The sequence below is a fragment of the Cupressus sempervirens genome, chromosome 8 (genome assembly GCF_028749045.1).
Source record: "Cupressus sempervirens isolate cs-2001-9-10 chromosome 8, ASM2874904v1, whole genome shotgun sequence".
Taxonomy (NCBI): domain Eukaryota; kingdom Viridiplantae; phylum Streptophyta; class Pinopsida; order Cupressales; family Cupressaceae; genus Cupressus; species Cupressus sempervirens.
In genome coordinates, this window is record NC_143125.1 from 572628849 (window position 1) to 572700937 (window position 72089).

Below are 72089 nucleotides of genomic sequence, written 5' to 3' on the forward strand. Positions count from 1 at the left end.
AGTCTCTCCTTTTTCATAGGTTGGGAAAGGCTCTTTGAACACCTTGTGATCCAAGTTCTTGTTATGTCCATCTACCACAAGTTCACCAACATCAATCATGTCTTGGACTTTATGGTGCAAGTTTATGTAGTTGCTAGTTTTGTGTCCCTTATTTTGGTGATACTCACAGAATGAGGTTTCGTTCCACCATGGTGGACATGGTTGGGGATCATAAGGATGAGGGTTGTCTAGTGGTGAAATAAGCTTGTGTTGTAACAATGTTTTGTAAAACACATCCAAAGGTTCACCCAAGGGTGTATACTCTCACTTAGGGCATGTGGCCCCTGAGTTTCTCAGTTTGTTCCCAGATGTCTTGTTGTCAGGAGGAGGTTTCTCAACATTTTTGGTTGCATTGAGACCATCTATGAGATTAAATGCTACCTTAGTAGTTTTGGGAGTGACATTTTCAACAACTCCATCATGTACAATTTTTTGATTCTTGTTGGCATATTTGGTTTTATCCTTGTTGGAGGTGGAACTTTGTTTTGTGTCCTTTTGAAGAGTGAGTTCATCTTTCTTGACCATTAATTCCTTGATATAGATAGCCTATGTGATCATGTCTTCAAATTTATGTGGACCTTCTAGTTGGACTCTATACCTAAAATTAGGTAAAACATTATTAGTGAAAATATCAATCTTTTCCATTTCTAGAATCTTGCGTGAATATTTAGTGTATAGTTGTCTCCACCATTGGAGGAATGTGAGAAAAGGTTCTCCTACTTTCTACTTAAGGTTGCATAGATCTCGAATGTTGATAGGGTGTTGAATGTTATGAGAATACTGCTGGACAAATAAGTTGGCAATTTCATCAAACATCTTGATACCAGGAGGTAAGTGTGAGAACCACTCCAAAGCCTGACCACCTAGGCTTCTGGGGAATAAACACATGAGGTATGTCTAGTCATGTATAAACTCCATAGACAAGGCATCAAATTTTTGCAAGTGATCTTTGGGATCAATGGTGCCAAACGACTTATCATACTTAGCTAGCTCTACACCTCGTGGGAAAGGAGGCATGTTTATGCTCTTGTCAAATGGAAATGGACAAAAAGCATCTAATGTGTATGTTTTTATGGGTTTCTCTTTCTCATGCATCATTTGAGCCAGTTGGTCTTGCATAATTTTTAGTTGTTTCTTGAGTTTGGATGTCTCTATTTCCTCTTTAGGTGTGATAATGGTTTCCACATTGAAATGAGAGGGTAGCTTAGCTCCCTCTTGGGAAAGTTTGAGAAAGTACTTTTCTTTCTCTTTGTTGAGTATAATTCTTAGCTAGCTCCGTCTAAAAAATGGCACACAAGGCCTTTGTACCTGCCCAGGGCACTATATCATAGGATACCCTCAATCCATGGAATGGTATGCGTAGAATCCTGTATATATCCTTGGGAGTCATAGTCATCTCTCCCTGAGGTAGGTGGAAGGTGGGATAATTCATTTCTTTGCACAATATTGTACATATTCATGCAAAAAAATAAGTCCTCGTGCAAAGAAATACTATTCTGCATGGGAAATCAAAACCCTGTGCGAAGAGAGACTCTCTCACGTGAAGAAAAAAGTTTTTACATAAAGAGAGACAATTGTATGTTAAAGGCAACAACCATTTAGGCAGAATTCCAATGTTCTTTGAGCAAGAAGTGGGTATCTCCCACGCAAGAACACATGCCGATTCGCATGAAGATACGCTGGGTTGGTGAATCTTTGTGCAAAAAGAGATCGCCTTCACGCCACAAAAGACAGTCTCACATGAAGACCGATTGGGACTTCTTAAAAATGTTCTAAAAATGCAATTAATGACCTCAAAATGCATGAAAATGAAAAATACAAAGGACAGTTATCAATCACTCACCGACGGTCCATAGTTTCCTAGCCGACTGTGTCGTTGGGAGCAATTGAAACGGTGATATCTCACATTCACTACCATCTTCCTCTCAGAGCTCTTATTCACAAAGGACAAAAGGTTCAAATGAATTGAAAATGACCCCTTGGGCCCTTATATAGGGTTTGACCAAATTTTTCAAAGTGCTCCAATTTGCACGAAAATCACCCCTTGGCTAATTTGACTATTCTAAATCCATTTTCAGGTTCGAATTCAAAATTTCACACACCTAAGCAGCTCAAAAATGTGTTTTAAATTTTTTGGGACCGATGCAATCGAATGCTTATGTAGTCAAAATTTTTTTGATACTTTGTGATTCTTGGAATTTTTTAACTCAAAATTCTTGAAACCTTCAAATTTATTTTGGAAAAAGTCAACTCAAGTTAACTATGGTTAAATCTAGTCAACTTTTGGTCAAAATTGGTCTTCTGGATCTCCAAATCACTTCAAATCAAATCTAAATTTTCTTTTGATCATTTTGATCTCTTCTACATTCTGCTAAATCTTGGATTTCTTCTGTATCTCTTAACATATTGCTTTATGTCATATTTTGGTGTGTCATTTTTTGATTTCGCTCCCGAGGGGGTAGGATGATTATGTCATTGAATCCTTATTGCTCGAGGCATTTCGTTCCATCTTATGTCCTCATCATTTGGGACATCTCATCACTAGGGGCATCTTGTTTCCCTCTTTCTAGCATCTTTTTCATCTATTTCATCTTGTCATTGGTTGATTACAGGTATCGAAAAAATCTAAACCTCAACTCCTAAGGATCAAGCCTCATTCTGGGGATGATTCTATGACTCATAATCCGATCTTGATCCCTTATCAATCTTAGGTATCTAGATGTTCTATGTAGATCCTTAAAGATTAAGCTCTATTCTGGAGATAATCTTTTAAATGCTATCAATCTCAGGTATCTAGATGTTCTATCTGGATCCTTAAAGATTAAGTTCTATTCTAGAGATAATCTTTTAAATGCTATCAATCTTAGGTATCTAGATGTTCTATCTGGATCCTTAAGATTAAGCTTTGTTCTAGAGATAATCTTTTAAATGCTATCAATATTAGGTATCTAGATGTTCTATCTAGATCCTTAAGGATTAAGCTCCATTCTAGAGATAATCTTTTAAACGCTATCAATATCAGGTATCTAGATATTCTATTTGGATCCTTAAAGTTTAGGCTCTATTCTAGAGACAATCTTTTCAATGCTATCAATCTCAGGTATCTAGACGTTTTGTTCGGATACTTAAAGGTTAAACTTCATTCTGATGGAAACCTTTAAAATGCTTATCAATTTGGGTATCTAGGTGTTATGCTTGGATTCCTTGGGATTAATCTTCATTTTGGAGATGGTCCTTAAAAGCTTATCAATAGGTCTCCGTATCATCAACTTCGGAACCAATCTCATCTTTGCATCATGCTTTTTGATTTTCTTTGAATTGAACATGCTATGCACATTCAGGTAATACCCCAAAATTGGCTCATTGCCATGATCACCAATTTTAGTCTATCAATCCTAAGTCCTATGTCACTAGGAAATTCTTATTCTGCTTCTTGCTACTTGACTTAATTGTCAAATGCAGAAGACCCTAATCTGCATTAATCATGCTATTTATTTAATTCCTAAAGTATCAACTCGTATTAGTCACATTAAATCTATTGATTAAGATTTAATTTAATTTAAAGTATGTATACTTTAAGTAAATTAAATTATCTCCTAAGACTAATGTACTAAGGGATTAAATTTATTTAATTTAATAATTATGCTTATTTTAGTTAATTGAATGTAATTATTCAATTAAATAACAAGGGTATTTACAAGATCATATCTCATTTTATTGAATTAAATATCTTTCCTAAATTCTACTCCTCAGTTCAAAATGGAAGTTCTTAGTTAAACTACTTCTTGAATTAGAAGTGACTCAAATCACTCACTCTCACACTAAAGTAAATTTGAGTTAACTATTTTTAGCACTCAGGATCTAAGGCAGTTAACTGCATCTGAATTGGGAACCTTCCATTTTGACTAAATCTTTGCTTAAATCCTAACCATCAATCCAAGTTGATTTCACCTATTGATGGATTCCAAGAATTCTCTTTAAGGGGCTCATAATTCCTCATTATAGAGGTTGGATTTTTATGCTATTAAATTGCTATCAGATTGCATACCCACTTTCATAGCTTTATATGTGCTTTTGTTTAAACATCTTAGTATTCATTTAGATTAAACAATGCATTACATATAGCTTAATTTATTTTATTATTTAGATAAATGATTGCATAACATTTAGAATAATTGCACTCATATAGGTTTAATCATATTTAAACCCTTCATTCTAGCATGGTTTGATTGCCTGTACTTCAAATCTGAGAGCATAAGCAGGTAAAAGCCACCTAGATAGAAGGCAACATGTCGGCTTGCTGGACCTCCCTAATGAACAATCCCATGTTCATTCTAGGATGAATCCACATACAAGGACCATGTTGAAGTGTAGATGAAACAACTAAGGCTACATTTTCACGTATACAATAATATACATATGTATATGTCTTCTAGAATCATAAAAAAATTGTTAAGTTAGATCAAAAATGGTTTACATAGAAGTTTGTGCCATTACAAACAACTATGTCCAAAACTACTCATTTGATGATTGAAGTCTCTGATGCTCAACATCCACTATATCTTCAATGTTGCAACTCAGTTCCTGAATGACTCGCCATACTTTGTTTACTCAACTCATGAGTGACTCGGTACTATCTGCTTGACACATACTAGTGCTCGACAATGACCAAGTATATTACTCTGTATGTATTTTTTGTCAACTTATTCTCGACATGTTTTGATCACTTGGCTCACACTATTTTCTAAGCTTGCTTTGATCACTTGACTTGCACTATAATAGTGATAGATAATGACTAAGTGAATTTTTCACTTCCTTGTAAAAACTAATATGAGATTAACAATATTTGGCAGAAAGTGTTACATAAGGAAAGATGGAAGGCACGAGAAGTTTCACACTAAAAGTGAAGAAGGAATATTTCTTGGACAATCAACCAAAAGAAAAGCATACAAGTTTCTAAATGTGAAGACAAAAAAAGTTATTGAAAGTGAAAATGTGAAGATAGATGGATTATTTGAATGAAATGAGGAAAATAGTAGAAGGAAATAGAGGGATAAAATTGTTGGAAATAATCAAGACTAGCTAGGTTACTGAGAGGGGAGGGGTGAATCAGTAACCTCAAAACTTTTAAAAAATTCAACACTTAACAACGTAATATATTCACCATTAATTGATCTAATCTACTACATGCATGAGAAACTAAAGGATAAACATTCATGACACATGAACACAATATTTGGTGACTTAGAAACCTTCCAATAAAAAAGTAAAATTGGGGTGGGGATGATACCCACAAAACTTGAATACTGTACTATAAAGTTGGCTTGTTAAGGCTTATAATGATCACTTCTGACGATCTGCCCTATTAGGAGTAATTAGGACTACTAGATCCACCTTGTTAGAAGTTTTATAAACATACAATGAAGTATGCACTCTGTTAAGAGATTTAAAGAAAAGACTGTTAAGTCTACCCTGTTAAAGGATTTGAATCTGATTCACCTATTAGGATGAATTAGTAGATCTACCTTACAACTTAATTTCTAATTAGATATTTGAAATTCTGATCACCTCTTTGTGATAGATAAAACTTTACTATCCCTAATTTGACATTTCTGAATATCTTTCTCTGTTGCTGATTCACATTCACATTCACTCTTCTCAAAACATTACATCTACATCTTACTTGGGTATGATACAATACATTACATATATACCATCCCAATTCTCATAATTACAAGGTTGGATAAAACACAAATTGACACAAATATTACTGAGTTAGCCCAAATGTAGAACAAACTCGAGTTTTAAAATTAACTTGGTGACATTTTTTTATGTGAAAATGCGGCCTATGCTAACACACACACTTCAACACGGTCCTTATTTGCAAATTCATCGCGAAATGAACATTGAATTTTTCATCCGAAATTTGCCCTGCAAAGCGACCTGTTGCCTTCTATCTAAAGGGATTTTGCCTATTAATATCCTCAGAATCGAGGTGCAGGCAACCAGACCCTCTAAGAATGAAAGATTTGACAATGGAATTAAGTTAAGAATGAGTATATAGATTAATCTAAAAAAAATGAAAGATGCAATGTAATCTAAAAACAAATGAAGCAAACTAGATTAAGCATATGCATGATTAAACTAAAATGAGATCAAAGTAAGAATGAGAATGTATGCAAAAAATGTAAGTAAACATGAGCATGAATTTCAATAGCAATTCGATAGCAAATCAATTCATCCTCCTAAAATGAAGAGATGAGGGTCTCTTAAAAAGAATCTGCTGGAATCCATCAACGGTTGAGATCGATTCAGATCAACGGTCAGGATTGAAGATGAGTTTCAGTCATAAAGGGAGATTCCCAAATTAAAGGGAGTTAACAGACTTAATTTGAGTAAAATAAGGAGTTAACTATTTTAATTTGAGTAGAAAAATGAGTTAACTCAGTTAACTCATTTTTGATCAATAGTGAATTGGAAATTCCCCTTTTTTGAACTGAAGAGAGATTTTGTTGAGATATTTAATTTAATAAAATGAAATATGCTCTCATAATTACTTTTTCTATTTAATTAAATAATCAATAATTAATTAGAGACACTTTTGTTTAATTAAATAACTTCATTCAATTAATTGGGAATGGCTTCCCATTTAATTAAATAACTTTGTTTAATTATTTATAAGTAAGTACTCCATTTAATTAAATAATTTATTTTAATTAATTAGAAATACCTTTCCCATTTAATTAAATAATTACATTTAATTAATTAAGATAGGTGTATTTATTAAATTAAATAAATTTAATTCCATAGCACATTAGCCTTAGGATATAATTTAATTTGATTAAAGTATAAATACTTTAATAATTAAATTAAATATTAATCAATAGGTTTAATGTGACTAATATGAGTAAATACTATAGGAATTAAATAATAAGCATGATGAATGTAGATTTAGGTTTTCTGCATCTGACAGTTAAGTCAAGTAGTGAATAGCAAAATGAGAATTGCCTATTAGAATAGGACTTTGAAATTATCAGGAATAGACCAGAATTGGTATAATGGCAATGAGCCAATTTTGGGGTATTACATTTTGCCCCTTTTTGAATGAATGTGCGAGTAGCACATTGTATTCAAAGATAATCAGAAAGCATGATGCAAACATGAGATTGGTTCCGAAGGTGATGATACGGAGACCAATTGATAAGCTTTCTAAGGACTATCTCTAGAACAGAGCTTAATCCTAAGGAATCCAAGCAGAGCACTTAGATATCTAAGATTGATAGCATTTAAAAGACTACCTCCAGAATGAAGTGTAATCTTTAAGGATCCAGACAGAACGTCTAGATACCTAAAATTGATAAGCATTTAAAAAGTTTCTTCAGAATGAAGTTTAACCTTTAAGGATCCAGATAGAATACCTGGATACCCAAGAGTGATAGAGCATTTAGAAGACTATCTCCAGAATAGAGCTTAATCTTCAAGGATCCAGATAGAACACCTAGATACCTAGAATTGAAAGCATTTATAAGATTATCTCCAGCACGAAGCTTAACCTTCAAGGATCCAGATAAAACACCTAGATACCCAAAATTGATAAAAGAAAGATAACAAGGTTCAATCATGAGTCATAGAATCATCCTCAAAACGAGGCTTGATCCTTAGGAGGAGGGGTTTGGACTGTCCCAATACCTGTCTATCGAACTATGAGAAGAGTTGTTATAAGGTTGATCAATTGATGAAAAGATAAGATAGATGGCAGAGATGCCAGATAGAAGGGAACAAGATGCCCCAAGTAATTAGATGCCCCAAGTGATAGATGGCAAAGATGCCAAATAAAAGGGAACAAGATGCCCCGAGCATTAAGTATTCAATGATGTAATCATTTAGCCCCCTCGAGAGTGAAATTAAAAGATGACACACCAGAAATATGATTGAAGCAGTATATCATGTCAACAGAATCTAGAAGAGATCAGAACGATCTAAAGATTGGGTTGATTTGAAATGATTGTGAAGTCGCAATGAGTTTGACCAAAAGTTGACCAGAGTCATCCACAGTTGACTTAAGTTGACTATTTTCAAAATGAATTTTGAAAATATGGAGAATGTAAAGTTGAAAGGATTCCAAGAATCATAAAGTATCAGAAAGATTTGGGTTGCACAAGCGTTCGATCACGTCGGTCTCCAAAATTTTAAAACACATTTTTAAGGCTCTTAAGTGTGCCAGATTTTGAATTTGATCTCGAAAATGGATCCAGAATGGTCGAATTAGCCAGGGGTGCAATTTTTGCACAAATTCGAGCACTTTGAAAAATTTGGTCAACACCTATATAAGGGCTTGAAGGGTCATTTTCAATTCATTTGTGCTTTTGTCTTGTAGTGATTTTGAGTTCTGATAGAGACATGGCAGTGAACTTGAGATATCATCATTTTGAGCACTCTAGACGACATAGCTGGCCAGTAGAGTACGAACCACCGGTGAGTCATCAATTTCCTATCTTCGTACTTTTTTTGTCATGCATTTCGAGGTCATTTATGCACGTTTTTAGCATGTTTTAGGATGTTCAATTATTTCTTCACGTGACACTGATCTTTTCTCACACGAAGATATTCTTTCTTCGTGCATGGTCGAAATATCTTCGCGCGGGGCGATTTTGGTTTCGCATGAAGGTGGAGATTCTTCGCGCAAGGCAATTCGTGTTTCGCACGAGAACCTCTTTTCTCGTGCAAGAAGATCTATCTTCGCGCGAGAAGATCTTTTTTTGCGTGAAGGATAGCTTCTTCGCACAAAGAAAGAACTATTTCCTGTTAAACTGTATGTCTTCACGTGAGATTTCATGAATCTCGCACGAAATTCTTTGCCAGTTTTTCTGATTTTCGCATTTAGAAATTGCATTTTATTTCATTTTGATGCTTTGATTCATCTTGATACTGATCATTTGTTTGTCATTTTTTTTTTTGTTGTGCATGTAGGAGGTCTTCAGAGACGTATCATTTAGATCTCATTATCTGCCCTATGGAGAGTTATTGCGGAGTTTGGATGACGCAGATCGGGCACACATTGCCTGATTGGGTTTGTCTTCACTATGCCAGATTCCAGTCGTGATGGTGAATCACAGTTTACTGACTGCATTGGTAGAGCATTTGCATTCGAAGGTGAACACATTTCATTGCTGATGGGTGAGATGATGATTACCCTGGAGGATATTTGGAGGATACTAAGGATCCCATTTCACGGTGCTCGAGTCATCTATGATACAGTGCCTCGATTAGGGACAAAGGCACTTTCCATTGTATTCGGGAGAGAGCTACTGAGAGGCAGAGCCATCAGCTGAGATGAGCTTATGCATACTTATGGACCCACACACAGGTTGGCATCCATGCTGGGTATTTTCTTGAGCTACTTCCTATGTCCTGACAGGGGACAACATGGATTGGAGTGTGGATGGGGTGTCATGCTCCGTAGGATGGTTGAGGCACCCAAGATCTTTGGGTGGGGTCAGTGCATGTTGGCCCATCTTTTTCATGAGATGCATGAGGTCATCTTCTAGGAGAAGAAGACCATGGCAACAGGTGTTTACGTGCTATAGATCTAGGCCTGGGAGCATCTCCCTGTATGTAGGCCAATTTTTGAGGATTCTTGGGAGCCCATGGAGCCCTACATCTTTAGATATCGAGGGAATATTACCCAAGCCCACCTGGGTAAGACTGAGCATTGGTGGACTCATCTTGATGACCTGGTGTCTGTTATATGGCAACCCTGGAGAGAGACAGAGGACTAGGATGATGCCCCAAGATACTTACCTTGGATGTTTAGTTCTCGACTGCTGGCAGGCAGGATGACATCCGTCATAGAGAGATTCATGATCTCACGAGTGTGGCGGCAATACGGCTGACCACAGGACATTTCAGCTGAGCACTATGCCTATGCCAGGGTGCAGAAGGATATAGAGTGGGGATGGCCTCCACAAATGGATCCAAGACGATCCATGATAGATATCTGCAGTTTGGCTGCTGTTGAGTGGGACTACTTGCCAGAGGTAGTAGATACCAGGATGACGCCTGCATATTAGGAATTTTTGATGAGCCATCCATTCCCATGCTTCACAGATCCACTAGGGATGGCAAGGAAGGTATAGGGAAAGAGACAGGTGCCCCAGCAGCAGCAGGCACAGCCACAAATGCCACCACAGGTCTAGCACCTGGTACAGAAGATACCTATTCCTCCACATCAAATGAGATCAGACCCAGGTGCTGGGGGTAGTGGGGCAGGACATAGTCGGTGGAGGATGCAGAGGACAGAGGAGCAGGCCCCTTAGCAAGAGGTCCCGTAGCAACAGGTGCCTCCACAGCCATAGGTACCTCTACCAGAGATGATTGATGAGGATATGTCGGATTAGCCGGTGAGTGGGGTACAGGATGTAGTACGACAGTATTGAGAGCGGGTTCATGTAGGCTCCCAACAGTTGGGAGAGTTGCAGATTGCATTGGCAGTCAGGGATGCGTAGCTGGTATAGTGACAGCAAGAGATAGATCATCAGAGAGAGTGTGCGGAGGCTGCAGAGAATAGGCTGGAGCTGGCACATGATGAGATCTGCTTCCAGTCTACTCGAGCTGCATATTATTATGCTACATACACCAGCGTCGTACCTAATGAGACATTGTAGGTGCAACGATTCTCTCAGTATGCGCGAGAGTCTGGAGGTGCACGACCTCCTGTCAGGCCAAATATGCCACCACCACCTCCGCCACCTACTACCCTTGCTCCTCCTGGAGGTGAGAGTTTGGGACAGAGTTAGATGCTCTATGCCTAATTTTTGATTTTGATCTCTGGCTATGTATTGATTGGTGTGCCAGCACCACATGTATCATTTTTGATCAATTGCGCTTGAGTAGTGCCCATTTTTGTACTGATCGATTCTTTGATATATATATATATATATATATATATATATATATACAAGATTTTGAGCCAATTATTCTTGTGTACATGTCATTGTCTATTTTGTTTTGCTCTGATGTACATGAGATGTATGTTTAGATAGAATGCATATGTATGAATTGACATCTGACGTAGTGTTGTGTGTTTTTTTTTTACAGTCACAAGTATTCCATTGAGGAGCAAGAATCATCGAACCAAACGCTTGTGCAGCCGTGGAAGAATTTGATGCGTGTGGAGTATGAACAGGATTAGCATCGAATCATGTGCTAATGCAAATGAAGTATGCAAAACTATGTTAAATGCAACCCTAGGTCTGGTTACCAAGCCTCGATGATTTATCATCATTGGATATAAAATAAAGCTCGTATGTTATACAATTTCCATTGACATTGCAATCATGAAAATATGAATACAAAATACGTTATTGGGATGTTGGGATTAAATGTAAGCATTCGAGGCACAAGAAGCTAGAATGACCAAAACATTTGTCCCTTTTAATGTAGCAAGTTAACATAAGCATCAAAGCATGAATGCTAGGATGACCTGAATGTTGCTTGCATGATAGGCACACCAAACACATGGGAGATTCCTCTTATGCTAAGTATTTAGTATTCATTCTATCTACAATGACCCTTGCATTCGTAACCTAAGATAGAAGTGTGCTAGATATACTCGCAGTGAACCGTACATTCACTTAATAGGACAAGTATCAATATTTACTATAGCATGAAGAGTTCACTCAAACAAACAAGGAGAAGAACCAATGTCATTGATGTATCTGTGTAAAAGGAGTCAAGGTACACACGACCATCCAATATGAGATGGAGGCTCTTATAGTGGACACCCCTCTTATAGGAATAGATCAACTTATTAGAACTAAACCACAAACAGAAAGCAAAGAAAAAGATCATGCCCCCAGTCATTACTTCTCTAGTCGAAGATGACATCGAGTTACTCAAGGAGATATGATAAAGCAAAAAAAAGTAAACAAAGAAAATGCTCAGCATATCCAAACAAATATATCATTGAGTTTAATGTTTTCGGGATTGATGTCAAGTGTCAATGTCCAGAATATGTAAGAAAGAAATCTCTTCAGTAGGGTGACAATAGTAGGTAGATGCAGTCACAATGAATGGTGACTGAGGTCAAAGAGGAATCTTCACGATGAAGAACCTAAGAAGGACTAAGTGACAGTAGACAGACACAGCCAGGACGACTGGTGACTGACGCAAAAGAGATCTTCCATAAAGGAATCTTGAGACATGACTCGAGCAACGGTAGGCAGACACAGCTGAAACAACTGGTGACTGTTGTAAAAGAGATTCTATGAGGAGAATCTTGAAAAGAGTGACACTGGCGACAGTAGCCAGACATAGTCAGAATGACTGGTGACTGTCGCGTAGGAGATTCTATGAGGAGAATCTCAAAAAAGAGTGACACTCGCCACAATAGGCAGACGTAGTCAGAACGACTGGTGACTGTCGTGTAGGAGATTCTATGAGGAGAATCTCAAAAAGGTAACACTAAGGGGGGAATGCCTCCGAGATATGACAAGACTCAATCCATGGATACATGAGCAGGAAAAGCAAGAAAGCGAAAGCATGAAAGCGACTATACAGAGTAGCCAGAAGATGCGGTGCAAGATGGAGCATTGGGAACAAGAGGCACCTGTTTACTAGGTTTTCACCTTCTTGGCAGGATTTCCTTTTTTTGCTACCATGATGCCTGTTTCCAGGTTTTCACCAATGGCACTTTTCTTGTTTTTCAATTTTTTTGTGTTTTTTTTTTTTTTTTTTTTGGTGTTACGAAGGCACCTATTGCTAGGTGTTCACCAGGGTAACAAATTTTTTTTTCAGGACTTTTTTTGATTTTTAGGATTTTTTTCAGGACATTTTTTGATTGTTAGAATTTTTTTCAAGACATTTAGATATGTGCAGAGAGCTTGCTGAGATTGAATCAACTATAAAACCGCTTCAGGTGGAGAGTGTTCATAGGCTCTTTAAGAACTTCTCCTTCAGTTGTGGAAAGTTGATAGGCACCAGATCCATATACTGCAATAATGATGTAAGGACCTAGCCAGTTTGGTTCAAACTTTCCCTTTTGCATTCGTTGTTGTTGATTCTTAGGATTCTCTCTTAGGACAAGATCACCCAGCTGGAAGTCACATGGCCTAATTCTCCTATTGTAGCTTCGTGCCATTCTTTGTTGATATGCTCATAGATGATCACAGGCCACTTGTCATCATTCATCTAGCAACACAAGCTCTTGAAGCTAGGCTATCCTATAGTCATCATCTGTGATAAGACCTTTCATAGAGATTCTCAAGGTAGGAATCTCAACCTCTATCGGAAGCACAACATCCGCTCCATATACCAACGCAAAAGGAGTCGTGCCTGTTGGAGTTCTAATGCTTGTTCTATATGCCCATAGGGCTAGATTAATCTGGAGATGCCAGTCTCACCCTGACTTACTGACTGTGCGATGAAGAATTTTGAGGATCGCCTTACTGGATGCCTCAGCTTGGTCATTACCCTGGGGGTAATAAATGGAAGACCAATGTTGTGTAATTTTGAATTTCTTGCACAGTTCCTTAAGGTCTTTATTTTTGAATTGTCCTCCATTATCAATAATGATTGAGGATGGTATACCATATCTACAGATGATGTAGTTTGTGATAAAAAGTGCTACAGTTTTGCCATCAACAATTGTGAGAGGTACTACCTCTACCATTTCGTGAAATAATTTGTAGCAGTGATAATGAACTTATGTCCATTAGAAGAGGTTGGGTGAATCTGTCCCACCAAGTCAAAGGCCCATTATTGAAATGGCCATGTTGTAGTAGAGGGAATCAATTCTCTAGCTGGAGCATGAATGAGATTTCCGTGTAGTTGACACTGTTTGTAGGACCTAGCATATTTAATAGCTTCTTGCTCCATTTTAGGCCAGTAGTAACCACATGAAGGAGTTTGTGAGCTAGTGTTAGGCCATTGGAATGAGATCTGCAAATGCCTTTGTGAATGTCAATTAGTGCATGTTTGGACTTTTCAGGTTTTAAACACCTAAGGAGTGTTCCATCGAGACCTCTCCTATATAGATCGTCAGCAATAATGACATAATGTGAAGCGTTACGGATTAGGTAAAATTTCTCATTCCAAGTCAAACCTTCTGGAATGGTTTGATTACGAAGGTAGGAATAGATGTGATGGTAGCAGGATGATTCTTGTCCTATAATAGAATAGATCATCTTGGAATCAGGTGTGTCATAGGCTGGGTAGTGTAATGCTTCCACCAAGAACTCGTGTCGTAGATCATTTTTTGGCATTTGTAGAAGGGAGGCCAGAGTGGCCATGGCATTAGCCACTTTATTATCTGCGCGTGGAACCTGTTGGAAGGTGATGTGTGCAAAATATTTTGTCAAGTCATCAACCATGCATTTGTAAGGAATTAGTTTTTCATCCTTTGTTTGATACACATCATTTACTTGGTTGATGACAAGCTGAGAGCCACCAAAGATATCCAACTGATCTACTCTCCATTCAGCTGCAATTTTCATACCATTGATCAAAGCTTCATATTAAGCAATGTTATTTGTACAAGGAAATAAAATGTTGTACGCTTTGGGCAATGAGTATTTCTATGGTGTGATGAAAAGCAATCCAACACCTGATCCTTGTTGTGTGAAGGATTCATCGAAGAACATAACCCATGTATGGTGAGTGAGTGTTAGAATTGACTCATCTAGAAAATCAATGTTTATTGGTAGAAGACTCTGTATGGGTGCCTCGGCCAGTTGGTCTGCAATTGCCTATCCCTTTATAGCTTTGCGTTCAACATATTGGATGTCAAACTCACTTAGTATCATGACCCATTTAGCCAATCTTCCTATGAGAGCTGCCTTACTAAGCAAATACATTAATAGATCTATTTTAGCCACAAGCCATGTAGTGTTGGAAAGCATGTAGTGTCTCAACTTTTGGGAAGCAAAGACAACTGCCAAGAAAGCTTTCTCAGTAATACTGTAGTTTTTCTCATAAGAGACCAATGTTCGGCTCAAGTAATAAATAGCTCTTTCTTTGTTATCATTGTCTTCCTGAGCCAACAGGATTCCCAAAGATGTTTCAGTGGCTGAAATGTATAAAAGCAAAGGCTTCCCATGCATAGGAGGCATCATGATTGGTGGATTGACAAGATATTGTTTAATCTGTGTTAAGCTTTGCTCACAATCCTGGCTCCAATTAAATTTCACACCCTTATGTAAGGTCTTTGTGAAGGGTTGTGATTTATCTGCCAATTGTGAAATAAATATGTGAATAGATTGAAGCCTTCCCTATAGTCCTCTCATTTGACTGACATTTCGAGGTGGTGGCATGTCCATTATTGCTTGTACTTTTTTTGGATCTACTTCGATTCCCTTTGTAGAAACAATATATCCTAACAGTTTTCCTGATGTGACACCAAATGCGCATTTCTTTGGATTGAGCCGAAGACTAAACTTTTCCATACAATCTAGGATTGGTCCCAAATCTTGAAAATGAGTATTGCGTTTAGTGCTTTTGACCAAAGTATCATCAACATAGTCCTCCATAGTTCTATGCATCATGTCATGGAAAATTGTAGTAACAGCCCGCTGATACGTAGCTCTAGCATTCTTTAAACCAAATGGCATCACATTCCAACAAAAGGTTCCCCATGCACATGTGAAAGCTATTTTCTCTTGATCTTCTGGTACAATTTTATCTGATTGTATCCAGAAAAACCATCCATAAGTGAGTACATCTCATAACCAGCCGTCATGTCCATGATCATATCAATATTAGGGAGCGAAAAATCATCTTTAGGACATGCCAAGTTAAGATCATGAAAGTCTGTACAAACTCTGATAGACTTATCATGCTTGGACACAGGGGCAATATTGGATATCCATTCAGCATAATCAATTGCACGAATGAAACCAACCTTCAGAAGTTTCTCCAATTTGGCTTTGACTAGTAATGCAACATGAGGATGCATTTTTTGAAGCTTCTGTTTAACTGGTTTTATGCCTAGTGTTATGGACAAGTGATGCATAATAAGATCAGGATCCAATCCTGGCATGTCAGAATATGTCCAAGCAAAATTTATTTTCTTTCCCTTGAAAAAGGCAATGAATTGTTCCTTTTCTTCAGTTGACAATGACTGAGCCAGATGTATCACATGAGGATGTTCTTCTGTGCCCAAGTTAATCGACTGTGTTGGCTTTATTATCACTGATGATCTCTCCTGAAAGTGATTGGGAAGGACATCAAATATCTCATTCGCGGGCACCTCAGAGAGGTTTTCACCCTTGCATACGTCTTTTGTTTTTACTTTTTTTGGATCCAACACTGCCACAATGTGGTTTTCACCATCGGACCTCTTGCATTTTTTCTTTTTAATTATGTGATTGAGATATTTGATGTCAGCCTCAGTCATGTTGATACTCTGCTCATTGGTGGAAGACGTCACAGGTTCGATAGCGTTTAGGTAACAGGCAAGAGTATAGTCATTTTGGAACGTGGGGACTTTGTTAGATGCATTGGGGTTCCAGTCTATAAGCTCGAGATGTGTGAGTGAGAGAGTAGTGGCTGGTTCAATTACGTTCACAGTATAGTTATTAAATGTGTGGACCAGCAATTCAAGACCTACGGTGACCTCACCCATAGGTGTATTCAAACATCTCGGAGTACGAACGTTAGTAATTGACGATTCTAAGACACTAGTTGGATCAGACCCCTGTGACCTATCCCTAGATGTTTCACTCACTTCAATTTGATTTTCATAGACATGCACTTGGTCAATGTCTTTATCAGTAGTCACTTCTGAAAGATTTTCAAATTCATATTCATGAGAATCGGTGCTACATGGTGAGAGACTATAGAACTCCCCAACAGTGATAGGGACATACTCTCCTTCAGCCTTTGGATTCTTACACAAATACTCAATATGGCATGATTGACTAGATTCCCCCTTTTCTGAATGATATTTGAGTTGCTCAGTATTGTCCTCAGAAGAATCACTAGTATCATCCACAATGCTAACACGTGGCACAAAGTCATCTGGCTCAACAAAGAATTTAGCAAGATCATAAGGAATAGGATGAGGGTAAGAATCCTCATCATCAAATTCTTCCTCTCGAGTACCTTATCCAGATTGTGACTCATTTTCAGATGAACTCTCAGGTATGGGTATGAATTTATTGGATCCCAAATGGAAAGGGACCTTCTTGAACCCTAGGCCAGTTGTGTCACTGTTGCTTCGAGCTGTTTCTTTGACAGGATCTATTAAACCATTGTTATTGCACCCAATAGGGCCAGTTCCCTTGTAGCCAAAATGCTTCATAAGCTGAAGACCAGGTCCATATTTCTTAGGAGTGATTTCTTGAGCTTGTTCTATTAGGTCTACTAGAGACTCTTCTTTGTAAAGCCATACAAAAATGGCTCTATTTTTGCTTTCATCTTCTAAGGGAACTATAGCTTTGACAAAAGAGCCATTAAACTTGGTCTGAGGTGTCAACACGAATGGCTTCTTTGCTACTGAGGGTCTCCCAAAATGTTGAGGGGACTCTGGAATTGATGTTAATGATAACACTGGTTCTATGTGGTACTCTCCCATACCAGTTTCTTTCAATTTAAATGACTGCTAAATTTGTTTCAGCTTATTGTTGTGACAATTAGTAGACTTACGGTTAGCAGGGATGAAAGAATCAGCAGCTTTGAGCATATTGCAAGTGTAGCTAGTAGTTGCAGGAATAGTCACTTCAGAGCCATGAAATGGGAATTTAATGCATTGGTGGTATGTGGATGGCACAATGCGCATCTCATGTATCCATGGTCGTCCCAACAGAATGTTGTAGGCTAAGGGAATGTCAAGCACCTGACAGGTGACATCCCTTCCGACAAGACCGACGCGAATTGGTAAAGTCACAAGACCTAGTGACTTTCATTCTACTTCATCATATTCTTTAATAGTGATCTTTTGTCGAGGATCAATAGAGTCCTCAGAATAATCCAATTGTCTAAGCAGAGCCATAGAAACAATATTTAGGCTAGCGCCATTGTCAATGAGTACCTAACAAACACGTGTTTGGTGGATCATAACCTCAATGTGTAGAAGCTAATTATGTGGGTGATTCAGTGAGTTGTCATCCTCCTCGGAGAAGGTCATAAGATGAGGTGAGGTCAGGTGACCTACCATGGATTGAAATTGTTCAAGATCAAGATCTTGAGGAACGTTTGCCTCAGTGAGGGCTTTGTCCAAAATTTGTCTATGAGCAGGTGAGATTTTAAGCAGCTCAAATATAGAAATGTGAGCATTGGTTCATTTCAATTGATCTAGAACACTATAACTGGTTGTAGTCAAGTTTGTCATGTGTTTTGCACCTTTACCGGATGGACCAGCAAGGGCTTTGTCCTTGTGTTGTTCAAGATTTGAAGTAGGAGGTGTAGGGCATTTGAGCACCAATTTTGCATGAGAGTGAGTAACATCATTAGCACAGTGTTGCGAAGATGCATTATCCATGTTATTGGAAGTAGGGCCTCTCAAGACAAATGATTTCTTGGGTTTATCATTATCTTGCTTCCCCTTTATGGTAATAATGTCATAGTATTCAAAATCTACAGGTTCAACCATGTGAATGACATTGTCATCATTGGAATACGTATAGTTGACCTTATTGTAGGGTTCTGGTTTTGAAGTCTCTCCTTTTTCATAAGCTGGGAAAGGCTCTTTGAATGCCTTGTGGTCCAAGTTTTTGTTATGTCCATCTACCACAAGTTCACCAGCATCAATCATGTCCTAGACTTTATGACATAAGTTTATATAGTTTATGGTTTTATGTCCCTTGTTTTGGTGATACTCACAAAATGAGGTCTCATTCCACCATGGTGGACATGGTTGTGGATCATAGGGACGAGGGTTATCCATTAGTGAGATAAGCTTGTGTTGTAGCAATGTTTTGTAAACCACATCCAAAGGTTCTCCTAAAGGCATATAATCTCGCTTGGGTCGTGCTGCCCATGAGTTTCTCGATTTGTTCCCAGACATTTTATTGTCAGGAGGAGGCTTTTCAGCACTTTTGGCTGCTTTGAAGCAATCTGTGAGATTAAATGCTGCTTTAGCAGGTTTTGGTGTGACATTATCAACAACCCCATCATGTACAATTTCTCGGTTCTTGTTGACATGTTTGGTTTTATCCCTATTGGAAGTGGAACCTTGTTTTGAGTCTCTCTAAAGAGTGAGCTCACCTTTCTTGACCATAAATTCTTCGATACGGATAGCCTGTGTAATCATGTCTTCAAAGGTACGTGGACCTTGTAGTTGGACTCTATACTTGAAATCGGGTAAGAGGTTATCAGTGAAAATGTCGAGCTTCTCCATTTCTGGGATTTTATGGGAGTACTTAGTATAAAGCTGTCTCCATCGTTGGAGGAAAGTGAGAAAAGGCTCACCAACCTTCTATTTAAGGTTGCATAGATCTTGAATATTTACAGGATGTTGAATGTTATGAGAATATTTTTGAACAAATGAATTAGCAATTTCATCAAACGTCTTGATACCAGGAGGTAAATGTGAGAACCACTCCAAAGCTTGACCACCTAGGTTTCTAGGGAATAAATGCATGAGGTACATTTGATTGTGTATAAACTCCATAGACAAAGCACCAAATTCCTGCAAGTGATCTTGGGGATCAGTAGTACCAAAGTACTTGTCATATTTGGGTAGTTCTACACCTCTTGGGAAAGGCGACATGTCTATACTTTTGTCAAATGGAAATGAACAAAGAGCATCCAATGTGTATGTCCTTTTGGGTTTCTCTTTCTCATGCATCATCTGAGCCAATTGGTCTTGCATAATTTTTAGTTATTTTTGGAGTTTAGTGGTCTTAGTTTCTTCTTCATGTGTGATAATGGTCTCCACATCGAAATGTGTGGGCAGTTTAGCTCCCTCTTGGGCGAGTTTGAGAAAGTACTTTTCTTTCTCTTCGTTGATTAGGATTTCCATGACCTTCTGAAAGTTTTTGTCTCTTCGACATCTTGCTATGTGTTCAGGAAGGATTTCCACCTCTTCTTGTTCTTCATCAGTGTCATTTTATTTCTCTTTCTCCTTGTCATCCCTAGGTTGTTCTTGATATTGACTATGGCTACCCTGTTCAGGTTCACGATTAGTCATTATAGGAACTTGTTCAGTTTTTGTACATTGTGTTTCAAAAGGGTCCGTGGAGAAAGGGTCATACATTGTGTTTGAGAATGCAGGACTCCTACCTGTCTCAGTATCCTTTTGGTAAAAAGGATTCCTAATTTGTTGCAAATTGGAAAATGTTCATTAAACTTGAGATGACCTTGCAGGTGAGGAAGACCGTGAAGACGCATCACTAGCCAAACTAGATATAGATTGCATAGCAAAAGGTAAGCTACCTTTGCCGTGATTACGACCCCTAGCACGACCACATCTAATGTTATCAGGATGAAACATAGTAGCAAGAATGATGTTCAAGATAGTAGCAAGAATGATGTTCACTAAGGTACAAATGGGCTGATTTAAAGGCTAGAACAACCAGAGATTATGACCATTGCGGCACAAAGTATGAGAAGCATTAAGACGAGGACCAAGATTACGTATGAGATGAGACTAGTCAAGGTATAAGACACAAGTTTCAGTTAAGTGAAGTGTCACTATTCTAGGACTATTTGCAAATAGAGAGCGATAAACAGATGTAGAAAAGGATAGCATGCAGGCTGCAGATAGCTAGAATAGACCCAAATTGTAATTGCTAATACAAAATCTCGTGCGAAAAACCTTTATGGGTCGCGTGAAGAAGTTTTACGGGCCACGTGAAGATGTTTCTGTCTCACGCGAAGATCAGTAACAGTTTTTAATTTTGCGCAAGAATGTTTCTGGATCACGCGAAGATGCGCAACAGAACTTTAATTTAATGATTTAATGCGAGAGCCAAATGATTTCGTGCGAGACCAAAAGATTTCGCGTGAAAGGAAAAAATAGTTTCACAACAGCGACTAATTTTGACAAAATATTTGATCGATCCAATAACCAAGCAGATAAACAGGCACGTAGAATAGCAAGCAAGTGATTTCAAGCACGTCTAAAAACAATGAGCAAGGGAAAAAGCAACCTTGCGCATGAATAATCAAGTGACTTAGTTTGTGCTAATGCCTAAGAGAGCTATTTGTGTACATTTTCAAAGAGTTTTGCAATCATTGCACACATTCCTAGAAAATAAAAGTTGGCTTCTCTAAGGTATTTAATAATGGCTTGACTCTAAAACTTTTATGGCTCAAGGGGTGACCTCCAATCCCGGCGTATCGAGGTTTTGACACAGTTTGAGAACTTAATCTTCAAGAGCTACTAGGGAGATCTGACAACCCACAATGAATCACACCCATGGAGATTTCTTCCACAAGGACATTTATATAGTGGTTGTCACTACTGTGGCAAAAATGGCTATTACTGCTTGAGGTTCTGTCATCATAGTTTTCCCTATAGAGGGATTGTCTGCTACAGTTAACCCTCTCTAAAGTTGACCGACTCACAATAGTATACCACAAGGGGACTTAGCTTTCAGATTCAAGGTTTTGACACCTTTTCATCTTTAGCCCAATCAAAACAAACAGATTAATACAACATGCTAGACTAAGATTATCTCTTAAAGATCTATGATATCATCTTCCTGTGATCTATCAACCTCTCCGAAGAAAGGATGCCTTAATCAACAAGTTGAAGATTCATCTATCTATGAGATTCTCCTCCCCACCCATAAGGAATTTGTCTTAGAGAGGAGTTTCACTACCAACGCACTCCCTCAAGATCCACGAATAGTGTTCATGGGGGCTTAATTACTATGTGTGTACACATGTTAATTCCTGAAAGCAAATCTATCTAAAAGTAATAAAAAAGCACAAGTTGGTACACTTAACGCTTTAACTAATGTGAGGTGAGTCCAAAGATGTGGAACATTTAACCCCTCACACAAGCCAAAATGATTCCACAACTCAAAAATTAGTGAGTTCTAAAAAAGCACAAAAGGGTTGCCTTGTGGAGCCTTTAATGCTTATATCTTGTAGACACCTCCCCTATTTAACGTGGTGCTGAGCTTGCAACCACAGGGTGGAATGAGGGGCCAACGGATTAGTGAGTCCAATAACCCAAGATAGCTAATCAGATCTATCACTAAAGACTAAGCCTGCTAAATGAATACTAATAGAGATCACACCCTAGTATGAGTTTATGCATGTGTTGTAAAATGGAAATACAGAAGGAAACACACAAGCTCAACACGAAAGATGTTTGTTTTAGACCCAAATGAAATGTTATCAGTTGATGAAGATTACCTGGTGATCCTCGCAATGCACTTAGTAGATTTTTACCTTTTTCTGACAACTTTAGCACGCTTTTCCCATTGTTCCACAAACTGCTGGTATGCTATTCAAAAAAAATAGAAAACACAGAAACACTAGAAATCATGAACAATTAGCAAAAAAATTAGAAAACATGCAAGTCAATGCAAAAAATTTGCCTTTGTCAACAGAGTTTTGTGCAAAATTCCTAATAGTCTACGCGAAGAAGTTTTACGGCCATCGCGAAATCAAATTCGGCTCACGCAAAATCAAACTCAGCTCGCGCAAAATTGAAATCGGCTCACGCAAAGAAACAGGTATCATGTGAAGCTTCGCGCACCAAAAAAAATATTCTCACGTGATGTGGAAAGAATCTTCATGCGAAGATTCTAGATCCTCGAGCAAAAATGAACAGTTTCGTGTGAAGATTTCCAAATCTGTACAGAATAGTATGGACAAAGAACAAAAAAATGATTAAAAAAATATAGAAAGAGGCCAGAAAAATTAATTTTCGTGCCCCACGGTGGGTGCTAGAAATGTATACGTGAAAATGCGGGCTATGCTAACACACACACTTCAACACGGTCCTTATTTGCGGATTCATCACAGAATGAACATTGAATTGTTCATCCAAAATTTGCCCTACAAAGCGACCTGTTGCCTTCTATGTAAAGAGATTTTTCCTGTTAATATCCTCAGAATCGAGGTGTAGGCAACTAGACCCTCTAAGAACGAAGGATTTGACAATGGAATTAAGCTAAGAATGAGTATACATATTAATCTAAAAAAAATGAAAGATGCAATGTAATGTAAGAACAAATGAAGCAAACTAGATTAAGCATATGCATGATTAAACTAAAATGAGATCAAACTAAGAATGAGAATGTATGCAAAAAATGTAAGTAAACATGAGCATGAATTTCAACAGCAATTCGATAGCAAATCAATTCATCCTCCTAAAATGAAGAGATGAGGGTCTCTTAAATAGAGTCTCCTAGAATCCATCAACGGTTGAGATCGATTCAGATCAACGGTTAGGATTGAAGATGAGTTTCAGTCATAAAGGGAGATTCCCAAATTAAAGGGAGTTAATTTGAGTAAAATAAGGAGTTAACTATTTTAATTTGAGTAGAAAAATGAGTTAACTCAGTTAACTCATTTTTTATCAATAGTGAACTGGAAATTCCCCTTTTTTGAACTGAAGAGAGATTTTGTTAAGATATTTAATTTAATAAAATGAAATATGCTCTCATAATTACTTTTTCTATTTAATTAAATAATCAATAATTAATTAGAGACACTTTTGTTTAATTAAATAACTTCATTTAATTAATTGGGAATGACTTCCCATTTAATTAAATAACTTTGTTTAATTATTTAGAAGTAAGTACTCCATTTAATTAAATAATTTATTTTAATTAATTAGAAATACCTTTCCCATTTAATTAAATAATTACATTTAATTAATTAAGATAGGCGTATTTATTAAATTAAATAAATTTAATTCCATACTGCATTAGCCTTAGGATATAATTTAATTTAATTAAAGTATAAATAATTTAATAATTAAATTAAATATTAATCAATATGTTTAGTGTGACTAATATGAGTAAATACTATAGGAAATAAATAATAAGCATGATGAATGTAGATTTAGGTTTTCTGCATCTGACAATTAAGTCAAGTAGCGAATAGTAGAATGAGAATTGCCTATTAGAATAGGACTTTGAAATTATCAGGAATAGACCAGAATTGGTATAATGGCAATGAGCCAATTTTGGGGTATTACAACATTCTAATACTCAACATCCACTTCATTAATTGACATCATCATGTACTTGGTAGAAGTAGAGGCTTGGTCCATACTAATCACTCAATGTAGTTTCAAACTCAGAGAACACTAGAGACTTAGTAGATATAGCGTCACTCGATAAGAATTGAATACCATGTTTACCTTGCATGCACTTGGTAAACACTACTTATCCCATCACTTGGTTAACAATGGCTTCACATCACAAAAATTGATGACTTAGTAGATACTATGAAGCTCGATAACAACTAAACTACTCGATGATAACTATTGGACTTCACACTACCCATTTTCACTCGGTAGCCTCTGGAATGTTTGGTGTGAACTGCTGAACTGCTGAACTCACTTCGCAACCATTGAATGCTCAGTAAGAACTGGAGACTGAATGATGAACTTGGTAACCATAAAAATTATGACTAAGTGTTGTAACTAATGACAAACATAACCTAATCCCAACAATCTCCCCCTATGGCATTAATGACAAAAACACTTATTAGCCAAGGCTTATGTATAATGTCATGCTGATTTTGATTTCTGACTTTTCAAAATGTCTTTGTAATTCTGCTGTATATACATATCTCCCTAATACAATGTACATATCATAACATAATATAATGCAAAGTGTATATATAAATATTTATTTTTCTTAATTTCTCCCCCTTTATTATTATGCACAAGTCTCTCCTTTTATTCTGTACACATATCTCTCCACAAGTATCTCTTTCTCCCCCTTTTTGATTGTAATGTCAAACATATACTTATATAGAGACACTAAAATGTGAGAGAAAATCATAATGTACCTTGAGAATAAGAGCTAATGTCTTATCCCAATTTTCTTGCAAGTGCAACTTGAACTTCTACTAAGAGTTCAATCATATGATTTGCAATTGAAAAATTGTTATCATGGATCGATTTTTTTGAATAAGCAAGATGCTTCTGCATTGAGTCCATGATTGGAAGGATCATGTTTTGGATGTCTATTAGTGTATATATAATCCTTACTTCCTCTCTCAACAACTTAGCCTACATGTCCGATAGGAATCAGACCCTCATGTGATGTGTTGAGCTTGAACTGGGGTCAAGCTGCAACTTTTGAGCACTGGCCTTCAGATCCTCATCTATCTTATTTAGTTTTTCCTTTATCTCTTTTTTATACTCGGTAACATCACATAGCTTGGAAAAAAGGGATGTTATATTCATAAAAGAAGTTTCAAGATTTTCCAAAACTGAGGAAAGCTCTACCTGATGAATAGCAATGTGCTCAAGCACTTTATTGTCAAACTTTTTCTCAGTTTTTTCTATCAACTTTTCTTGGCTAGTAGAGTCCTCATTGAATTTATTTACTAATTATTCTAACTATAAAAAAATGTGTTGAGATGAATCAACATCCATGCCTATAGCCTCTATCAAGATATTCTTTTCACTTTCTATGATTCAAAATTCTCTATCCCTTTCTTTTCTTAACTGCTTCTGTCTAGCCTTCTATTCAAGAAGTTGGCTGACTGATCTCATTTTTTCTACAATAGCATTTTCAAAATCCAACTTAGGTATTTAAATTTCCTTGTCCAAGTCTATATCTTCATCAATTTCTTTTCTAGTAATAAAAATTTTAAGTGGTGTCTTCGGTTCAAAATCTAACATTATTGCTTTGGACTTTGAAACAAAAACAATGGTAGAAATAATAGGGCTTGCAGTGAAAACTTGTGTAGGGCCTACTAAAGGAATGCTATTTGGAGCACCATAAGAATTCAAAATTTATGTGCTACCCAAAATTGAAGTAATTATAGGTGGAAAATTGATGGAAGTACTTACAATTGAATCACTTACAGGAGCATGCAAAATTGAAGTAGACAAAATTATAGAGCTAGACGCTGTACATACTTTTGATGTCCCTGACTCAGGAGTTGAAGAAGAGGAGGGCTATAGCTCGATGGATGAAGTTGTAGATAGTTCCATTAGAGATACTTGGAGCTGAGAGGGTGAAAAGAGTGATTGAGTAGATGATGTATCTGTTGAGGTTGCAATCACACTTGTTGAAGCTGTCTCCATGCCGAATTAATGCAAAAAATTTAATTTGGAGAGTAAGGAAGGGAGGCTATAACTTCTACAACTATCCTAACTAGATCATTCTCTTCTTCTCCTTCCCTATATTCCTCTTTCTCTTCTTCACCATCCTTCATCAATGCTTGATAATCCTTACCATCTACAATGACACAAGGTGTATTATCTTCTTCATTGTCTTCATCCTTGTCACTATCGTCATCATTTATTTCCACTAGATCCTCACTTGGCTTATGCATATGATAAATTTTTTTCCACATGGATGTAGCATCCTTTACTACATGCTCAATATCTTTCACTAGAATCAAACAAGTATGAAATCTCATCATCATCTCATCTTCATTTTTCTTCATTGCTTCCTTAACCTCTACATTAGTAAGATTTGGTAGCAACTATCTCAAAGATTGCTCATATATGTCTTTGGTTGTTTGCATAGCTGATTCCCATCTAGGTTTTAACCTTGCTAATAACTCATTGGAAATCTGAGGGGCAATTTGATCTTGGGAATATTTCCATTTTCCCATCTTTGTCAACACTAGCTCCTCAATCTACATCTTTTCTACATCAGTTCTGGTTTCATACTTCAATAACTTATTTATAATACCAAAACCTTCTTCTAATTGCTTCTATCTTTCTTGGAAGATGCAAGGGGGTTTATTAAACACTACTTCACTACCTCCTTTCTTCTTGGATCTTCTTGTGAACATAGTTGTGGAGGCCTTGGGTGGCTTGGTAATAATCACCTTGCTTTTCTTTCTTACAAGCTCTTCCTCCTTTTTTGATTCCTAATCTTCTTCATCCTTAGATTCTTCTTCATCTTCTCCTTTTCCCTCAATAAGCATATGAGGGGCACTTACAATTTTTAGTTTAGGTATCCTCCTCTTACCTTTGTTTATTGCCTGGGGAAGCTTGATTTCTAGCTCTATTCTAGCCTTTGTTTCATCATAAGTTCCAAAGATGGGTACCTTTGGATCTATAGGCTCATTCACTAGGGCTTCAATTATCTCTTTTCTTTCATCAATATTAACCTCATAGGGAAGAGGTTTCACCCATACAATTCTAGGCTTAACTGCTTGAATGTACACTCTGTCATAGTTAACAATGAAACAAACATCATCCTTGTAGTCTTCCACTAATTTTGGTGGAATCCAAAACTTGTTATTATTCTTCTCCTTAAATACTTCAAAATAGTTGTCCGTTATACTATCAAAATTCTCACCCATCTCTACAATAAACTCATTTATTTGGTACAAGACTAGAGTGTCCTTTCTCCATACCACTGATCCTTTCGAGGGGAAAAAAATTTGAACATAAAAGAACAAATAAGTTAACAAAGAACCAAATTTCAATGGGTTATTCTTCAATGTCTTGATGATTTCCATGTTCTTGTTCAACTATTTCAACATTAAATCTGCTAAATCATATTCCAATTTCTTCTTAACAACTTTTGTAAGCTAGGTCCATAGCCTCACATGACACACTATTCAGTTGACTAGAGTTGTATATCTTATGTGCAATGATATGAATACCAAACCTAAGTTTCACATCATATATATTACTAATCTTTAGTTCTCTACATCCCACTCAACTAGGGTTTTCTTCTGTAGCTCATCCTGACCTAGGGTTTTAGTCGCTTTAACCTTATTAAGCATAGGGAGACCTATGATTTTGTGAATCATCTTCTTCATTATCAAGACTAGTTGTTCTAACCATAATTGACCATTATGCACACAACTCAAAATATACCTAATCCATTTGATTTGGAAGTTTCTTGGCAGGTGTGGAATGTGGTTCAAGCTTTTCTCCTCTAGATGTTTATGCTCGAGTTTGACGGTTCCATCCACACATAATTCACCTAGGGCACTATCCATTTCTAGGGTTCCATTTTCTTGTACAACGCATTTAAAACAAGTATGAATATTTTTTATAAGGAGTATCTTTTATGGAATTTGAGATTGAGCTCCATCAGGGTTGAGTGATTTTTTAATTATTGATACCAGTTTGAAATTCAAAGCCTTCCACTCGACACCTTGCACCAACATCTCTAATCCTTTCTTTTCCTTACTACTACTACTACTAGTGGATGCCATGATTACTTGGTAAGATGAGAAAAACTTCTGTGAAAATTTTTCCACAAACTCTACACAAGATCACTTGAATGCTCTGCAAATTGTTTTGCTCTAGATATATTGAATTAATGGTGAAAATGAAGTCAAAATTCTACCTTTTTGATGAAAATTTTCCATTAATGCTCAGTACGATGGGAGCCATAATGATATAGTGCTTGACATGTTGTCATCCACTATCTATGCAGATAACTCAGTAGAACCTTGTAACTCAGTGACCAAACAAAACTTTGTTACTCCAGACCTCACTTGGTATGATCTAGCCTTACTCGGTGAATACTGATGCTAAACTTTTGTGATCCCTCCATATCTAAAATACTAATTTGGATCTTTTTCTTTCTTCCATTGGGACTATTTAAGATGTGACTTGAAAATACATTTCTAGTTCTTCCTTAAGAACTTAATTGGAAATTGAGTCACCCACTTCTTGAGTGACATGACCATCATCACTTGAACTGGCTTGCTCGATAGATTTGGGAATCCATTGATGTCTCATCTACTTCCTGATGTTAAAATTTTTTTCTTTCTCTTCATCTTCAATTCTACCTATATTCATGAAATTCTTGGCTATATGACCAAGTTTATTGCATGTGTAACATCTCATTGTAGTATCTTTTCTTCTCAAGTGATGCTTTGCACAATTTATGCCAATATGTCCATATTCTCCATAGTAATGACATCTACACCAAGTATTGTAGTCCCAACCAAATATTTCCTTTGCAAATTTTTTAGCTAGATTGAATGGTTTAGATCTACATTTAGATGCCATGTGACCTTGTTTCTTGCATTTGTGACATTTACCTTCAAGCTTTGGTTTCTCCTTGCATTCATTAGCTTTATTACCATGTTCATTGCAATTGTAGCATTTTCCATTGAATTTTTCCCTTCTATTGCTCCAATTTTTTTTTGATGTATGACCTATCTTACCATAGTGAGTACAAGTATGTCTTTGATTCCTTTTAGTACCTTGTTGGGAGGATTCACCTTCTTCTTTGTATCCAAGTCCTTTTTCCCTCTTTTGTTTATAAAGATTCTGCTCACTCTGTTGATTCAATTGATCCATGTTTGCTTGGGATTTCATTGTTCTTTCATTGAGCTACTTCTCAAAATTTAGATCAACTTTCAATCTTTTATTGATTTGTCTTTCGGTGCTTAAATCATTCCTTAACCTTTCATTTTTAGATCTCAGACTCATGATTTCCTCATTTGCATTGGAGAGTTTATTGATAAGAGTTTCTTGCTGAAGGGATTGATTTTGAGTTTCATTGTTCCTTGTTTCCAAGTCTTCATTTTCCTTATTCCTTTTCTCTAAGATTTCACACAATCTTATTGACTGAATTTCTTGTTCTCTTTTCAATTTTCTTACTTCTTCTTGTAGGAAGCCATTCATTTCTAGGAGTTCTTTGATTGCCTCATTTGCTTCATTTGAACTGCTTGAAGGGAAAAAGTCTTCAATATTTTCTTCAACATACTAGTTGTCATTCACCTATTTTGCAAGTTCCTTCCTTCTTTTTAGGGATTGGGAAAGATTCTCTTTTGCTTCCTTGAGTTGAGCTATGGCTATTTCTAGATCTAGCTTCTCATTGTCAATAGCTTTGTCAATTTTGAATATCTCCACTATCCTTGATCTTTGTTCAAGTTGTTAAACTTTATCCTTAGAACCATAATGCTCTGATACCAATTGTTGGAAATAATCAAGACTAGCTAGGTTACTGAGAGGGGAGGGGTGAATTAGTAACCTCAAAACTTTTAACAAATTCAACACTTAAAAATATAATCCATTCACCATTAATTGATCTAATCTACTGCATGCATGAGAAACTAAAAGATTAACATTCACGACACATGAACACAATATTTGGTGACCTAGAAACTTTCCAATAAGAAAGTAAAATTGGGATGGGGATGATACCCACAAAACTTCAATACTGTAGTATAAAGTTGGCTTGTTAAGGCTTACAATGATCACTTCTAATGATTTTCCTTGTTAAGAGCAATTAGGACTACTAGATCCACCTTGTTAGAGGTTTTACAAACATATAATGAAGTATGCACTTTGTTAAGAGATTTAAAGAAAATACTGTTAAGTCTACCCTGTTAAAGGATTTGAATCTGATTCACCTGTTAGGATGAAATAATAGATCTAACTTACAACTTAATTTTTATTTAGATCCTTGAAATGATGATCACCTCTTTGTGATAGATAAGACTTTGTTGTCCATAATTTGACCTTGCTGAATATCTTTCTCTGCTACTAATTCACATTCGCATTCACTCTTCTCAAAACATTACTTCTACATATTACTTGGGTATGATATAATATATTACATATATACCATCCTAATTCTCATAATTACAAGGTTGGCTAAAACATAAGTTAACACAAATATTACTGGGTCAGCCCAAATGTAGAACAAACTCGGGTTCTAAAATTGACTTGGTGACCTTTTGATACGTGGCATCCACTACATTACTCAACATCATCATGCACTTGGTAGAAGTAGAGGCTTGATCCATACTAATCACTCAATGTTGTTTCAAACTTGGTGAACACTAGAGAATCAATAGATATAGTGTCACTCGGTAAGAACTAAAAGCCATGTTTACCTTGCATGCACTTAGTAAACACTACTCATCCCATCACTTGGTTAACACTAGCTTCACATCATAGAAACTGATGACTCAATAGATACTACTGGACTTTGCATTGCCTATTTTCACTCAATAGCATCTGAAATGTTCAGTGTGAACTACTAAATTGCTAAACTCACTTGGCAACCATTGAATGCTCGATAAACACTGGAGACTAAATGATGAACTTGGTAACCATACAAAATTATGAATAAGTGTTGTCACTAATGAAAAATATAACTTAATGCCAACAAAAATGAATTGATATATTTTTAACTTGAGAAGAAATTAGCACAACAAGAAACTCTAGGAACCCATAACACTATATTTACATCACCCCAACAAGAACAAACTAAAGAGAAAAATAAAAATACATAACCTATAACATCAAAGTAGGTAACGATCAATCACAATTTGTTAGACATAATTGGAGATAGAAATGGAGTATTAGAAATATGTGAAGTGAGAACAAGGAACATGGCATGTTTAATATTAGAAATGGAATCCAAAATGGTGAAAGATGCTTTGAAACATGTTTAATATGAAGGAAGAACTGAAATAAATTGATAAAAAAAAACTTACTCACTAGTTCCTAGACCTAAAGATAAAAATATTATAGGAATGGAATGTGTATTTAGAAATAAATTAAATGAAAGTTGAGAAGTGAATAGAAATTAGAAAAAAATGCTCTGAAAGGGTTGTGCACAAGAGGAGAGCTTAGATTATGGAAATAAATTCTGTGGGAAATTATAAAAGACATTTTTTGAAAATAGGATTTTCTTTGAAATTGCCTTGTCAAGTCACTTTTGGGTGCTCTATGCTTTTGATGTAATCATAATGAAGTGAAAATCAAATCTGTACTCTATTTATTCCTTGAAATAAAACTTGCATTAATTGTATACTTTGTAAACATGAAAAAGATGTCAATTTCATTTTGAAAATAAATAAATTCTCAAGATCTTCTATCCAATCTTTAGATGCCACCTAAGGTTTACCATAGCTTCCTCTCATCATGACAATGCTCCAAAAAACTTTGCTTCATAAAATTCTTTACAAAAACATAGTTTTCATCTTCTACTATAGAATTAACTTTCTTTGTAATAATAGTAACCCCTAATTCCTTTGTAACAAGTTTGGATAAGCTCCATACTACAAGTGAGCTTAGGTACCATCTAGACTTATCCTGATAGAACTTTTCCTAACTTCGCTACCTCTATTTTAATCTCTAGATGAAGTTTTAGATTATGGTGCTGTAAACAAGCTAAATTCAACTTAATTGAATCAAACTTGATAACTAACTTCAATTTTCCTATCTCATCATCTTCTAACATTTCTTTTGAGATATCTAATCCTCTTACAAATGCCTCACTAATTTCTTCTCAAAGTTCATTGACTACATTTCTTTGTTCCTCATTATCTTTCTTAGTTACAAAGTTCTTTTCATGGTTCCTTTTGTCATTTTCAACATTTCTTCCATCATTCCTTCTATTTCCAAAGTTTCTTTCATTGTTCATGCTATCTTCGAAGTTTCTATATATTTTGCAATACTTTGTTGCATGTTTGAAGTTGTTGCATAATTGACATATTGATGTTCTATTTCTAGTATTCTACTGATCACCAAGTGCATGGCAATTTTGAGCTATGTCTAAAGTTGTTATGCTTATAAGACATGATCTCTGTTCTTTCCTCATAGCTGTGTCCAAAGTTGTTGCACTTATGACACATGATCTTTCTTCTTTCCTCATAAAGTCATCATTCTCTTGATGTCCTTTCATTAGATCTTCTTCTATTTGTAGGGTTAGTATTCCTAGATATTCTACTATTCCTTCTATTATTATCAAATTTAGGTTTTCTAAAATCAATTTCTTTATGACCCATACCATGACAATAATGGCAATAAAAGTCCTTAATATGATTAAATGATTTATTTGCACAATCTCTTTTCATATGACCTATTTCATTACATGAAAAACTCTTACCTCTAAATTCATACCTGGTTTCCTTAGGAGATTCCACTTGCTTGTTTTGTCCAACTATTTTAGGTTTATCAGAAGATTGACTGGATTCAATATTATCATCAAATTTATCTTTTTCTTTTGGATCTGTTCTAATCTTAGGTTTCTTTGCAGATGTGTTAAATAGATAACCAAGACTAGTCTTATCATAAGTAGGTCTCTGTATTGACATTGAATCATCAAGAATTTCTGTACTAGAATAAAGCTTCTCAAGTTGTTGCTTGCACAAAGTTAATTCACCTTTCACAATAGTATTATATTTCAGAACTTCTTTATCATCTTCTTACAATGTTTCAAGCTCAAATGTATTCTTTGCCAGACTTGCTCTAAGATCTTTATTCTCGGTCTTTAAATTAGTTTCATTTTTTCTAGGATCACTCCTCAAGGTTAACTTTAGATTCATAATCTTTAATTCATGCTTCAAGATTGTTGGCCTAGTTTTTCACAATTTATAATTTTGTTATACCTTATAGTGAAAACCCTAGTGTTATGTTAAATTTTTTTGTGAAGTCTGTTAAAACCCTAAACCTTTAAAAAATTTCATAAACCTTTGTTTTGATGCCCTAGCCCTCAAAATGAATGAAAGGTAATATTTTAAATGAAATTATGTGAGAGGCTCTTATCCTAAGTTTTCTTTTGTCCTCTAATTATTTTATTACTTTTCACAAAATAAGCCTTTTTCACTTTAAACATACCCTAACTGTGATAATATTTTTAAGCATTTTGGTGAAGCATCTTAACTATGGTGGTTTTTTTTGGTTAGCTATTGATCTCTCTAAGATCAATGGTGAGCCCATGACCACAATATGAATTTGCATGACTTTTATGTGAAGTGGGCAAGCAACTTGGTCCCATGTATCTTTGGTGATGTTGGGTCTTAACTGTGCCACAAATACTGGAGCTTGTCAATACTTTGTTAGACCTTTTTTAGGGCTGTCAGTAAGGATCAGTGCACGTTTGATTTTCTAGCGATGTCATTAGTTAAAGCCAAGTAGCAGAGTTACTTTTTGCTACCTTATCATTAAGCCATTATTCTTCGAGAGATCAATGTCAGGTGTATTACCCCTTTGTGGAGAGGTGAAGATTTTAACCAAAGAAAGGAAGCACTATGGTGACACCTACCCATAATATCACCAAATATACTTCATGTAGTTCAAAGAACACATATTATGTATGCCATTGATCTCAAAGAGATCAATGGAGGGTGCATGCCCACTATAAGAATGTGCTCGAGGTTTTTGTAATGTTGGCAAGTGCCTATCAGACACGTGGAATATGATGACATCATGGGCCTGCTGACTTTGAAGGATATTAGTAAAGTATGGAAAGTTGGCACTTGTCAAACATGTTGGCACAAAAAAATGCATTTATTGGTTAGTTTTTCTGAGTGGATCTTAAAAAGGTATGATTTTATAACATCCTTGATCTTGAGAAGATCAATGGGTAGTACTTACCTACATCATCAAATTGATTGAATTTTAAAAAAAGTGGGGAAGTGTTTGCATGCTATGTGGCAAAGTGGACCTGTCATAAATAAGACTATTGAGTCACACCAGGGTGGAATGAAATGGAATGCAATAATTGGTAAAGTAATACATGTACTTGCCAAGTTGGAGATGAATGTATTGGTGGGGCCACATTTTTAAAGCCTTAATTATGAAGTTATAATGATCTATTATGATCATTAATCTTTGGGAGATCAACAATCAACACTTCATTGCATTATGAAAATGACTAAACTTTAGTTAAAGTGGGAAAGTGCCTATGTGACGCATGGCAAGTTTTCAAAAATTTAAACCCAATTTTTCTGAGTTTAAAATATGTCGTTCGATGCTTTAATAGGATCAATGGTGGAAATTCAAATTCAAGGCATGACATGAAAATTATTTGTTAGAAACATTAATTTTTGTTAGTGCCACTTCATGCAACCTTAATACTAAATTATAATTTTAAATTCACAATTATTGAGCCATAAAATTGCAAAATTATTAGAGCACAATTATTTCCAGAGCTAGGGCACAATTTATTTTAGGGTTTTTAGTGATTTGTAGAGTAATTCACTGAGAAAAATAGCAAGAAAAAGGTAGATAAGTTCTTTGAAACTTCTGAAAATTGAATTTTTTTAACTGTGCTAGGGTAAGTTGAGAAAATGCTTCCTCATAAGAATTTTTCTAGCAAGTTGGATTACCTAAAAAGAGAAGTGCATGATGATTTTCTTTAACAAATGCCTCCATCAGTAAATGAACTAAGAAAGGGTAAACAATTTATCCCAAAAAGCCCTAGGTTTTTGTTTAGTGAGGGTTTTTATGATAAGGGCATTTACTTGAGGGATGCAGAGGTCTTTGTGGGAGGTTTAGAACTGTTTAAGAAATGGTTTCCAGAAAAAAATTTGGCCACCTTAATGAGCAATGTGTGGGAATTTTATATAGGCAAATTGATTGTTCCTAGAGTTTTCTTTGATGGTGACCTACTAGTAGACATTGCTATAAAATATGATCCAATCACCAGGATTGTTAAAAACCATGTAGGGGATAACCTTTTTAGGGTTTCACCCAAATTAATCACAGAAGTGTTCCAACTTAACCCTAACCATGCTATCGATGAATGAATTGATATGGAATATTTTCAAGCTAGGTATGATGCTCATAAGGTATACCTAAGGGAAGGACCATTGCAACAACATTTTATTAAAATTGGATCATTGCCTCTAGTCACACTGAATACCCCAAAACCCTTGCTAAAAAAGTATTTTAATCCTAGGGCACAAGCCTTATATTTTTCTCTCTACAAGATCTTTGGAATGGATGAGCAAGATCACATTCAAGGTTATATTGTTCTCATCATAGCTCAAACTCTAAAGTTTGGAATGAGTTCAATCTTGGATTTTTCTTCTTTTCTAGCTAAGGAGATTCATAATGGGTTAATTGGAATAGCACAAGGTAAGGTTAGTAGACCTTTTTGCTGGTACTCTTTGTTGATGTATATATGTCTATATAAAGGGGTTACTTTCTTTTCCAAAGAGATGAAATTGGAATTGGAGAGAGTTGGAGAGAAACTCCCAATTTAATTATGGAGCATAGACATGACATGGGAGGTTATTGATGCTAGCTTTGTTAGATTTGATAGATATTTAGCTTCAAGACTCAGATTGCTATTAAGAGGGGATAGTCCTAGAGCACCACAACCCTTATTAGAGTTAATAAGACCTAAGGTTCATGCTAAGGGACTATTGGTAAGTTATAATTGGGGAGATATCATCCCATATCCTATTTCTACTATTTTTAGAGTTTATGGTTTCTTGAGAAAACCCCATGTGTACCCTACTAGGTGCCTTCGAAGATAGGAATTGCAAAATTGTTATGGTAGATCAGGTCAATTAATGAAAGGGATTTACTAGGAAAATTCAAAGGTACATTTTTTTCCAATGGTTACTGTTGTTCATGATTTTGTATTTGTCAAGAAGGGATGTAGAAGTTTGGGGAATTTTTTAGTTAAATATCAAATGGGCCAATCCCATGCTCATTATATTGATCTATAAGAATTCTATGACCTCCTTAGGGAAAAAAGTAAAGCTAAGGCTCTTATAAAAACTATATATTTCCTTGAGGATATAATCAGGAACAAATTCTCATTGTAGGAGCAAGAGGCCAGAAAAGAGAAATGGACAATTTATACTAAAGTCCTTGGCTTCATAAATGCTTTTGAGCCCAAATATGACCCTTTGATAGATAAAAAATATTGAGGGGCCAGAATGGACATGTTGATGAATAATTTTGCTATAATTATGCAAGCCCTAAATGAGAAGAAAAACATTATAGCAAAGGCACATGTAGAAAAAGCTATTGAGGTAGAGAGGAGAATAAATAATAGAATGATTGTAACTCCAAGGTAGTATGCATTGCAAAGAAAAGCTAGATATTTTATGGCTCAAAATGTATAGTATATCCCTCCTTACAAGTGGCCAAGATCAGAAAGCCCATTTGACATAAGTGCCCCCAAGAAATAAAAGTTAGAACAAGGATAATCCTCTCAAGTAGGAGAATACTCACCATCATAGACTCCACTTAGAATAGATAATGATGCATCTCTAAGGGAACAATTGAAGCAAATTGGAGTGGAGGGAAGGATTGTGATTACAACTACTAATTTTCAATGAGTCCCTGAAGAGCCTCCTATGCCATCTTTGGATCTTACTATTGTAGATTTTAGAGGTAGGAGGATAGATCCTATAATTGCATAAGCCTCTCAAAAATTCATTGATGATGAATTTTTTTTTAAAAATCTAGGGCCTTTGCACAATTCCTATGTAGAAAAAACATTGGCAATTTTGACGCTAAATCTAAATCAATAAAAGTAGAGCAACCAAATAAATTGGACTCCGATATTGAAGAAGAGGTAAAGGCCAATTTCATGGAAGATTTTGCACAATTGACCCCTGAAGGGGGAAGATAGGTATTGAAAGAATCAACAGTTTTGATATTACTTGAATGGGACATAGCTAATGCTATGATTTTTGACTCTGTTAGAAAAGAAAAGGATGTCTAGTACAAAATTGAGGAGGAGATTTCGCAAGCACATAGAGGAATCAAGTACATAAATGATCACCAAGCTTTTGTGTTTTGGTCTATTGAAAAAAGAGATAAAACTAGGATACAAGAAATTTCCAATGCATAGCATACATGTACTCTTACAGTATATAGAGTAGATGAAGTGGACAATGAGGAATAAGTAAAATTAGTAAAGAAATGGTGGACTTTGGGACAATGTTTGCTAGAAAAGAGAAAAGAAAATTCCTAGCGCTCAATGCCAAGTTTGAAGAAATACTAAAGGCATATGAGGAAAGAGGAAACTAGATACAATAGCTAGAGACTCAAGTATTTTTGATGGACAAAAAATTGTGAAAGTGAAAAGTGGGAGAATCTAGTTGGCCTATAATTATTTGTCCTCACCCCCCTAGTTGAGCCATTTAAGTCAACTCCAATTTTAGAGCTGCTTGACGCTGCACAAAGGATAGAGTTTTATGTTGCTAAGGAGTTTGAGAAGGAAAAAAATAAGCTATGGGCCTTACATGTTGAATTGATAATTAGTATGAAGAAAAACTCAAAAAAACAATCTCATATTTAGTAGATAAGATTGATTGGCTAGCATTTTATGAGAAATTGATGAAAATCCTAGACATAGGAAATAAAATATGAAGTGCTGAAGATACTTCAAAGCCTATTATGAAAAAATGTAGTGGAAGAGATACATATATTACCCTTTTCTGTATCTCAATTATTACTTTTTCTTATAAATAGATAGAAAGAGCATTTGATATGGCTACTAATTTTTTTGAGTTTGATGAAAAGAGGGTGACAGTTTAGAAAAGAATAATGATTTATCTTTATAGATATTTAGGTGAGAAATTTGATCTCTTTCCTCAAGCCCTTAAAAATATTGATAAGATAAAAGGAAAAGAAGAGTGGGGAAAAGAGCTAGATGATTTATTGTGCTAGAGCATGAATGAAGTCATAAATGAGAAGAAACATTTGCTATGGAAAATTACAAATGAGGAATTTATTAAGGTGTAGTTGATCTTTAATTCCATTAGAGAATTTTTTTTTTGAGATAAATAAAATAGGAGACTATGTGTTCCAAAAGCAGCGTGATATCTTAAGTTTTGATTAGCCTAACAACATAGTCTTCAACAAATGGATGGATGATTTTGTCCATTCAATGCAATTGGAAATAGAAGAAGAGGATGCAGATCAAGATGAGAGTCAAACAATGGATATATCAATGCATGTAGAGGAAGACAAAAAAGACCAACTAACCTTAGTGGCAAGCACAATGGTCCCAATTGATGATACAACAACTGAGAATAGAAGTATAGCTACTATTTTAATAATGCATGATGATGGAAATGGAGAGCCTCAGGTTGAAGTAAATATGTAGGAATCAAAGATGAACACATCACTAACAAACCTAATGGCTACATATTTTGAGGAGTTATAATAAAAAAATTGGCAATCATGAAATTTGTAGAATTTGAAGTTATAACGAAAGGTGGTCCCACAAAAAAATGTTTATGATATAAAGTTTTTATGTTGCATAAATTTTTTCCTTTCTGGTAGTAATAATATAAATATCTTTTGTCTAAAGGATAGTTGTCAATTCTCTATGCCTAAAGCTTTTTGCATCTCATACCATATAAATGAGATCCTAGGGCTAGAGAAAGGGTCTGAATCATTTACAATTTTGGTATTATTCAGTATTGTTTGGTTCAATTTCTTGATGCAAACTTTGCGATGTATTTTCTCTCCAAGTACCAGAGAAAACATTAATTTTATAGGATCAAGATGTCTTATATTTAGTTATTTTGAGTTATGTTATAGTTGTTATAAAATTTTCAAAGGAAATTAATATAAAGCATGAGCTGTTCCCATATCCTTTCTTCCTGAATCTTGTCTCCAATTGTTATTACCTGGATATTTTGAAATTGTATAAGAAAAGCTTGTTCAATTGAATGCAGTTATGTCAAAATTGTATATCATTTTCACTATTGCTTCTAATTTAATGAATTAGGTAAATGCTTCAATAAAGTTGATAGGATTTCCATGGTAGCAGGAAGCATGTGTATAAGAATGAGTTTCAGTGAGCATTGCTGATAATATTGATTGTAATGCAATCAATTAGGTGTAGAAATTACATAGACTTTGAATCCCAATGGATGAGGCACTGATCTATTAGTTCAATCTATAGATGGAGAAACCATGAACAAGAATTAAGCTTAAAATCAAATCAAATCAATTTTACTTTAATATTGAAGAGTGTTAAAGCTTGTCAACACTTGTTTACATTTAACCTCTATGTCTTAGTTAGCTACTATTTCCTAGAATTACTTGTAAATATAAGAAGAATTGTGACCAATCTACTATAAGGGATATGTATTGTTATAGAATGAGTGAAACATGTGTGTGTCGTATTATGTTATAAATCTTTTATCCCTCAGGCACACCCACCTTGGTTTTGTAGAGCCTAAAGAGTAGAAAATCTTTTTGGTTTTATTGAAGTTGGGTCCAGATCTAAAGTAGATATATCTTTTTATGGTAATTAGGTAATCCTTAGGTTGTGGTGATATTTTTATCTTGGTATTAAGTATTTTGTTACTTAATACTGTAAAAACACCAACAAAATGGTGACTCTATTGGGGAGTTGTTCAACATCAATGCACATTTGTGTGTAGCAAGTACTGCAGTGTCTTTGGTCTTGTTGTATACATGTTTGTCATAAAATTCCAGTAATTTCTCATGGTTATAGTGGACCTTTTTAGTGACAAACCTTGAGAATTTAAAAAAGAAAGAAGAAAAGCCATAGTACCCTAGCCGTACACTGATGTATACAACCCTTATGAAGTGTCTCATCTGTCAAGCAATAGTTATAGTCCTATGTTCTTTGTGATTGGTTCCACTATGTGTCAATCTATTTTATCTTGTGTCTTTCCATTGAAGTCAAAAGCTATTTTATTGTTATTATTTTCCTAGAATAGGGTGGCAACCTAGTCAAGGTTTTGAAGAGAGTTCTTATTAACAAGTAATCCCCTCAAATGGTTGACAAAAGGAAGAGTACACAAGCTTATACAAGAGCCAATCCTGATATACCATTATATATTAATCTATCATAAGGTGGTAGAAAGAACCAAAACAAAAATGAAGCAGAAGTAAATCCCACTTGGAAAACTAGGGGTAGTACATTAGTACACTCTCAAAACCAACCAGTGGTAGGGAGAGAACTTTCCTCATTAGGTTCTAAATCATAAACCATAAGGCTTTTAGGAGGAATATTTAGTACCCCATTGCAAGATAAAAGGATTTATCAAGATAAGAATATGTCTCCAATGGGAAATGCATTACATAAACTAGATTTAATCAATGAAATGAGTTGTACATTAGGATATAATAATGCAATGGAGAATTCTTTTAATCCTAGAGCAGTTCCATATATGGAAACAAAACTTATAGATCTAGACGATCCTACTAATTCAAAGACCACTTTTGAGGATCTAAAAGAGGTATACTTAGAAATAGGAGTTTTAAAGAAGTGGGTTGTAGAAGAAGAAGCTAAACATGCTCATTTAGAGAAAAAAAGAGAACAAGCCACCTTGAATGCCATTGTGGAAAGAGATAACTTTCTTAGAAGGATGGTTGCCTTGAAGAAGCAGTACAAGAAGTTAGAAGAAAGGACTTGTGTCCTTCATGCTGATATTTTTGGGGATATAGATAGCTTGAAATCCAAGGTTCAAGAGAAAGAAAATCTCATAATCCAAAGGTAAGAACTTGTCATACCCCAAGTGCAACCCTACAAGCTTGTTCAAATAGACCCTATAGAACCTATTGTCAAGTAGATAGATAAAGGAAAAGGAAAGGCTTTAGGAATCCAAATAAATGAACCTCAAATTGTATCAAGTAAATTTGTAACCCCCCATGTCTAAATTAGATATGGATCTAGAAAAGGCTAGAAAGGAGAAGGCGGATCTTGCCAAAGAACTTGAAAAGGTTGAAAATGAAGCTCAAATAATAGAAACTAGAAGAAAAATCTAATTTATCAAGTCCAACTCTACCTTAGCCTCATGGCCTAATTTGTCCACCTAACCTGTAACCTCTGTATCTACTTGTGGACTAGTAGTCTCTAACCAGACCTTGTCACACTCTACCCCTGCCTCATCATCTAGCATTAATACTCAAATCCCTATTGTTCAAGCTCAACAGTCCCAATGCATTGTTCATAATTAGGAAAATATAGAAAGCACCTCAAATGTTGTTGGTTTTTAGAAGAAACCCATATACCTAGAAAAATATAGACAAATGTCATTCTTAGGAATCCCTAGTTATCCACACCCAGACCTAAGAGACAAAGTTATCAAGTTTTCTCGAAATAATGCTATTACTGGTGAAGAGAATTTAAGAATTTTCATACATATGCTAAATGATTTTGAGGTTGAACATGAGGACATGGTCATGAAGTTGTTTGTTCACTCACTGACTAAGGATGCAAGGGATTGGTTTAGGAGGTTACCAGATGATAGCATTAGTTCCTAGAATGATTTGGAAAAATTGTTTAAAGAACAATATGAAGACAATACTAATGTTGGTCTTATGTTAAATGACTTAAATAATATTAAGAAAGAACCAAATGAATCCACATTTGATTTCAATGTAAGGTTTCAAAAAGGGATGTAAAATTTATTTTAGGTTATGAGATTGAATGAGGATGTATGCCTTAACACATATTTCAATGCTTTTGATAGTAAAATGTCTTATTAGTTCAGGGATAAAGAGCCCAAAACTTTACGGGAGGCTTACAAAGTTGCAACAAATATTGAAAAAAATAGAAAAGCATTTGGAAAACTAGGTAGGAGAGATGTTCCAAAGTTGTTAAATTCAAAGAACAACAAAAAAGAGAATGATATAACTCCTATGAATAAGAAACCTAACGAAGCCAGAATAGGTCAAGTACTGGACTTATTGAAGAAGATGAACCCCCAACTTTTAATACACATAAACCTAATGTTGGTGAAAAGGCCATAGTAAATAACAACCATTTTAATAGACAACCAAGAATGTAGAATTACCCCTATACCACTTAGGGGAAAGATGGTAAGCCAATTCCCAACTAGGCCTAAAGTGAAGATAAGGGTACCCCAAATCCTTTGCAAAGAAATTTTGTTAATATGAATGATGATGTACCATGGTGCATCATATATCAATCACCTCACTCTTCAAATTACTATGCAGTTGCTCAATCATTTTCCATAGACCAGGGTGTCTAGAATGAGGAGGAAGAAGAAGAAAAGAGCCATGATGATGTAAGTTGTAACATAGTTAGCATGTGTGATGACTATGTGGACTCTGACTTAGAGGAAAATGAAAATGACATTACTAGTTAGAGGGAAATTTACTAGTTACATCATTAGCAATTTTTTGCAATTGATAAAAATTATGCTGAAGACAAGGTATGTGTTACATCCTTAGCTATTGATCATATCAATTTAAGAGTGCCTTCTAAAGAGGAGATTGACAAAATTACCACAGAGATGATTTCTCAAGTCCATAGTAATTATAATTTGAGAAATAGGAAAATTGGTAATGAATTTGGCAAGCCTTCTGGTATATTCATAAAAGACATTACCTAAAAGATGAAGGATGATAACAAGAAGACTAGAGTGGATACAATAAAGATCAAAGAAAATAAGGCCAAGAAATGGGTGCCTAAGAAGGTATAGTTTCAAATAAGTGATACACCCAAAGAAATAGTGTAAGAGAAGAAGTCTGGATCTAATTTGGCCAAAAAAATGATAATGCCCATTGTTCAAAATATTTCCACTCTAGGTATGCTTGTAAAGGCTACTATATCTAAAACTATTGATATGATATCTATGCTGTCACAAATAACTGTCAAAGTACCTTTATTTGAACTATTTAGGATTGATGAGCATAAGCATAAATCCTTGTCATGATTAATTGGAATAAGTAATAGTAGAGATACTATTGAGAGAAATGTCAAACAACAAAGCTGAGTGATAGTTGAAGATAATGGCATTGTCTCCCAAATTCCTCAAATGTTCTTAGATGATTCATCTGTTGCTTATTCACAAGATATTATTCCATTTTTTCTTAGTCTGATTATAAAAGGGAAGACTCTAAAAAATTGCATGATAGACTTAGGAGCCTCTAATACCATCATGCCCTTTAAAGTTATGAAAACTTTAGGTTTGAAGGTAGACACCAAACAAGGCAGATGTAGGGGTATGGAGCTAGGAAAGTCCCAGTCATAGGTACTATCAATGCATTACCATTCAAGTTGGTTGCATACCCTGATTTAGAATTGACAATGTTAGTTCTTGTAGTTGATATTCCTCCACACTATAGAATGTTGCTCTCTAGAAAATGGAGTGCTGCTATGGGAGGTAGCCTACACTATGAATTGTCTTATGAAACTTTTCATATAGGTGATAAAGCTATTATGGTAGATAGGGAGCCAAGGGTCAATCATATTCTAGGAGAAGAAATTGATAGGGATTAAACTTGCCTCTTAGACACTAGTGTGAATGCATTCTAGGTAGAATTGATTATTCAAGAAGTTGAGAAACTTCCTACTATGATTGCACATGAAGTTGAATGTTGCATAGATTCCCAAATTTTGTGAACCATGTACTTTGATGGGGCCACCTCCAAATAAGGTTCAGGGGTAGGAGTAGTTTTTGTTTCCCCTGAGAAGAACACATTTAGATAGTCATTCACATAGAATTTTTCATGTACCAATAATATAGTAGAGTACGAGGCTCTCCTATTAGGATTGAGAGTTGCAACCCACCATGGAATCAAGAAGCTACGTGTGATAGGTGACTCTGAATTAGTAATCTCTAAAGTTAGGGAAACTTATGCTTCCAAAAATAAAAGGTTGAAATAGTATAGAAATGCTATGTGGATCAAATTGAACTATTTGATGCATTTGGTATTTCTTGGAGGGATAGAAGTCAGAATAAGATGGCATATCTATTGGAAAATGTAGCTATCAAAACCAAGGATGTATCATTTGTAGGAACTTCATAGATTGAGGTTCAGAATCAGCCTTCCATACCTGACAATATAGAGCACTAGAAAGTCTTTGAGGATGATAAAGATATAATAAATTTCTTGTTAAGTGAAGACAAATACCATGGTCAAGAATTAGATTGTATTGATTTAATTGAAACCACAGATGGTAAGGAAACCATTTTGGTCAAGATATCATATAGTTGAAGACTAATAAAGTACCTAAAGGGTTGCTATTCTAGAAAAAAAATTTGACAACCAAGATAGATCAAAATCTGGAATTAGAGATAATAAACCCCAAGAGCTAGAAGAAATAAATCTAGGTACTTCAAAGGCTCCAAAGAAAGTTTATATTGGTAAAAATTTATCTACTAAAATTAGAAAGCCTTTATTTGACTTGCTGAGAAAGTATAAACATGTTTTTGCATGGTCATATGATGACCTTAAGTCCTATAGAGAAGACTTATTTGAACATGTCATACCACTAAAAGAGAATGTCAAACATTTTAGGTAGAAGTAGAGACTAGTGAATCCTACCTTAGCCCCCAAAATGAAAGAAGAGTTAATGAAGCTAAGGGATTGAGGGATAATCAAACCAATTAGGCATTCTACATGGGCTTCAAATTTGGTGCCTATTAAGAAGAAGAATGGAGACATAAGGCTATGTGTAATCTTCAAAAACTTGAATATTGCTTCCTTGAAAGACAATTATGGGTTACCAAACATGAAAGCTATGCTACAACAAGTGACTGGTTCTAAATTGATGTCCATGATGGATGGGTTATCAAGATATAATTAGGTCCTAATGAAGGAAAATGAACAATTTAAGATAGCTTTCACAACTCCATGGGGTACCTATGTATATGTAAGAATGCCATTTGGTTAATTAATGCAGGGGCAACTTTTCAAAGGGCTATGGATGTAGTCTTCCATGATTATATTAACAAGTTTATGGTGGTATATCAAGATGACCTCACAATGTACTCCAAGAAGGCTGAGGACCACTATAGACATTTGGAGAAGATTGTTATCAAAGCTTTGGAATATGGGGTATCATTGAATCCAAAAATGTGTACATTTAGGGTGATAGAAGGAAAATTGTTGGGATAGATAGTGTCAAAGGACGATGTGAAAATAGATCTTGAAAGAGTAGCTACTATTGACAAGGTCCCTAAGCCAAAGATTATAAAAGGAATACAATGATTCTTTGGGAAAGTCAATTTTTTAAGAAGTTTTGTTACAAATTTTGATAAAATTAGCAGAACTATTTCCAAAATTCTCAAGAAGGGAACTACTATTAATTGGGATGGTGAGCCTTCACAAGCTTTTTAGGACATAAAAACTACTATAAAGAATGCTCCAGTCCTTAGAACCCTAGATTACACAAAGCCCATGTACATATTTTCTTTTGCATCCTTCCATATTGTGGCTATAGTTTTATTATAGAAGAATGAGGAGGGATATGAACAACCAATTGCATTCTTTAGCAAATCCTTGCAACCTACTAAACTAAAGTATGAAATAAATGAGAAACAAGCTTATGCCTTGGTGAAATATGTAAAATACTTTAGATGTTATTTGGTAGGTGCCATTGTTATTGCATTTGTACCTAGTGTAGCTATAAAAGATATATTCTCTCAGTAGGAAGTATCGAGTAGAAGATGTAGATGCATCAATAGGATCTACAAAATTAACACTGATATCTAGATCACACAATTGGTAAGAGGTCAAGGGCTAGCAAATCTTATGGCTTAGTCCAACTTGGATGCTAAATAGATAAATGTAGTAGCAGATGACCTGATATCAAATTTATGTGATATAGATCGCTGCGAGTGATATACTAATGTCATATATTACTTGCAACACATGAAGGCTCCTACCCATTTAACAAAAAAATGAGAGGAGAAGTACAAAATTACAAGCCATCAGATACATCATTGTTAGGGATGCTTTATGGTGGAGTAATTTTGAGGGAGTGCTATTGCAATGTGCTAATCAAGAGAAATCAAAAGAGATATTGACTAAAATGCATGCTAGATTTTGTGGAGGACATTATATGGACAAAACCACTACACAAAATAATTAGAGCTAGATTCTACTGGCCTTCAATTTTCAAAGATGCTTAGGTATTGGTTAGAAAGTGTGATGCTTGCCAAAGATTTGCAGGCAAACTAAATTTTTTAGGGAATACTCCATTAAAACTAGTTGAGGTCCAAGAACCATTCCAACAATGGGGATGGATTTTATAGGTGAAATCTCCCCTAAGACTAGCACTGGTTACTTATGGATCTTGTTTTCTACTGACTATTTTACAAAGTGGGTAGAGGCTATTCCAAAAAGGAATGCAACTAGCAAGGTTGTGAATAATTTTCTTCTCAATAATATCATTTCAAGATTTGGATGCCCTCAGAAGATTGTGACAAATAATGCAATGTGTTTTAGATATGAGGAATTTATAAAGTTTTGTGGTAAATATGGAATAACTAGATTAGCATCTTCTCCTTATCATCCACAAGGAAATGGACAAGCTGAATCCACAAATAAAATCTTGTTGAAAGTAATAAAAAGAACCTTGGATGATAACAAGAAGGCCTAGGATTCAAAAAAAAGGCCATAAGTGTAGCACCTTTTGACATTGTGTATGGAATCTAGGCAAGGATGCCTCAAAGAAAATTAGTGGGACTATATAATTACACTCAAATGTATGATGAATACATTATTGATGATATGCAAGAAAGGTTGGATGAGTTGGCAGGGTTGATTGAGACCAAGAAAGAAGCATCTCTCAGAAATCAAAAGTTCTAATTACAAGTCAAGGCAATCTATGATAGAAGAACAATGAGCAAGAAATTTGAAATTGAAGATCTAGTCCTCATGTGGAATGCCAGGATTGAGGATAAGAGAAATCATGGAAAATTTGATCCTATATAGTTAGGTCCCTATATAATTGAAGCCAGATGGGGGGAGGACTCTTATATTTTGAAGGATCTATTAGACAACATTCTTGAACTACTAGTTCATGGACAATTCTTGAAGAGATATTTTTGCTAAAATACTTGTTTCTTCCATGAACAATAGTTTAGGGTTTCTGTACATTCTATAAATACTTTGTGTCTTTTGCATAGTCCTTGTTTGTTCCTTTCTTGGTGTTTTTGCTCTGTTAGAGTTGTCAAATAAGAGAATTGGTTAGGTGTGTGGTCTACTTCTCCTAGGGATTCTGAGCCCTCATATGAATTATTGCTTATTCATTATCCCCAAATAGAGCCTCTATTGGCTTGGTTATTCACCATTTACAATTTTGTTATACCTTATAGTGAAAAATCATAGTGTTATGTTTAAAATTTTAGTGAATTCTGTTAAAACCCTAGATGAAATCCTTTAAAAATTTCATAAACCTTTTTTTTGATGCACTAGCCCTCAAAAGTAATGAAAGGTAACATTTTAAATGAAATTGTGTGGGAGGCTCTTATCCTAATTTTTCTTTTGTCCTATAATTATTTTATTACTTTTCACAAAATAAACCTTTTTCATGTTAAACATTCTCTAACTATTTTTAAGCATTTTGGTGAAGCATCTTAATTGTGGTGGTTTGTTTTGGTCAGTTGTTGATCTCTCTAAGATCAATGGTGAGTGCATGCCTGCAATATGAATTTGTACAACTTTTACATGAAACGGGCAAGAGCCTTGGTGCCACATATCTTTGGTGATGTTGGGTCTTAACTGCACCGCAAAGACTAGAGCTTGTTAGTACTTTGTAAAAACTTTTTTAGGGTTTTTAGTAAGGATCAGTGGACATTTGATTTTCTAGTGATGTCATTGGTTAAAGCCAAGTAGTGGGGGTTACTTTTTGCTACCTTATCATTAAGTCATTGATCCTTGAGAGATCAATGGTGGGAATATTACCGCTTCATGTACATGTGAAGATTTTAACCTAAGCAGAGAAGTGCTATGGTGACACCTGTCCCTAATAATGTCACAAAAGATACTTCATGCAATTCAAAGAACATAGATTATGTAGGCCATTGATCTCTTTGGGTGCATGCATGCTATAAGAATGTGCTCAAGGTTTATGTAATGTAGGAAAAAACCTATCAAACACATGGAATATGATGAGGTCATGGGCTTGTAGTCTTTGAAGGATATTAGGAAAGTATGGATAGTTGGAAATGGTCAGACATGTTGGTGCAAAAAAATGCATTTATTGGTTAGTTTGTCTAACTAGATCTTTAAAAGGCGTGATTTTATAACACTATTGATCTTGAGAAGATCAACGGGTAGTGCTCACTCACATTATCATATTATCATATTGAGTGAGTTTTAAACAAAGTGAGGAAGCACTTGCACACCATGTGGCAAAGTGGGACTTATCATAAAGAAGATTATCGAGTCATGCCAGGATGGAAAAATGTGATGAAATGGAACATAGTAATTGGTAAAGCAATACATGTACTTTCCAGGATGGAGATGAATGTACTGATGGGGCCACATTTTAAAGCCATGATTATGAAATTATAATGATTCTTTGTGATCATTGATTTTTGGGAGATCAACACTCAACACTTCATTGCATTATAAAAATGACTAAACTTTAGTCAAATTAGGGAAGCACTTGCATGACATGTGTCAAGTTTTTCAAAAATTTTAACACAATTTTTCTGAATTAAAAATAGGTCATCTGATGCTTTAGGATCAATAGGGGAATTTGAAGTCAAGGCATGACATGAAAATTAATTGTTAGAAACATTAATTTTTTTCAGTGCCACTGTGTGTGACCTTAATGCTATAGTATAATTTGAAATAAACCATTATTGAGCCACAAAATTATAAAATTATTAGAGGGCAAGTGTTTCTAGAGCTAGGGCATGAAAATTTTCAAGGTTTTCAGAGATTTGCAGTGTAATTCATTGAGAAAAATCAACAAGAAAAGGGTCGGTAAATTGTTTGAAACTTCTAAAAATTGAAAAATTGTAACTGTGCTAGGGTAAGTTGAGAAAATGCCTCATTGTAAGGATTTTTTCTAGCAAGGTGGATTACCTAAAAGGAGTAGTGCATGATGATTTTCTTGAATAGATGTCTCCATCAGTAAATGAGCTAACAAAGGGTAGATAATTTATCCCAAAAAACCCTAGGTTGTTAGTTAATGAGGGTTTTTATGATAAGGCCAATTACTTGAGGGATGTAGAGGTCTCTGTGGGAGGTTTAGAATTATTTAAGAAATAGTTTACAACATGAAATTTGGACACCTCAATGAGCAATGTGTGGGAATTTGATATAGGAAAATAGATTTTTCCTAGAGTTTTCTTTGATGGTGACCTATTAGCAGACATGGCTAGAAAATATGATTCAATTATCAGGATTGTTAAAAACTATGTAGGGGATAACCTTTTTAGGGTTTTACTCAAATTAATCAGGGAAGTGTTCAAGCTTAACCCTAACCATGTTGTCCATGAAATAATTGAAATGGAAAATTTTCAAGCTAGGTATGATGCTCAAAGGTTATACCTAAGGGGAGGACCATTGCAATAATCTTTTTTAAAAATAAGATCATTTCCATTGGTGATAATGAATACCGCAAAACTCTTGGTGAAAAAGTATTTTAATCCTAGGGCACAAACCTTATGTTTTTCTCACTACAAGATCTTTGGAATGGATGAGCAAGATCACATTCAAGGTTCCATTGTTCTCATCATAGCTCAAATTTTATAGTTTGGAATGAGTTCAATTTTGGATTTTGATTCTTTTCTAATTGAGGAGATTCATAATGGGTTAATTGGAATAGCACAAGATAAGGTTTTTGATTAAGTAAAATAGGTTTTAGAGGGATCCTGAAACTCAAAAGTATTATAGAAAATCAAAAATAAAAGTTTTCAGTAAGGTCTAGCATACACGAAGTTGCTTAATACAAGACAACCATAAAATTGGCCCTCGGCTAGGGACAAAAAACTAGTAAAACTAGTTCAAAAAAGAACCAGCTACACTAGGAAATAACAATAACCTAACTATCAATTCTCTTTATCATGAACCTGCAAGGATTCTATAGCTTCGATGGTCTTCTTGTTTTCCATGTCCTCCTGGTCCTGTATATGAGAAAATGTTAGTATGCTAATAGAAACCAAATTTAAATAAAGCTTCTACAAACTAAACAAAATTCATAAACTTCAAGATAGACTAAGATGAACTCTCAATTGAGAATATGAGCCATTAATGGACTCTCTCAATGAGAAGCTCTCTTGTTGAGTGGCTTTGTCTAAATAGATAGGATGTATGCTCAAGCTTATGCTTCAAAAAGGGCTTCAAATGGAGTTGGAATTTGGATGTGAGTGTATGGTTTGGATGTAAAATGGCTTCTCAAAATGGCATTATGACTTTACTTCATGGATTGTGTTATTTTGTAAAGGGGAAGGATCCAATTTATAGGCAAGAGGCTTGAGGGATTGAGGGCTAAGATGCAAGGATGGGAAAAAGCTTATGGAAGGCTCAGATTGCATGAGAGGAGAGCACATGGATTGTGCTTCCTTATAGCCAATCAAGGAGTGACACATGTCACATGGTGAGAGGATGGAGGAAAGGGCAAGGATGAGTCAACAAAGGAGGCTCAAGAGATAAAATCTTCATAAAGACCCTCATAATGACTTGTAAGAGCAATAAAAGGGCTTGTAAGAGTCATTTATGACCTAGTGGACTTCATAAAGTTTTATGGTTGAGATATTTTGAGGGTGATGAGAGAAAATTCGACTTGGACTTGATTAGGAAGGTTTTAAGCTTGCTTAGGCTTGTGCAAATGATTAGAAGATGGATTAGGATGGTTTAGGATTAGCTTAGGGATAGGCAAGTGGATGGCATTTAATGAGGGTGGGTGAAGGAAGAGATATTTGTTAGCTTTGGCTTGGGTTAGTAAGTCTTAACCCATGTTTAGGGAATGTGACAAGGTTAGGAAGGGATTAGGATTAGGTTTAAAGACATCTTCTAGAAGAGTCTAGACTTTGGATGAGGATAAAGACTTTTTAGAATAGTCTAGAATTTCCTAGGATGAGGATAAAGACTTTCTAGAAGAGTCTAGAACTTCTTAGGATGAGGATAAATTAGATTTTTAGGAAATAAATAAAGTTTTATTTATTTCAAGGGTTTGGGTTGAGGAGATATTTATTAAAACTTTTTTAATAAATATGAGGATTAATATTTAACTTTAATTAAATATTTTGAGTTGGGATTAGGGGTAGGAAATGATGGGATTAGCCTTTAATCAAAATTAAAGAAGGATTAGAAGATTTTGGAAGAGGTTATTGGTCATAAGGAAATTGGCCAACTTTTGGGAAAAAAATAAATTTTTTATTTATTTTAAGATTTTTGGTCAATTTATTAATTAAATAATTAATAAATAAGGAAATAATGTTTAAATAAGATTTAAACATTTTTGGGAGGGATTCCTTAATTAAATATTTTTAATTAAGATAAAAGGATTTAATGGCATAAAAATTAATTAATTAATTAATTAAATAATTAATTAATTAATAAATGATGATGTCATCGGGAATTTTTCAGAAAATAAAAATACTTTATTTTTTAAAGGATTTTTAGGTGTCTACATTTTGCCCCTCTTTGATGTGATGCCGCAAGTGGCATGACATCAAAGATAAGAAAATAAGATGCCCAAGGCTAGAGCAGAAGAGGAGAGAATGGACTATGAGATGCCCCCTCAAGAAGGCAGCGGGGAGAGAAAGCGAGGCTTGGTGGCTTCTTGAAAAATACAAGAATCTGGGATGAGCAAGGAGACTCAAATTGGATTAAGAGAAGAGGTTTAGTTAGCTCAAACTCTTACTATGAGAGAATGATAAAGGGAGAATCAGAGGCACAAGAGGAAGCAAGCTTAAGATCTTAGGGATTGTGGAGGATGAAGGAGCGAAGCGCTATATAAAAAGGAATCCAGGATAGGGAGATGGATGAGGGGATTAAAAAAGCTGATGCAACAGGATTTCAAAGAGTCAGATTGGCGGAAGATGGGTTTCGGAGATCCCTAGGACTAGGATTGTGGATCTCGAAAGATGAGGCTTGGTGGATCCCTAAGACTAGGATTGTGGATCCCTAAAGCTAAGAGTGATGAGTGATTCAAAGAGATATTGATGCATCAGCTGGGGTAGGAGAGACAGATGCTGGATATGGATGGGGGATAATGGAGATGAAGGAAAACCATTGAAGCTTTTTGAGCAGGGGGATACTTCAAAGAGAAGTACCACCATGTAGTTGAGCACTAGATTTGCTATAGGACTATTGGTTAATTGCCAAGGTTACCAAGAACATCAAGGCCTTTTAACCAACCGTCCAAAGGACTGACAAACTAACTCAAAACAAACACACAAGGATTGCCCCAGCATCACACATGAATCCTAGAGGAATCAGCGTGGAAACAACACTGGAGAACCCACAAGCAGAAAAGAAAAACAAACGAAAGACCTGATCAAGACCTTACGCTCTAATTGCCCCATTCGCAGCATACCATGATATGGAAGATCGTGGCAACCTTGAGGAGGGAACAAGGAGATTTCTTGGAAAAGATACTTCAAGACCCAAAAGGGAAGATCCCAAATCAAAAGAAAGCGAAAATCCAAAAGAGAACCGTTTGCCAACGAGATGGGTAGGACGAGGTACTAACGGACCAAGATCAGACATGAGGAAAGCTATATCCTGCAAGGACCTATCGGAGAGCACCTAAGCTGGTGGATCTAGATGAGTGATGTGTCTGGCAAGCTAAACTAAGAAGGAGAACACTTTGGTGACAAGAGATCTAGCTAAAGGATGCATTGGAATAGCTAACCAAGAGTTGTGCGATGTGTGCAAGATGTTGACCAAGGACGAACTGACACGAACACTGGATAGATACAATGGTACTAAGCTAAAGAGGATGTACAAGCTGATAGACCAAGATATTTACAAGCGAGCTAATCAAGATATGGTACAAGCTAACAGACCAATGATAGGTATGATACAGATGCATAAAAAGCTCAGGATGAGAGGATAGCGGGATGGTTCGATTTTGTGTAAGATGCAGAAACTAAGGATGAGGTGATAGTGTAAGATATGGATTTGGAAGGATGCATCCAATAATGATGATAGATGTGCGACCAAGGATGGGGACAATGCTAAGGTTGGTGGTAGCTGAGCTGATAGATAGTGCTAGAGTGAATGGCTAATGAGAGGATGACATTGGATTTGCATGAGGATAGCCTAGAGCGAGGTACCAATGACAAGGGAGGATGGACAAGACAAGATCTCCAAGGAATACAGTGCCCCCAGTTAGAAGATGACATGCGAAAGAAGGTCTTAAGATGGATGTGATAGGATTGAAGCTAGGATGGAAAAGATGAAGGCGCTAGGGAGATGGATGATAACTAGGATGATGGGGTGAGGTTGCAGAAGATAAGTGGATAGTGATAGATAAAAGCTGGAGGATGAAAGATAGGTGGATAGTGATAGATAAAAGCTGGAGGATGAAAGATAGGTGGATAAATTGGAAGATGGAGCTGGATGGCAAGATGTGACCAAAAGCATGAGGATGATAGGCTAAGCTGGGGATGGCTAGATTATGCATGATGCTTGTTTGCCAAGTTTTCATCATGGTACTTGTCCAAGGTGCTTGAATTGCCAAGTTTTCACCAGTGGATACTTTTTTTTTTTTTTTTTGACTTTTGGACTTAGCTGGAATGATTTTGGTTTTCTTCAGCTATTTTGGCTTTTTTGGGATTTTTCACTGGCTGTTGAAATGTTCAATTTTGTTGCTAGTTGTTGGTACACCGGATGTGTGATTTATGCAATAGATTGGATTAGATGGGATTGATGGTAGGAGATGGAGGGATGAAAAGGTTGGAAAGGAGCATGATATGGGGATGCTTGCAAGAGCAACATTGGCACATGTTGGGACGGGTGTGAAAAGAGCATACGGGGGATAGATGGTAGATGCGGGCGTGATGGAGGATTTGTGGAAGCATGCTTAGGGATATAGGCACCCAAGATGGAGTTAGGAGATGGGGGACATGAGTCACTAGATGGGGGATTAGCAATGGTGGATGCCATTATGCATTGGGTTTCAACTTTTTTCTTGGGGATCCACATGGTTTTGAATTTTCTTTTCATAGGCTTTTGCATTGTTTTGCATTCTTTGATTGGATTTTGCCTTTTTGGAGTATGTCTTTTCGAATAGACATATGATTGCCTAGGATGTGGATTTTTAGCTTTATGCATTTTGAAGTTGGCATTTACATTGTTGTGGTAAGCTTTGGGAAGATGGTTAGGAGAAGCTTTGTGAGATGGAGAGGATATGAAAGAGCATGTAGGGGGATGATGATGGATGATGTGCCCTGATATGTGCCTTTGTTGATCTTGCATAGGAATGGATGGAATAGAATTTTTATGATGGCTAATAGGAGGATGGAGGATGGTAGATTTTGGGACATAGGGACCCAAAATGGATTTAGCGGATGAAGGGGGGATATGGTAGGTTGTTTTGGGTTGCAAAGATGGTGGAGGGGGGATGACATAAGATTTCTTGAACGAGTGATGGGAGGCTGGCATGGTGGGCTTGGAGATAGGCTTGGTTTGGGGGTGTGGCGTACCAACACCTTTAGATGGTGAGCCTTTGGATACATATCCAAGACCATGAAATCCTAGATTTTTTTGTGCAATAATAGGCTCTCTAATTCCTTGCTCTTGTGGTCCTAAACCTTGACCTTGATAATGCCATCGATTGAGCATTTGAACAAGCTGAGGAAACTTTTTGCTCGCAGAAAATGGTAGAAGTGATTTATTAGGTGTATTGCAATGGGGAGATACTGTTCTTAATTCTTCTGCTGAGAGAGGGCCACTGTGGATGAATGTAAGTGAACCAAGAGGGTAGATTATAGATGGTGGAATAGCTTGGATAGGTGGTAAGATGGAAGCATGGAGTGGGGGAGATGGAAGGATAGGATCTTGATGTAGCTGGTGGGATGACAAGATATCTTGTAGTGGAGGAGATATGGCTTGAGGTTTTGGAGATGGAGGAGATGGTGACTGCACTATGGATGGAAGACATGACATGATGGTATCTTCTTTTATGCTTTGGGGGATGTCAACATGCTTTTGGGCAGGATCTTGATAGGATTGGTTTGGAGTGGATGGTACGATAGGAGGTGAAGGGATGGATTCTTCAAAGGCAGCGGATGGATAGATAGGAGATTCAGTAGTGGAGATGGGTGAGTAGAAGATGGATTCATAAGGGTCATTACGAGAGATTTGGGAAATGCTTGGAGGGGATGTGGATAGGATTTGGAGGGATTTGATAGGTGGTGGGATTTTGATGCTTGCGGGAAGTGGAAGGATTTTAAGCAATTTGATGGATGGTATGGGGATGATAGCTATGGGAGATGGAGGTGATATTATAGATGGGGAAGCTTCATCACTGACTACTTCACATGGTTGGATTAGATGACATGGCTTATCGACTGTTGGAGGCAACTTTTCTTGTATTTCCTCTAGGAGATTCCTTGGAGACTCATGTGTCGGAGGTGGAGGTGGTGGATTGATAGGAATAGCTGGTGTGATGAGGGTGGAAGATTGGAAGCTTGGTTGATGGGGTGATGGAGGGGAAGCTGGAATATCAGATGGCATGACTAGATAGTTTGGAATAACTCTTGGATTTTGGGGGATGCTTGGGGGAATGTTTCTAAGGCTTTCAATATACCCGTCATAGTCAACAAGATTTTCATCATCATTGGAATAGGAGGTGGCGGGAGCAAGGACAATGCGACCAAACACATCATGATAGGATTGGTACTTCATGCTTTGATGATGAGTTTGATGGGGATGGGGTCTTGCATATGGATGAACACGGAAGCTCATGGTTGGATTTGGATTAAGCACAGATTTTGGATTGGCTGATGAAAGATTTCCTAGGGAGAGTCAAAGCTGTATGACAGACCTAAGGAGGATTGGCTGGAGAATTTTGGCTTTCCTGTGGATGGAAGACTTTCAAGGGTATGCTATCAAAAAGTAAGAGTTTTTCTTTCCTATGTGCAGGATTCGTGGTGATTGTGTCAACTTAAGGATAGACTAGTGATCCTATGGCATGACACGAGATTGACCACTTGTGGATCCCAACCTTTAGCTAAAGGTGACGAGGGATACAAGTGACAAAGCTGGATTACCCTAGACAATGCTCTTTCAAAGGGATAACCTTGGTGAGGCTGGTGGATTGGTCAGATTGATTGGATAGAAAATTCTAGCAGAATGACAACAACTCTCTAAAGGCTTGGGTGTGATTTTGGATTGGGTTGCTAGCTGGCTGGGGGGGATGATTTGGAGAGACTTTGGATTTGGGATTGTTCTAAAGCAAGGAACTAGATAGATTTGGTTGCAGCGGGGGAGCTTGGATGATTTTCTGATGAGGCAGTGACTACGCTAAGTATGCCTTGAGCTGGGAGATTTCCACTTTTCTGGGATTTCGACCAAAATTGGCAAACATTCATTCAAAAGCTATGAACAAACAAGCAGAAAAAAGTTTTGAGCAAGCACGTCAAATACACCAACATCTTAGGAAGCTTTCTACAAGGATGAAATTTGGTTTAGCTAGGGAGTCCTCGATATACACAAGGTACGTGAGGCCCAAATCTGTAGATGAAACCAAAAAGATGTCACACAGCCGAGAGGAGCGGTAACCCACTTCTCCTCTTTCACTTCTCAAGGGTATAAAGTTCCTTGAGGCTTAGCCCGAGTGACAAAATTTTGATCCCAAGAGAAGTGTCTTTGGATTCACCTCCCGATCTTTATACTCCGTCGAAACGCTGGAGTTGAGGTTGTCCCAAGGGGTGATGAAATCCCCAAGCAGGCCTCCTAAAAAGTGTAAAACAAGACCACATACATGATCTTGGGCTTTAAAAGACACGCGTTTATTCCAATTGATGATTTAGATTTTGTAAGCTATGATTGAAGACACTTGTGATTATGGCATACAATGTTCATTCCAATTCGACAGTGTCATTAGCATAATGAAAGTCGAGAGATCGTCAACATAAGAAATGCGAGTGTCGTTGAAAGTGCGTCAAAACCATGTGATGTTCATTGATTTTTAGGCATTCAAGATTGAGTGTGAGTTTATTTTAAGCCCAAAACAAAGATGTGTAAAACTCGATTGCCAAGCGCGCGCCCGGAGGCCCTCCACGTCAAGATTTGTCCAATTTTTATGCCCAAATGAAGTGTGAGCGAGATTAATGTGCATTCACGAAAAATTTGATTTTAATCCATGGCATTCAAGAGTGTGTTTAGCAACATGCATTCAAAGATAAGTGATTAAACATTCAAGTTTTTTCCTTTGACCATTCAAGATTGAGATTTTGTGTGTTGTTTTAAGAACTTTGAAGTTCTTTGTTTTAACCTTATATCATTCAAGATTGTTTTTGGACTCAAAAGTGAAAATGACTCTTTGGACTTTGGTTTTCATTCAAGATTTTGTGTTCTAGTTTGCATATTTTAAGCCCAAAAAAGATATTCCTAGATTGTTTTGATGCATGAAAAACCTAAGAAACATTCAAGATTTTGCAACAAGACATTTGTTTGGAACAAATAACAAAGCTTTTAGGACAATTTTTGGTAACCATTTAGGACTCTTAGTTTTCATGAGATTTTTTTAAAAGAACTTTAGTGTGCACTTAGTGTTGATTTTGAACCTTTTGAAATGGAAACTTGAAGTTCTTTTTAAATTCCCAAAAATGAAGTGTTCCTAATTTTGCATGAATGCATCTAATATCTTGATGTTGCAAGGATGCAAATGATTAGATTGGTTTAGTTTCACTTGTTAAAAGATTTTTTCTTTCTTGCAAATTTTTAATTTTTCAATGGATTTAAGTATGATTTGGGGGTTCATTTTAAGCACTAAAAAAAAGTGTGTATGATTTTGCTTCCTTAAAAAAAATGGCCAAGATCTCCCACAAGAAGAAGAAGAAGAAGTAGATAGAATAAGAAGAATATAGACAAGAAGAGGAAGAAGAATTCCAAGTTCTTTGTCCACCTATAAGCTTGAAAAATCTGCAAACACTATGAGATATACTATGAGTTGCTTTGTCTTCTTCATGCTCATGTGGACCTACAAAACCAATTTATACAATCCTACCAATCAAAAAAACAAGCAAAATTAGCCAAAATAAGCAAATGACATACAAAACTTGACTAAAAAACTAATGAAGATGACCCATGCGGGGTCCCACCGGGCGTGCCAAAATGTATATGAGAAAATGTTAGTATGCTAATAGAAACCAAATTTAAATAAAGCTTCTACAAACTAAACAAAATTCATAAACTTCAAGATAGACTAAGATGAACTCTCAATTGAGAATATGAGCCATTAATGGACTCTCTCAATGAGAAGCTCTCTTGTTGAGTGGCTTTGTCTAAATAGATAGGATGTATGCTCAAGCTTATGCTTCAAAAAGGGCTTCAAATGGAGTTGGAATTTGGATGTGAGTGTATGGTTTGGATGTAAAATGGCTTCTCAAAATGGCATTATGACTTTACTTCATGGATTGTGTTATTTTGTAAAGGGGAAGGATCCAATTTATAGGCAAGAGGCTTGAGGGATTGAGGGCTAAGATGCAAGGATGGGAAAAAGCTTATGGAAGGCTCAGATTGCATGAGAGGAGAGCACATGGATTGTGCTTCCTTATAGCCAATCAAGGAGTGACACATGTCACATGGTGAGAGGATGGAGGAAAGGGAAAGGATGAGTCAACAAAGGAGGCTCAAGAGATAAAATCTTCATAAAGACCCTCATAATGACTTGTAAGAGCAATAAAAGGGCTTGTAAGAGTCATTTATGACCTAGTGGACTTCATAAAGTTTTATGGTTGAGATATTTTGAGGGTGATGAGAGCAAATTCGACTTGGACTTGATTAGGAAGGTTTTAAGCTTGCTTAGGCTTGTGCAAATGATTAGAAGATGGATTAGGATGGTTTAGGATTAGCTTAGGGATAGGCAAGTGGATGGCATTTAATGAGGGTGGGTGAAGGAAGAGATATTTGTTAGCTTTGGCTTGGGTTAGTAAGTCTTAACCCATGTTTAGGGAATGTGACAAGGTTAGGAAGGGATTAGGATTAGGTTTAAAGACATCTTCTAGAAGAGTCTAGACTTTGGATGAGGATAAAGACTTTCTAGAATAGTCTAGAATTTCCTAGGATGAGGATAAAGACTTTCTAGAAGAGTCTAGAACTTCTTAGGATGAGGATAAATTAGATTTTTAGGAAATAAATAAAGTTTTATTTATTTCAAGGGTTTGGGTTGAGGAGATATTTATTAAAACTTTTTTAATAAATATGAGGATTAATATTTAACTTTAATTAAATATTTTGAGTTGGGATTAGGGGTAGGAAATGATGGGATTAGCCTTTAATCAAAATTAAAGAAGGATTAGAAGATTTTGGAAGAGGTTATTGGTCATAAGGAAATTGGCCAACTTTTGGGAAAAAAATAAATTTTTTATTTATTTTAGGATTTTTGGTCAATTTATTAATTAAATAATTAATAAATAAGGAAATAATGTTTAAATAAGATTTAAACATTTTTGGGAGGGATTCCTTAATTAAATATTTTTAATTAAGATAAAAGGATTTAATGGCATAAAAATTAATTAATTAATTAATTAAATAATTAATTAATTAATAAATGATGATGTCATCAGGAATTTTTCAGAAAATAAAAATACTTTATTTTCTAAAGGATTTTTAGGTGTCTACAGGTCCTAGTTCTAAGCATCCATCTGGTCTTTGCTCTCTTTTAGATAATCCTTAGCCTACCCATTGTCCAGGTTAGCCTTCTCCAAAATTTTCTCACCAAATCCAAAACTAATCAGTGATTCACCTAGGCTGTTAATATTTTCATTCAGGGTATTCAAGGTGGCGATCACCTGACTTGCTAGGTTCTGGTGGAAGAACTCCATCCTTTGGACTCTTTTTCAACCTTTGTGATTCTTTCCTCCTCGTCTGCCTTGTGATCCTGGATGTTGATATGTGGTTGGCTTCCATCTTGGCTTTTGAATAGCACAAGGTAAGGTTAATAGGCCTTTTTGTTGGTATTCTTTGTTGATGTATATATGCTTTTATAAAGGGGTTACTTTCTTCTCCAAAGAGATGATGTTGGAATTGGAGAGAGATGGAGAGAAACTCGTTCAATTGTGGAGCAAAGACATGACATGGGAGGTTATTGATGCTAACTTTGTTAGATTTGATAGAAATTTCACTTCAAGACTTAGATTTTTGTTAAGAGGAGATAACCCTAGAATACCACAACCCTTATCAGAATTAATAAGACCTAAGAATCATGCTAGGGGACATTTGGTAAGTTATAATTGGGGAGCTATCATCCCAGATCCTATTTCTACTATTTTTAGAGTTTATGGTTTCTTGGGAAAACCCCATGTCCTACCCTATCAGGTGCTTTAAAGGTGGGAATTGTATAAGTATCAAATGGCCCAATCCCATGCTAGTTATATTGATCTAGAAGAATTCTATGACCTCCTTAGGGAAAGAAGTAAAGCTAAGGCTCTTATATAAACTGTATATTTCCTTGAGGATATAATTAGGAACAAATTCTCATTGTGGGAGCAAGAGGTTAGAAAAGAGAAATGGACAATTTATAGTAAAGTACATAAAGAGACACCAAGCTTTGGTGATCTGGTGTATTGAAAAAAGAGACAAAACTAGGATACAAGAAATTTCCAATGTAGAGCATACAAGTACTATCACGATATAAAAAGTAGATGAAGTGGACAGCGAGGAGATAAGTAAAATTACTAAAGAAGTGGTGGAATTTGGGATAGTGGTTGCTAGAAAAGAGAAAAATAAATTCCTAGAGCTCAATGCCAAGTTTGAAGAAATACTAAAGGCATATGAGGAAAGAGGAAACAGGATACAATAGCTAAAGACTCAAGTATCTCTAATGGGCAAACAATTGGGAAAGAGAAAAGTGGGAGAATCTAGTAGGTCTAGAATTGTTTATCCTCATCCCCCAATTGAGCCATTTAAGTCAACTCTAATTGTAGAGCTTCCTAACACTCCACATAGGCTAGAGTCTTATACTATTGAGGAGTTTGAGGAGGAAAAGAATAAGCTATGGGCCTTACATGTTAAAAATAATAATCAGTATGAAGAAAACCTTTAAAAAATAATCTTATATTTTCTAGATAAGATTGACTGGCCAACATTTTCTAAGTATTTGGTGAAAATCCTAGACATGTGAAATGAAATAAGAAGTGCTGAAGAAACTTTAAAGCCTATTATGAAAAAATGGGATGGAAGAGATAAAGATATCACCCTTTTGTATATCTTAATTATTACTCTTTCTTGTGAATAGATAGAAAGAACATTTGATATGACTAGAAATTTGTTTGAGTTTGATGAAAAGATGATGGTAGTTTAGAAAAGAATAATGATTTGTCTTTCTAGATATGTAGGTGAGAAATTTGATCTCTTTCCTTGGGCTCTTAAAAATATTGATAAGTTAAAAGGAAAATAACAGTGGGAAAAGAGCTAGATGATTTATTGTGCTAGAGGATGAATGAAGTCATAAATGAGAAGGGACATCTACTATGGGCAATGAAAAATGAGGAATTTGTTAAGGAACAGTTTTTCTATAATTCCATCAGAGAAGAATTTGTTGAGATAAAAAAAATAGGAGACTATGTGATCCAAAAGCAATGTGATATCTTAAGTTTTGATTGGCCTGTCAAGATAGTCTTCAAAAAATGGATGGATGATTTTGTACATTCAAAGCAATTGGAAATAGAAGAAGAGGATGTGGATCAGGATGAGAGTCAAAAAATGGATACATTAGTGCATGTAGATGAAGACAAAGAAGAAAAACCAACCTTAGTGGTAAGCACAATGGTCCCAATTGATGATGTGGCAACTAAGGACACATGTCTAACTATTGTTTTAATAGTACATGATGATGAAAATGGAGAGCCTCGAGTTGAAGTAAATATGCAGGAATCAAAGCTAGAAACATCACTAACAAACCTAATGGCTACATATTCTAAGGAGGTATAATACCAAAAGTGGCAATCATGAAATTTGTAGAATTTGAAGTTATAACAAAAGGTGTTCCCACAATAGAATGTTTATGATATAAAGTTTTTCTATTGCACAATTTTTGTCCGTTATGGTAGTAACAATGTAAATATCTTTTGTCTAAAGGACAGTTGTCAATTCTCTATGCCTAAAGCTTGTTGCATCTCATACTATATAAATGAGATTCAAGGGCTAGAGAAAGGGTCCAAGTAATTTACAATTTTAGTATTATTCAATATTTTTTAGTCCGATTTCTTGGTGAAAACGTTGTGATGTATTTTCTTTGCAAGTATTTGAGAACACATTCGTGTTACAACATCAAGATGTCTTATCTTTAGTTATTTTGAGTTCTATTACAGTTGTTATAAAATTTTCAAAGGAAATTAATATAAAGCATGAGCTATCCCCATATCTTTTCTTCTTGAATCTTGTCTCCAATTTTTATTACATGGATATTTTGAAATTGTATAAGCAAAGCTTACAATTATGTCAAAATTGTATATTATTTTCACTATTTCTTTTAATTCAATGAATTAGGTAAATGCTTCAGTGAAGTTGATAGGATTTCCATGGTAGCAGAAAGAATGTGTATAAGAATGAGTTTCAATGAGAATTGTTGATAATGTTGATTGTAATGCAGTTAATTAGGTCTAGAAATTGGATAGACTTTGAATCCCAATAGATGAGGGAATGATCTATTAGTTCAGTCTATGGATGGAGAAACCATAAAAAAACATTAAGCTTAAAATCAAATTAAATCAAGTTTACTTTAATATTTGAAGAGTGTCAAAGCTAGTCAACACTTGTTTACATTTAACCTCTAAGACTTAGTTAGTTGCTATTTTCCAAAATTGCTTATATATCTAAGAAGAATTGTGAAAAATCTACTATAAGGGATGTGTATTGTTATAGAATGAGTGAAATATGTGTGTAGTATTATGTTATAAATCTTTCATCCCTCAGGTGCACCCACCTTGGTTTTGCAGAGCCTAAAGAGTAGAAAATCTTTTTAATTTTGTTGAAGTTGGGTCCATATTTGAAGCACATATAATTGTTTATAGGAATTAGCTAATCCTTAAGCTGTGGTGATCTTTTTATCTTGGTATTAAGTATTCTTTTTCTTAATAGTGTAAAAATGCCAACAAAGATCTTGTACTTTGTCTTAATTTTTGAATAATTATCATCACTATTTTTAGATTCGGTAAATTTAGTCTTCAATTTGAGATGTTCAATCTTTTCCTTCAATTACCTAATGTATACTTTGGAGTCTTCATATCTATCCTTCAACTTATCTCTTTCTTCAATAAGGAGATCAATCTATTAAAGTGTCTGTTCAAGGTTCTTCATCAACTATTCTGTATCCATAGGGGTCTTATTCAAGTTGTTAAGCCTCTTCTAAGTAACTAAACTTTGATACCAATTGTTAGAAATAGGAAATACTTTGCATATATCACTTTCATACAAAGTTCACATATTACAATACTTGCACAACTTACCACACAATTTACACTTTTAATTTGTAAGATGTCCTTTTCATAAATACCATGCCTTTACATAAATTGTTGCTAGGTTGGCTAATGCCATAATACACTTTTCCAAATTAGAGTAAAGATCTAGGATGTCGGCCCTAATTGGAGAAGTAATTATTTTTAAAACAAAATAATTCCTTTCCCTCAATTCCACTATGTTGTTACATTGCTAAAACATGAATATCTCTTTTTTGTATAATCTATACTAAATTTTGAGGTTATACACATCATCATCAACATGTATGCAATCTCCATCTAACTTCACTAGTCATAATATGACACCAGCAATAAGTTACAAATAAAAAAATACCCTATTGTATACCAAATTCATACTTAGACAATTTTTTGAGTATCAAAAGCTAAGTATCTTTATTTTTGAGGTTTCCTGTAAGAATGAACAACATGTGTTTTGATAAATGAAAACAATTACTTATCCTCATTAGCCAATTTTCAACAATCTCCCCTTTTAGCATTGATGGCAAAACATAGGGAAAACTGGCTAAGTATTAAAACTCAAAATAAATAACACATTAACATTACATCTATTACAACTTGTCCATTTTACACATGATGCTCCCCCTTACAATATGATTTCATGATTTTCTCTTTACCTAATTTATAATTTTCTTATGTATTTCTCCCCCTTTGACATCAATGACAAAGGTTAAAATGTCAAAAATTGTCCAAAAAATTGTCTATCTGCTGTCAAAATCTTTGTAAACATCTACCTTAAACTGATAATATCTTCATACAATTGTCAAAACTTGCATTAAGATTATTAATACCTTTTGTCCAAGTATCTTTGTTTTTCTCAGTAGAGGTGAGAATTTAACATAGGGCATATGATGCACTCTCAACTACATTAAGGTCAGAGTATAAAAAGTTAGAATGAGTGTCCTTCGCCTTGACACATTCCTCCAACTGTTTCTCAAAAAAAAATATTTTTAGAGCAATAGAATCTCTAAAATCAGATACTGTCTTTAAAATGTTTTCCTTTGAAAGTTCCAATTTCTTGATATCACTCTAAATACTGGTCACTTGTCCTTCAAAATCATCAATTTTACTAGCAGGATGCTGTAATTAGCTAGATAGAGCCTCTAGCTCACTCATTTTCCCTCCAATCTGACTGTCAATATCCTTATTTAGCTTGTGACATAGAGTGCACTTAATGTACAATATCTTTCCATCTTGTTGAGACTTCCAAAGTTCCTTCATACAAGTATCAAGACTTATCAAATTGTTCTTAATATTCTAACAAATAGTGCTAAACAAGTTAGCATTGTGTGAGATTTGTGTCTTAGATTTTGCAACATTTAGTAAATTTTTTAAATTCCTCATGAAAATATTTTAGCACTACCTATACCCTCTATTTTGGATCTACTTCTGTATATTGCACTGTTGGAGTACTATGTAATCTATCAGTAACCTCCATCAAGGATCTCTATAGGCTCTTCACTATCTTGTTCTTTTGAATAAGTTTTGAAAAAGATGAGACGAAGTCATTTTGATTATCATCACTTGTTTTTAGGATAGTAAGTGAAAGTGTAGTAGATGAACTAGAAGGTTTAGTGTCATCTTCCCTTTGCTTCTTTTCAGTTGCCTCTTTGACTCTTCTTTCTTCTTCCTCTTTCTTTTCTATTTTCTTTCTTTCTTTTTCTCTCTTCTCTTCCTCTTCTAATCTCTTCTTCTCATCTTCCTCTATTTTCCTTTTCATTTCTTCTTTGGCTACTCTTTTCTCTTCTTCCTCTACTTTTCTTTTCATCTCATCTTCAAGAAATTTCTCCTTGGCCTTTTCTATTTTCTTTTTCTCTTCTTCTAGTGACCTCTTGTCCTCTTCAATTTGTCTCAATGGTTCTTCAATATCTTCAGTATGAGGTTCATTCTATTCAAAACTCTCAAATGGGTTTGTATCATCAATGTTAATGATAAATTTAGTCTTATCTATCTACATTTTATCTCTTCTCATTGACACTTCTTAGGTTTTTGGTGCTAGTGAAAACACTTTCTTAGACTCTGTCATCATCTAACTTATGGTTGTTTCTATTTCACTTATCTTATCTTTCTTACCCACCATAATTATAAATGGTCTTACTTTGTTTCTCAAGTAAGGTGCTATATTATTCAAAAATATCTTGATTTCTTCTTCATTGTCAGTCTTACATATTATTCTTAATATAAACTTCCAAAGTTCTATGTCCTCTTCTCTATCTGGTGCCTTCTTTTCTATGAGTTTTTCATAGACCTTTTGGTTTACTGTGCCTTCAATATCCTTTAGTTTTAGATTGTTGGATAATATGTATCTCATAGTAGAGATATCAATTTGATCTTTCTCAAATTTTTTATATAAATCATAAAATTTGTTCATTTGAACAAAGTTTCCTTCATTAGTAATAGCTGAGTTTATCTTCTCCATCTTTAGCTTCCAGGGTTGCCAAACTTTTCTTGCTAATTGCTTAGAACTTGTTACCTTTTCTGTCTATTTAACTTCTTGTTTTTATTAGTCTTCTTCTTCACTAGACTCAACAATTGTCAATAATGTCTTTTGTCTCTTCCTTGGTCTAGTGGCTTGTTAATTGACACTTTTAGTCTTTATGGTTATAGCTTCCACTAATCTCTCTTATTTTCTCTTTAGCTCTCTTGGCTGAATATTTGATAGTGCTACATAAGGGATGCTCTATTCTAAACATGTCTCTACAACATATACTGATAAATGTTGCACATTCAGTTACCTTGCTTCATATTTTTCTTGACTACTTGTGACTCACTCTTAGTCATACCAGCTTCTGATAAGGCTTTCTTCATTATCGTTTCTATCTTCTTGAGAGATGATTTCTCCAAGGATGCTTGATGAGCTGAATGGGTAATCTCATCATAAGTTCCAAATTTGTATTTAGCTTGGTCCTTTTCTAATTTCAACAATAAATCAATATATCTAATTGTTGTTTCATCATTGATTTCATAACCTAAGAGATCAAGAAATGTTTCCCAAGGTTCTACTACTTGAATATAAGTAGAATATGTATTAACCATAACACAAATATCTTCCTTAAATTTGTCTATAGTTGCAGTTGAATTTTTGAATCTTTGCTTCATTTCATTATGAAATGTTTCATAATCAAATTCCCACTATCGAATATTTTATGTTTTGGATGTCTTCTACACACTTCTATGATCTTCTCCATTGTACACCTCTCACTACTCATAATCTTTGTGACTGACAAATATGGAAATCTCTTAAGTACATGAAAAAAATGATTAATCAGTGACTAAAATATAAACACACCATTATTAGTCCTCTTGATCTTTTTTAGGTTTTCAAGAAGTTGCATTCTTAGTATTTCACTAAGATTAACTTGTAACTTCTCAACACATGTCTTGTAGACTGCATAGATGAATCCAACTGACAATTCATCAATCTTTAAACTTGCACATATAGAGTAGGCAATGCTTTTTCTTAGGAAACTTACATCATCTTTTTAAATGGTGTTGATCATTGTGGCTTTTCTATTACACACTACTTTTGTGTAGCTCTCAATTTTCTTCTTAACCATTTTCTCACTTGTAGGTACACTGCCTTGTTTACAAAGACCAGTTACCTCATGAATAAGGTTAGTTGAGATATCAACTACACTATCGTGCATCCATAGTTTTACAACATGTATTCTACTTAGTATGATCTGTTTCCACTCATCGATGTCCAATTCTTAGTAGAAATGATATTTGAATAGGTCTATTTCCTTCAACTGTTCAAATCTAGGTTTTACTATTATATCATAATTAAAGACTAGTTCCATATCCTTGTTCATATATTCACTCCCAATAGATTCAAAGTTACTAGTAAGATAAATTCCTACACCTTCCAAATGAACTTCATTCTTTGGAGTAATAGATAATGCTAAATTAGTGTTTCCTTTTATGGGTTTCATAGAAACAACCTTTAATTTTGGTCTGTCCTCATTCTCAAAATTATAAACTACTGACATATCCATGCTTCTATGAAATATAAATCTTTTATCAAAATAAATTATGTAGAAAATGATAAAATACCTTTTTCAAAAATAGGGTTTTCTTTGAAATTACCTTGTCAAGTTGCTTCTAGGTGATCTATGCTTATGATGTAATCACAATGAAGTGAAAATCAAGTTTGTACTCCATTTATTCCTTGAACTCAAACTTTCATTAACTGTGTACTTTGCAAACACAAAAAATTATCAATTACATTTTGAAATTAAATAACTACTCAAGATCTTCTATCTGGTCTTTAGATGCCACGTAAGGTTTACCATAGCTTCCTCTCATCATGAAAATGCTCCACAAAAATTCTTAATGAAATTCTCTGTAAAAACATACTTTTCATCTTCTACTATAGGATTAACTTTCTTTGTAATAATAGTAACTCTTAGTTCCTTTGTAACTAGTTTAGATAAGCTCCATATTACAAGTGAGCTTAGGTACCATCTAAACTTATCTTGATGTACACTTTTTCCCAACTTCACTACCTCTAGTTCAATCTCTAGATGAATTTTTAGATTCTGGTGTCGTAAACAAGCTTAATTCAACTTAATTGAATCAAACTCTATAATTGACTTCAATTTTCTTGTCTCATCATCTTCCATCTTTTCTTTTACGATGTCTAATCCTCTTAAAAATGCCTTATTGAGTTCTTCTTTAAGTTCACTAACTACATTTATTTGTTTCTCATTGTCTTTCTTAGTTAAGGAGTTCTTTTCATGATCACTTCTATTATTTTCAATATTTCTTCCATCATTCCTTCTATTTCTGAAGTTTCTTCCATTATTCCTTCTATCTCCAAAATTTTTGTCCATTTTGAAATACTTCACTAAATGCTTGAAGTTGTTGAATAACTGACATACTAGTTTTCTACTTCTAGCATTTTGCTGATCATTAGGTGCACGGCAATTCTGAGCTATGTATCCAAAGTTGTTACACTTATAAAAAATGATCTGTCTTCTTTACTCATAAGGTTTTCATTCTCTTGATGTCCTATCATTAGATATTCTTCTATTTACAAGGTTAGTATTCATAGAAATTACTATTCCTTCTATTATTATCAAATTTAGGTTTTCTACAATCAATTGCTTTATGACCCATAACATGATAATTATGAAAATAAAAGTCCTTAACATGATTAAATGATTTTTTTGTACAATCTCTTTTCATATGACCTATTTCATTACTTGAAAAACACTTACCTCTAAATTCATACCTGGTTTCCTTAGTAGATTCCACTTGATTTGGTTCATCCAAATCTCAATTTCCTTGTTTTGTCCAACTTCTTTAGGTTTATCAGAAGATTGACTGGATTCAATCTTATCATTAGATTTATCTTTTTCTTTTAGTTCTATTCTGATATCAGGTTTCTTTATAGACATGTTAAATAGGTAACCAAGACCAGTCTTATCATAAGTAGGTCTTTATATTAACATTGAATCATCAAGATTTTCTCTGCTAGAATAAAGCTTCTCATGTTGTTTCTTCCATTGAGTTAATTCACCTTTCATAATAGTATTATATTTCTAAATTCTTCATGATCTTCTTTCAATGTTTCAAGCTTAAATCCTTCTTTTTCAGACTTGCTCTAAGATTTACATTCTTAGTCTTTAAATCAGTTTCAGTTTTGCTAGGATCAATCCTCAAGATTAACTTCATATTCATAATAATTTCAATTCATGCTTGAAGATCTTGTACTCTATCTTAGGTTTTGAATAATTATCATCACTAGTTTTAGAATCGGTAGATTTAGTCTTGGACTTGAGATGCTCAATCGTTTCCTTCAATTGCCCAATGTATACTTTGGATTCTTCATATCTATACTTTAGCTTATCTCTTTCTTCAGTAAGGAAATCAATCTATTCAAGTTCCTCTTCAAGGTTCTTCATCAACTTTTCTGTATCCATAGGGATCTTATTCAAGTTGTTAAGCCTCTTCTAAGTAATTTTCTCTAATACCAATTGTTAAAAATAAGAATTACTTGGGGGGGGGTGGGTGTGAATCAGTAATTTTTAAACTTTACTCTCTAACTAGATATTATTAGTTATTTTAAACGATGCATAACAAAGTAATAAAGTAATGCTCAACATTAATAGTAATCATGCATAAAGATAACTCATAACACCACATTTTTGTTAACTAGGAAAACCATGGCCAAGGGAAAACCCTGGTGGGGATGATACCTAGTAGATAATATAATGATATATAAGTTCCTTTTTAAAGGGTGGACCCTGTTAGGAGTTAATAAGAAAATTCAGTATAGAGAGTCCCTATTAGGAGACTTTGAATCCCTATTAGGAGATTTTAACCCTGTCAAGAGTTGGGCCAACCATGTTAGGAATTGTAGTATAATGTATTCAAGATGAGCTCACTCTTGAAGCATGCACTTCCAATTACAAGAAGAGCTCACTGCCCAAACAAGTAATTAGACTTCTAGAATGTAGGTACTATAACTTCTTTCTTATTTTATCTTTGATCTAAAACTCAATCTCAGATCATAAAATCAACTTTGCATATATTGCTTTCACAAAAAGTTTGCATATCCCAATACTTGCACAACTTACCACACAATTTACACTTTTAATTCACAAGATGTCCTTTGCATAAATACCATGCCTTTACATAAATTTTTGGTAGGTTGGCTAAGATCATAATGAAATTTTTCCAACTTAGAGTAAACATCTAGGATGTCAGCCCTAATTGGAGAAGTAATTATTTTGTAAACAAAATAATTTCTTTCCCTTAATTTTGCTATCTTGTTACATCGCTAAAACACAAATATCTCTTTTTTGTATAGTTTGTACTAACTTTTGAGGTTATATAGATCATCATCAACATGTATAAATTCTCCATCTAAATTTTCTAGTCATAATATGACATTAGCAACAAGTTACAAACAAAACAATACACTACTATATACCAAATTCATACTTAGACAATTTTCTTAGTACCAAAATCTAAGTATCTTTATTTCTAAGGTTTCGTGTAAGCATGTACATCATGTGTTTCCATAAATGGAAAAAAATAAATATCCTCATTATCTAATTATCAACAAAAAGGGAAGCTAAGAAAAAAGTTGTTGTTTTGAGTGTATGAAGTGACATAAAGGAGAAGAAAGACATTACTATTGAAGTACAGAGGTAGATAATGTGTTGCAATTGTAAGAGAAAACTTAATGGTATATTCTTATATTGAAGAGGTTTATTGGAATTGAGATAGCAAGCCAATAAAAATAACATATAATTTTTTATCTTTGTTACTTTCTTTCCATTATAGGGGCCTAATTTCCTTGAAAGGGTGACCTTAATTGGGTGGTTGTAAAACCTCTAACAAGGTGGCATTCTTAGATTAGAGTGTTGAAGTTCTTTAGCAAGGTTACTCCTAACATATCTAAAGGAAATTATTATAATAAGGTACACCTAATAGTACATATAACCCTTAATCAAGAAATCTCCTAACATAGAATATTCTAAAAGAGTACAATATTTGTGAGCATTGTTCTCACACTGTGGTTTTCACCCAAACTAGATTTCCATGAGATAAATAATTTTGTTACAATTATGTGAATGATTTTATTATTTATTTTAATTTTAAATCACATCTAACTAAAAACAACATTATAGATATTATTGGTAGAAATTTTGAAAGTTGTTGTTTTGGTGATTACTAATTCACCCCCCTGTAATCAATCCTATACCTACAACTTGACCATGCAATAAAGTGTTGAAGGGATAGCCTACATGTTATGAAACCAATGTCTTCCTAAAAGGATATTTTAATTAAAAGGTTCAAGTATCACATGGATTAATGAATTTGGGATTTAGGTAGACTAACTTTGATAGGAAAGGTTATGATTGCCAAATTAACATTAGCAATGTTATCAAACCAACATATAGGAATAT